Here is a 71822-nt window from a genome sequence, read left to right as displayed (position 1 = left end):
AATATATGCAATGCAGAGCGGAAAAAAAGATAAAAAGATAAAACAGTAACATCTGAACAGTCAGCAGGTCGCAAGGATAACAGTATAGATAGTATCACTTGTGAGACTAATACCGAAGCTAAGATGGAAAAAATGGTAAAAATGCTCATTTGGGGCACGCGCGCAGCCACATACATGCGGACCAATGCAAACACAAATATATCTACGTAAACAGCAGGAAAAAGGTTACACGTACGCGATTAGTGCGACAAGAATGCCAGCGCGCCAACGCTTTCATTTAAACCCGATTTTATAGATTTGAATTTGTGAATGAGATACGATTCCCTGACTTCCCTGTAATTATGTGAGCGGAAACCGGATTCAAGGATAGTTGCTTTTATTTTGTTAAATCAATGACCAACTACGTTGGCATGTTGGGACAACGGCAGGTTCGGGAGGGTCTTAATATGCGACTTGTGATTATTTTGATTGTGATTGTGATGGCTGTAATGTAGGAGAGAAATAGGGATTGGCAGTAAAAAAACCTCGGAATGCAAAGGGGAGAACGTAGTAGGCCATTGAAAGAGATAAAAAAAAATTTCAAAAGACAGAAAGCAAGTGGAGAACAAAATGCCCACCGGCTGGGATTCGAACCCACGACCTCCAGAATACGCGTCTGGTGCGATTAGCAGTGCACAACCGGCGGGGCTATTTTTCGCTCCACTTTCTGGTGCCTTTATGCTAACGTATTTTACTTTACTGCGCTTGGGAGTGGTAGCCAGCGCCACTCGGACTACCCGGGTTAAGAGGACCTTCTTTTTAACTCCGTGGCCGTGATTCCAGTGTCTACGACATGTCGAGTGTGGTCGACCAGCGTTGAACCCTCTTAAGCTCCCTTCGGCACCAAGACTGCGAGAGCAGAGGCCCTCGCTAAGCATGAAACAAATCAGATTAGGAAATGAGGGGCTAGTTTTAGTTTGCCACAATGAGGGCTTGCTCCAAAACGGCCTGTCTGTTTGCGATGTGCAGTGCTTGAGTGGAATCTTTCTTAAAACCCTGTTTGCTGTAAGTTCGTCATATTCTTCATTTTTTTCATGAACAGCAAAGTACTAGTGCATTACACTGACCCCATGACGTTGGTGAAACTTTGACGCACGTCGAGTTTTTGTCTAAATTTTTTTTATGCTGCGCCTGAGGTCTCTGAATGGGCACAGACAAGTTGAAGGAAAAGCTCAACGTTCGAGTCTGACCTAAGCACATTGTGATCGTGAGAACTGTGTTTTCGCCGCTCCTAATTGAACTAGGTATTTTCTGCCGTTGTGCTTTGTTTTAAGCAGAACCGACTGGCTCGGAAAAAACAATTACAAGTGGAGCTATACCCTTACCCGCAGAGCAGTTTCAGCTGGAAGAGATACATTTAGGCATAAGAGGTAGGCTAGCTGGGGTTTTGTAAAGAGTGACACGATCACTAAGATATATGGAAAGACCAGTACCTAGAAAAGCTGCTGGGGGCAGGGTTTGTCTCCTCGCAATTTCCTGCCCGTCGTCTCATTTTCTTCCCGCTATCCTCTCTGGTCGACGGCTTCTTGCCCAAATAACCAGAACAAGAAAAGAAACGAACCGGAATTATTATGACTCTTGAGGTAGCGGTTGGTACAGCTGAGACTGGGTTTATCGAAGGCATCCCTGTCTTGTAGAATGAAATCTGCAATCAGAGAAGTAATCCCGGATCCCGGAAGCAGCACAGAGACCAGAACGATTTTATTGATTCAACATCCGCAGCTGGCATGCGCGAGTCACTTATGGATAGTCCTAGTAGGAAGGGAAAAGTAATCAAAGGGAGCTATGCAGCAATCTCGTGCACGCTGATAAACCAAACGAGCGTGCAATAAAACGGAGATTAACAAGTTCTGGAGCCAGGAGATCTGAACAAAAGTTGGGAAACAACACAGTGCTTTGGCTCTTCAAAAGAACTGGAGAAAGGCAAATACGTCACCAGGTATATTTTTGTTGAGAGGCCAAAACAACGTCACAGTTTTCTATTCTGCTCTTCTGGTTAAAGTGTCCAGTTTGCTTCACAATTTGGTGTTATTTACCCTAAACCTTTTTCTGGGGGGATATTTGGACAACAAAAAAGTTTTTAAATGGCAACCCGGAAACATCTCTGCTTCCGGAAATCAAAACAAAAAATTTAAGCAACCATAACTCACTATTACCGGTGTTTTATTGTGACTTATAGGCATGCTGAACTGCTCATAGCGTTCTACTGCTGAGCATAAGGACGCGTGTTCGTTGAACGCTGGTGTGGCTGATTGTCAGGTGTAGGCCAAAGGCAGAACGCCCTTGTGTCAATTTTTAGGCGCACGCTTAAGATCTTGATGAGTGCGAAATGAATCTTCAGCATCCCACTACGGCGCGCTGATAGCCTAGGCGTAATTAAGACGCATTAAACCCGTACAAAGTGAATTTTCTAACTTCTTTATAGAACGGAGCAGGAAAATGAGGATTACACTTTATTTGTATAGAGAAATAGCACTGGTGGTTTTGTCAGTCCAGAAGACCTTGGGCAGTAGCTGACTCGGGGCCCATTAAACCAACCGAAGCTGACCGCCGGGGTCCGGGGTGGCTAGCATTCCTTGCCACTGCGCGTGGTTATGGCCCGGTGGCTGCGGGTAGATGGTGTGTGATATTTACCACGCTTACGCCCAGATTCTGTGCTAAAGTGTGCCGGGGTAGGCTCTGATATTTTTTTCGAAAATAGTAACCTAACTTCCTAGAGTGAAACCCACCTTTTGGGGCTTTTTACGGGTAATGTCGAAGGGGCACGTCAGAAACATCATACAACACGTAAAGATAGGTTTTATCACAAGTATACACGGGAACTGGAGCCAGATGGCCTGTTTTTCATTCAGGGGGTTTGGTTCCAAAGCCCATGTATTACATAAGCATTGACTAAGGGTATTAAAACATACCAAAGAATAGCTTGTGCCTTTAAAGATATCTTTATTCGTTTGTGCTTATATAAGAGTATCAGTACCTAACAATGTTTTGTCCGTTGTCGTGTTCAGGTTGAGAAAAAACTTTACAAACAAAATAAACTTTACTTTCACTCTTAGGAAGCGCTACTTTCAATGATTGCGCGAGCAGACTTTACAAAAATATCAGACCTCGGTGAATCGTGCATGTGCGACCGATGCTACTGAACAGTTGGTTTTTTTTCTTTTGTGGTAGATTACTGAATAAAGAACAGCAAAGAGACATTTCTCAATATGCACAAAAACGTGGGAAAAACAGTCGGCAAGTCTAAGGCGTAATTATTGCACTTGAACTTGAAAACACTATACCCCTTGCGGCAGGTGACGACTGAGTGACGACCGGGTTGGCGATGACCCTGGTACCGGCCTGCGCATCGCTGCCCTCACCCAGTATGTTCCAAGTAGGCGTGCCCCCACTGGGGTCCTCCGTCTCGTTGCACTTCACAGCAGGTTCATAAGCGCGCGATTCGCACGCGGTTTTACAGATGATAGTCTTCCTTAGGTTGCTTAAACCCAGAAATTTTGGTCTGTCTGTATGTCTGTTTGTCTGTCTACCTGTCTGTCTGTGACTCGATTCTGCCACTTTGCCAAAGTGAAACAAAGTTTTCGCAATAGTATTACATACTCACAGTCCAATCCTAATGTCTGACTACAGTTTATATGTTCATACCTGTAAACATTGTTGAACAAGAACAAGACATATGCACATCTAAGACAGAAAAGTAAAAAACTGGAGATATTGTAGTGTTTCTTTTATAAAAATTCATAGATGCTTGATTTATACTGCAGAAAAAAAATTCACACTGCCGCCTGCTATCGCCCGCGCCACTATAACTTCTGGTGGAGTTTGAAGAAATCAAGCAGCAACAGTTACGAAAGGTTCCACTAGGTAGGGTTCCACGTTCTGCATGGAACGCAAGTGGGCTAGGGCAAGGTGGTTCTATAGAAGTTGAAGTAGGGCGCCTCGTTTCACACGCGCTCCGCCGTACGCCAGCGCTGGCAGCGAGGCACCCGGCCTGGAGCAGTAGAACACAGTAAACGTAATTGACTTGAGCAAACCTTTAGTATATTTACCTTGGGAATAGCGCGGCACAAGAGGAACAACATGATCGGGGAGTAGGAAAGCGAAGGAATGCAGTTAATGGGCATATCTCGACAAAGACTATCGTCTTTTGTCGACATTTGCAACGAAAGGAGCCGATACTGTGTGAATTTTTATTTCAGCGGTCAACTGCTGATGATCTTTTTTTCTTTTATTGTGCACTCTGCCTCATTGCAGTTTGCGACTCGCGTGCAGTCGCCCTCACGTGCGTAAGGTGCGATGATCCCTTTACTCATTATTTTGCAGCAGGGTGACGCTATGATTAAGCAGTTTCAAGACGTAACTGCCATCGTGACCTTCACTATTTTGTTCTCCGCGAGGTTTATCACTTATACCGGAGCATTGCAGGTTTATACCGGAGCATTGCGTAAACCTGAATAAAACCACACGCACTCACAAAGCATGAGAACGAAACCGAATGGTTTGCCAGTGAATCGTTTGGTAAACGAGATTCAAGGCCATAGGCAACTACGCTAAAGGTCGCGTTTGAGCCAAGCCGACCGCCATCATCGCCAAGACCCGGTTCCAAGGCAGAGAATTCGTGTCAAGTGGTTTCCGGCACACATGGGCGAATGCCAAGTGCATCTAACCACAACGAGAGGGCACACTCGGTGGCGTGAGCACTTAGCCTCCGCTCCTTCGAAGCCGACCACCCGTGGTGGTTTGAGAACAAAGATCGCTTCGTGAGCTACAAAAAAATCACCAAGGCCTACTGAATGGCTCAACGGGTCATGCCACCCACCCACCAGTGCCTGAGCCTGGAGGAAGCAGTGCTACTACGGCAGCTACAGACCGGGACCATCCTCACTCCGGCACCGCTGCACATTCTTCCACCAAACCTTTATTGAACGGGTGAGTGTGAAGTCAGTGGTATGGGTCTGGCATACCAGCGGCGATATTTTTGGGAGTGTGCCGGTTTTCCAAACAAAGCTCAATCAAGGACTTCTCTGCCGCATCTCCACGATTCTGCACGCAATAAGGACAAGGGCATTCAACTCTCGAATAAATAAATTAATAATTCAATTTATTCAATTTCAATTTATTTCAAATAAATAAATAAATAAATATATCAAAAATACTATTTAAAATAAATATTATTAATTATAAGACATAACAATAATACACAAATAAACATATGCAATTAAGACAGATTTGTTTCTACAGCAGGGCAGCGATATTATCAAGAATGTTATGGGAGCAAGGGGCGTATATACTGCTTTCCGAAATCTATTACTTCGTGTCGTTTACTTCTTTTCTGTTCGTCTATCACCCTTTACATTTTTCTTTTACACTGATGTATTTTTTCCTCGAAGCGGCGATAAATTTTTACGTGCTCGATTAGTCTTCAAAATATGACTTCGTATCCCACTGCACAATTGTGTCAAGGGAAAGAAGAAGCACAAAGAATGGCCCAAGACAAGTGCCCCTGGTTCATCTTGGTGGGTTTCGTTGCTCCAGGGATGGTTTCTGCCGATGGGAGACTGTCTGACGGCCAACGTCTTGTGTATACGTAGAGGAGATAAGAGATAGCGAGAGAAAGGGAGAGGGAGATAACAAACATTTGTTTTTGAAAAGGATGGTGGTTGTGCTGTGACTCTGTCAGGTGAATGACAGCATAGACCATGTACCGTTGGGCATTCCCTGAAGATCCGAAAAATGTGGTCATTTTGTTCAATCTCGTCCCCAGGTCTTCCCACAGCACAGGAGAAGTGTGAGATTCGTAGCGATACTTATAGTGTGCTCGCAAGCGTACCCAATGTGATAGGTGTTATTAGGAGAAGGGCAAAAGGTACATTTGAGTCGGCAATGGGTAGGTGAGATAAAGTGGAGGATAGCTGCGGAGCAGATGGTGCTTGACTTTAAATACGTAGGTTGATTGTCTTCCCCCTAGTCCGTCGAGATCGAGGTATTTCCAAGAATTTACAACTTTTCCGTAGCTGACGTTGTTTGCCAGCTGGCGGGTCAACGTTTAAATTTTTATTGCCATGCCAATTTACACTTAGCCGTTTTGAGATATGCTACGCTAACGGTGACACTTTGTTTTCCTGCCATAAATATCACGCCTCTGGATACCTCCAGGTCGCTAATGCAACGCGTTAAATTGACCGCAGCTTTTTTCACGTCTCGTGTCTGTCAGATTTTCGCTTTTAACGACAACGAGTGTGGTCACTCTCAGCATCGCCCTCCACTGCGCTACATTGGAACCCTCACTGCGTCAGAGGATTGCAGTCTTTTACTTCACTGGCTGGTGGATCCTGCAAGTCGTGGGTCTGCTGGTGCCTGTTATTGAGTTCCACCAGGTAAAAAAACTAGGTCTGAGTACCACTTTAGAGTCTCCATCACTGCGATTTAGTGTTGGATACGTTGAAAAGAGCCGGCCTTCAAACCTTTCAGCTTTCACTTTCCTTATCTAGAAGTCTTTAAAAACTAAAACAAAGCACTGCAAGTGATTGAAGTTGTGTTTTTTAACGTTACATCTGCTTGCACGTGATACGTTTGCCCCCTTGAGCATGGTATCGTAGCAATTGCCGCCATATGCACTAACGGTTACCCGGTAATCCTGTCGCTTAATCATGGCTATTTCATTTTACTTCTGGTTGAATAGATGCGATAGAATGTACAGTGTCCTCAAGATTCCGGAAAAATTCCCTTCAGCTTCATCAGAACAGGTAAGAAAGAGCACATCGCCTTTGTTTCTTAAGGCTTTACTGGAAGTAAAACTTTGTTTCGATAACGAGTTTTTCAATTACATAACAATTGGGTGTTAGAATTTCACTTTGACGGATAAATGGAGATTTGTTTATCAGCTTGAAAAGTTAAGATAACGCAGCCAAATATTTATTGAAGTATTGCATGACAATTCGAAACCGTTTCTTGTGGCCAATATTCAAGACAGCAAGACTGCTTGCAGTATGATTTCCATCCAAGGAAAGACTTACCTCTTGGAAGAAGGTCAGGATGACAACCTAGACTGATTAAATGTGTGTTTTATGCAATTATCCGCGCTTCGTGATTTCCGCAAGGACCGGCATACAACATGAATCCTAGGGACGGTATCATTGATTTTTAATGGATATTAAATGAACATGCAAACACACAGTATAGCAGAGCGAAAAAAAAACGTGGTTCTTTCAATTCTGATTCGCGTCAGTGATAGCCAGTTCTGCGTATGTTGCCTTCTTCCTGCTACATTTCTCGCAACAAGGGCTTCGGTGTTCTACTCAAACTCTCTACCAAACTGGAACGGCAACCCTACTGCAGAGTTCCTTTCGGCGTGCAGGTTCCCGAAACCTGCACATAGGCTTCTCGTGATTGAGCACCACGGTCGCCTGGAGCTTGCGGAGAAATTCCCCACTACCGCAACTGCTGGTGTGTGGCTTGCCTTTTGTCTTTCTTTTTTTCCATAAAACCTGACAAATTCTGTGATCTTTACACATTGGACGGCAGTTTTATGATCTAGATGATTGCGTGTCGACGGAAACGAGGAGTACCAAGATGATGGAGCCTGTGTGAGGATGTACTGATAAAAGACGACATTGCGGCCGGTAACGGGACGGCAAAGGCTTCCGGAAAGCATGGTAGTGTTTCGTATCGCATGTGTATTACACGTGCCCAGTTATAATTTCCTACATGCAGGAAAACTCACACGCCCGCTCACAAACGCAAAGACATTCATACAAACGGTCAAGAAACAGGCAAACATTCTCACTCACAGATCGTTTCTTTCTTACTTTATTAGAGTTTTTGAGTAACAAAAAAATGAGGTGTATACAGAAAACATTTACGCGATTTCAACACAAGAATAAGCTCAGAAATATATAGTTTTCTTTGTGACAAAGTATAAAGCCACCTGCTTCAGTATACAGCTCCTGGATATATTGGTACGAATTGATTAATAGAAAAAATACCAAAAATCATTCACATTAAGTGGGCAAAAAAATATTGATCTGATAATTGTGGAGCGGTGAATAAAGCACGAACTGCAGTAAACTCAACCTGAATTGTATCATCAGGGTGTGTGTGTTACCACTTTAAAGAAAACCACATCAACTAAAATGATCTGGTTAGAGCGCATCAATAAAGATTTGTGTAATTCAGCCCACTCTGCACTGGGTACAGGGGCAGTATTTTATTCGTGTGGCGTCGTCATAGCGCATGCCCGGGAATTTTTGTCGCGCTTACCTTTACGAATACTTCATTAGAACGCCACGATTTCTGTCGCGTCCATAAAGCAGAGCCTTGGGAAGCAGCCACGATCATGCATGGTCTGTAACATTCTGAAATATTATATTCATGGGAAATAATTTTTAAACAGGTGTTTGTTTCACTCTTTAACATACATTTTTATAGCATCAGTAAATATGCGAGGAACTGCTTCTGCAAGCGTCAATGAATATTGATGATCTAATGCCAGATGGCCAACACCCCGAATTTTTTTGTTATTTTATGTAAGGCGAAAAACAAAGAAGAAAATATTCCGTCCAAATCATATCAAACGGCACGCCTAGGTTTAAACTGAACGCCCCACTGATTTGACCACAATTCTTTTATTGTAGTGGCACCGCCAGATTACACTTTCCGTGAAGGCGCCATATTAACTTCTTTATAAGGCGAGCGCGAATATTTTGAGTATGTTGGCGTGTATACTCATGTACCTTCTCCTCTCGCGTGTCTAATTTTATATAAAGATGTAAAACCGCGAGTTTTAGGGTTTTATCACCGATCGGTCACAACTATGTGCATACCTTTTCTCTTTACGGTGCTAGGGGTTTCAATTGTGTCAATCTAGTGTCTAGCAGATTTTGATACTACTTCAGAGCTGAAACACTCACGATTTCCAGAGCTCATTCGGTGGATATGTTCCCCTCAGCCATCGCTAATAGGGACTTAAGGGCATTTTGTGCGATTCTTGCTGAATATGTCTACATGCATCTCAAAAAGTACGAAAACTTCACATAACCAAATAGTTTTTAATGTTGTAGCAACAATAAGATATTCTTGGATTGGCAGAGATAATAAACAATGTCTTCACATAATAGACTCTGTCGGAGCAAAGTCTCGTTCAAAGTGAACATCGAAAGACACACGTCGAAGGCGCAGTCAACCGATGATAAGCACTGACAAACCCGCCCAGTAAACTGAAGCGAATTTTATTCTGCGTAAGTCAGAGGGAATTCGTTAGTAGAAACATTCAATCAAATTGGGAATATTGTTGATATTGCATGAAAACACACCCGTGCGCAGATAAGCGGTTGCGCCAAGCAGAAAAACACTCATCATAGCCTTTCTTGAGAATAGATATGATACAAATTATTTGAGTAACGTAAGTTCAACAGTGATGCCCAACCTATGAAATAGTGTTGCGAGCAGAAGTCTAAAAAGCGCAGCAAATCTCAATATGGTGTGCAAAATTCCCTGCGAGCTGTCAACGGTCTTTGGGTTGGAGGCTTTTTTGCTTCTCATAAAACAATTCGTCACCCTGCAATTTATGGGAAATACATTTGGTCGCTTGTTTACCTCGAACGTAGAAAAATACGAGGCATGACGGCAGAACTGACTACTGTTTGGGTGCACATGACTGGTGAAAGGGGCCCCTTAAGAAAAGTAGCCTCTTAACAAAGTGGTGACACGGGCTCTGTCTCCAACCTTCATAGGCGTACTTGTTTCTTTTCAACCACGTGCAGCAGCAGAAGTAAACATTCATTTCTATTTTCCTTTAGCTGATTTACATACACGAGAGCGCTCTCGCAACTGAAACCAAAAAATGCACAATACGATAATACTGCGATAAAATTTATTCGATGCGACCGTGGTCTTGAGGCGGTTGTTAAAACTTTCGAATCTTTTGTATACTATGTGGAGATTGGTGGCGTTGGCTATAATGTTCGTGTCTTCAGACACCTTTAAGGACATTTTGCAGAGCCCATCTCCACACGGGACGTGGAACCGTTACAAGCCCTTGAACCGCTGGCCTTTCCAAAAATGGCACACTGGTGCAGGGATCCTTGCGAAAACGACATATCCTCGAATTTACTCCTATGCCCGTTACAGTTTTTTATTGCAGCTTGATTTGCGGATTAACCTAAGTATTTTATTATTTTGAGAAAATATTCAACCGCGTTCAACAAATGGCAACCAAACTTTGCTGGCTTCTTTAGATTTTATTTCATTTCCTCGTGTTTGTTGTTTCCTCTTGGTGAAGTGTCGCCGTGAGGAAATCCTTAAGGGCTACGACAAAATACATTTCTACTGTTCACCAGGTGTAGCTTGCAGACAATGTCCTGATTTTTGCTGTATACAAAGAGAAGGACAGAGGTTATAAAATGAACTGCAACATAAGCTAACCACCTCTTGAGAAGTAGACAATGCAAACGCATTTGTGTCGTATTGACGGCACGTGTGCGCTTCGTTGCCACAAATGGTGCTTGCCACGGGTGCGCGCTGGACACAAAACTTGCATATCTGAACGAGACTGCTGACTTGCCAAAGCGTCCATGTGGGCATGTTGGTTGCGTTTCGCCTTGGTTCGCTTATGGTTTTTGCGGAGCTAGACCAGAAGCAGCAGCTGCCGGTGTGAAGCGCTCAGAGCTTAGAGAAGTGCGTGCAGGATGTCGCCTAACTACTGAGGCCCGCGCTGTATAACGCATCAGAAGATAGAAATATGATGCGCCATTTTTGCTTTTACGCACTATAAAGCAGCTGATGTTCTAAAATAACCAAATATGGTTACCCTATTGACAACAGATAAAGCGGCTTGCCGGGTGATGTTCTGCGGACAACGCGATTCGTTTTAGTGTGGGAAGATTACAAGCTGACTGGGTCGGGCATGATAAGAAGACACATACATTTACCGACACTTGAAAACAAAATGGTTTACCCGGCTTATGAAAGAAGAATTCGCTGCCATTTTGTTCTGTACAGATAACGGTTGCTGTGCCTGTGCAAAAGTAATCCTGAGACACAGCTTAGGTTTCACCGCTACTAAAGGAGCTATTTGCAAAAAATGCCACGGTTTTGCGCCAAGTGCAGCAAACGAATGACGCGTCAATTTTATGCTAATGTGTACATCTGGCAATAATAAGTTATGAGAAGGGAACTGCTTCAAACTGACAAAAAAAACAGTTCTTTGCTTTGAGCCGTGAGCGAATTTAAGCTTTTAGAATTTTAATACTTCAGCAAAAGAATGTTTTTATCCGGAAACAGAAAACGCACTCTGCAGAGAGCTTTCTTCTGCGCTTTGACTAAAAACCTTGGTTTCCTCTTTCACCGCAGGAAATTGACATTGCAACACTTATTTTGGTTCCCGCCATAGTGAGCAACAATGACATTGTTGATAACAAAAAAATCTTTAAGGCATAATTGATGGGCAACACAATTTTATATAATCTTTCATGGTGAGAAGATGGTGGGTAAACTATGAGATAGTATCTGGTTTCGCGGGAAAAAAACAGGTACCTCGTAGGCGTTACACAAAACTTGATTTTAGAAAATTTTAGCAAAATCGATATGGCTTTTGAACATACCTCGGCAAAGTTGGCGCGGCTCACTCAAACTCACTCACAATTTTTTTTCGAATCACCACTCACTCAAACTCAGACTCAATGTTGAGCAGCACATCTGCGCTCACTCAAACTCAAACTCACATTGAGCTCAAAACTCAGAACTCACTCGGACTCAAAACTCAAAATGTACTCAGAACTCAAAATGTACTCAAACTCAAAATGCAATCAAAACTCAAGATGTACTCAAACTCAAAATGTACTCAAACTCAATTTGGACTCAAAACTCAAAATGTACTAAAAACTCAAAATGTTCTCAAACTCAAAGTGAACTCAATACTCAAAATGTACTCAAACCTCAAAATGTACTCAAACTCAAAATGTACTCAAAACTCAAAATGTACTCAAAACTCAAAATGTACTCAAACTCAAAATGAACTCAAAACTCAAAATGTACTCAAAACTCAAAATGAACTCAGAACTCAAAGTGGGCTGAGAACTCAAAATGAATTCAGAACTCACATGGCCTCACAGAGATTGAGACAGTCAGAGAGTGAGAGTGAGAGTTTGAGAGTGCGAGATTGAGAGTGTGAGTGTGAGTGTGAGTGTGAGAGTGAAAGTGTGAGTGACAGTGATAGTGTGAGAGTGAGAGTGTGAGTGTGAGTGAGAGTGAGAGTGAGAGTGTGAGAGTGTGAGTGAGAGTGAGAGTGTGAGTGTGAGTGTGACTGATTGAGAGTGAGAGTGAGAGTGGGAGTGTGAGTGAGAGTGAGAGTGTGAGTGAGAGTGAGTGAGAGTGAGAGTGAGAGTGTGAATGTGACTGAAAGTGAGAGTGAGAGTGTGAGTGTGAGTGACAGTGAGAGTGAGAGTGTGAGTGTGAGCGAGAGCGAGAGCGAGAGCGAGAGTGTGAGTGTGAGTGAGTGTGAGTGAGAGTGAGTGTGAGAGTGAGAGTGTGAGTGTGAGTGTGAGTGTGAGTGTGAGTGTGAGTGAGAGTGAGAGTGTGAGTGTGAGTGAGTGAGAGTAAGTGAGTGTGAGTGAGTGTGAGTGAGTGAGAGTGAATGAGAGTGAGTGAGAGTGTGAGTGTGAGTGAGAGTGAGAGTGAGAGTGTGAGTGAGAGTGAGAGTGAGAGTGTGAGTGAGAGTGAGAGTGAGAGTGAGTGTGAGAGTGAGTGTGAGTGAGAGTGAGTGTGTGAGAGTGAGAGTGTGAGTGAGAGTGTGAGTGAGAGTGAGAGTGTGAGTGTGTGTGTGAGTGAGAGTGTGAGTGTGAGTGTGAGTGAGAGTGAGAGTGAGAGTGAGTGTGAGTGAGAGCGAGAGTGTGAGTGAGAGTGAGATTGAGAGCGAGAGCGAGAGTGTGAGTGTGAGTGTGAGCGAGAGTGTGAGTGTGAGTGAGAGTGTAAGTGTGAGTGGGGTGAGAGTGAGAGTGAGAGTGTGAGCTTGAGTGTGAGTGAGAGCGTGAGTGTGTGAGACAGTGAGTGTGAGTTTTAGTGACTGTGAGTGTTAGTGACTGTGAGTGTGAGTGAGAGTAAGAGTGCGAGTGAGAGTGAGAGTGTGAGTGAGAGTGAGTGTGAGTGTGAGTGTGACTGAGTGAGAGTGAGAGTGCGAGTGAGAGTGTGAGTGTGAGTGTGACTGAGAGTGAGAGTGAGAGTGTGAGTGTGAGTGTGAGTGTGAGAGTGAGAGTGAGAGTGTGAGTGATAGTGAGAGTGGGAGTGAGAGATAGTGATAGAGAGTGTGAGTGAGAGTGAGAGTGTGAGTGAGAGTGTGAGTGTGAGAGTGAGAGTGTGTGTGAGTCTGAGAGTGAGAGTGAGCGTGTGAGTGTGAGTGTGAGTGTGAGAGTGAGAGTGTGAGTGTGAGTGAGAGAGTGTGAGAGTGTGAGTGTGAGTGAGTGTGAGTGAGTGAGTGAGTGAGCGTGTGAGTGTCAGTGAGTGTGAGTGAATGAGTGAGTGAGCGTGTGAGTGTGTACCTTTTGCTATATACCTTTTGCTATATCCTCATAATTATAACCAGAAAGCATTTTTATATTTGTCCCACGTGATCCCCCTCAACGAGACCTTTAATTTGATACCCCACACACCTTAGGAGGGTCATACAAAATACATACCAGTCAAACTAACGATGCCTCTCATGACTGTAACCAGGATGCATTATTTAGGTGTCCGACATGATTCCCCTAACTGGAACTTTCAATTTGACGCCCCACATGATTCAGCGGCCTCACCTTGAATTTAACCCCATCTATGATTCATAATGACCATCTCATGATTCGAACTACGAAGCCTTTTTTATTTGTACCACGTGATTCCCCTCGTCAAGACCGTAAATTTGATACCCTACACGCCCTAGCGGGGTCACTTCGAATTTTACCCCAATATAAGACTGGCCATGACAATCTAATGGTTATAACCAGGAAACATTTTTGTATTTCTCCCACGTGATTCGGCTCATCAAGACCATTGATTTGATACCCATCACATCCTAACGGAACCAATTTGAACGTTAAACCAATCAATGACTAACCATGACTATCTCATGATATAGCCCTTCCAAATTTTTGTCCCACGTGATTTTCCTTATCGGTACCTTCAATTTGATGCCCCGGACACCCAGTGGCATCATTGTGAATTTTAACCTAATTTATGACCCATTTTGAATATGTCATGATAATAAACAGGAAGCACGTGATTACCCTCATCGAGACCTTTAATTTGATACGCCCTAGCGTCATGAACCTGAATTTTAACCGAATCTTTGACTTACCATGACTACGTCATGATATATCCATATCTCATGTTCGTCCCGAATGATTCCCCACATCGAGACTGTGAATTTGATTCCCCACATGCCCTCGCAGCGTCATTTTGAATTTTAACCCAATCTATGACTCATTATGACTGCCTGATGACTACAATCAGGAAGCATTTTTTTATTTACCCCGCGTGATTCCGTGAATCCGGACCTTTCATTTGATACCTTACACGCCTTAGCCTCATCAGTTTCCCTTTTCACCATATCTAATGTGGTCATTATTCTGTCTTAAGGGGCGCTGCCCAGTCAATTCAGTTAACTCATTTGAAACAGTAGAAAGGACAGCCCCCGCCCCCATTTCCCCCCGGCTCTCACCTCTTCCTTTGTGACCCCTAGTATATCAAGCCGTTAACAGTAGCAGGTGAACAACCAGCACTCCAGCGCCGCCGTGTGCTTTCCCACCACCCTTTCCCACGCTCCTAGTGGATCCGTCAGGAGGAAAAGTTAAGACAACCCTTTTTTATGACCTCACCAGTCAATTATCACTCACGCGCCCAGCCGCGAAAATTAGGTATGCAGCAAGTGCTTATGGCCATAAAAATTCAACAAGAAACTAAAAAAAATCAGACACCACCTCCCTTCCAACCGATCATGCAGATCGCGATTGGTGCCATACCCGCAGGTAACCTGAATTCCGAGCCCACAGTGACGCATGAAACTTAACAGCCAACCATAGCTGCCTGCTAGGCTACTCATATGTACTCAAACTCCAAATGGACTTAAAACTCCTATGTACTCAGAACTCAAAATGTACTCAAAACTCAATATGTAATCAAACTCAAAATGTACTCAAACTCAAAATGTACTCAGAACTCAAGATGGACTCAAACTCAAAATGTACTCAGAACTCAAAATGGGCTCAAACTCAAATTGTACTCAAAACTCAAAATGGATTCAAACTCAAAATGGCCTCAAACTCAAAATGTACTCAGAACTCAAAATGGACTCAAACTCAAAATGTACTCAGAACTCAAAATGGACTCAAACTCAAATTGTACTCAGAACTCAAAATGGACTCAAACTCAAAATGTACTGAGAACTCAAAATGGACTCAAACTCAAAATGTACTCAGAACTCAAAATGGACTCAAACTCAAAATGTACTCAGAACTCTAAACTCAAAATGTACTCAGTACTCAAAATGGACTCAAACTCAAAATGTACTCAGAACTCAAAATGGACTCAGAACTCAAAATGGACTCAAACTCAATCGGACTCAAACTCAGTCGTGATCACTCGGCTCAAACTCACTCAAGCTCAAACTCACCATGCCCCACTAGCCTCGCGCTCACTCAAACTCAAACTCACGCGTGAGTTTGAGTCCAAATGAGTCTGTGTGAGTGGACTCATGAGTGAGTTTGCCGACCTCTGGAAAAGACATCCCTAGAGCACAATTCTCTGTTCGTATAGGGCTATTTGTGCACCTTTGTGGATATTTAAGTTGCATGTCTCCACTTTCGCTATCAAAATAAAGTCTGTGTTATGTTGGTTAAGACAACGATTATTGTTCGTAATATTGAGCGAATATATAATGTTTTCTGGTGGCTGCTGAAGTGAACGGCTCAAAAATGTCATGAATTAACAAAAGCCGTTCCCTCCCTCAACCAACTGGTGAACAGGCCCAAATCCCCACATGTTTGTTTCTTGACATCTGTACTGATGTTCTCACACTGGTGTCCTCTTTTGTGACAAAACCGTAGTGACGCACCGCAGCCACCCTCCTTCGAAGGCCTACCCGTTGATGCACTTGGGCCCCATCACCCCTTCGTTGGTCTGTATCAGCACAATTGTGTAAGTGATCACTGCTCCAACCACCTGCAAAACATACATGAATGAAAGCTTCATCAATCAACTTAAAGTCCAAGCACACACAACAGGTAAACTACACCGATATATTTTGCTTATTTGCTGAATATTTGTAGGGAACGAGGAAGAGCAAAATCCAAGAATGAAGTGACAACAGTAGGCTTACTGCTGTGAATGAACCAGGTCAATTGTAAAAAGCATTAACTAATATTATAAGGATGAACATTGGTTCTATTTTTATGGCCGTAACCACTACTGTAATTATAAATATTTTTGAATTCAATAACACAAGGTAGGTAATAAAATATTTCTCAATATCTATTTATGCATGAAAACAACCGGAATGAAAGCATGGAAACAAAACACGTGAAACTGCAGCTGGCCTGTTCCATTCATCAGTCTCTTTTCTATCAAATTAGCAGCATCCAGCCGGATGTGTATAATTTATTTGCATTAGTTATCTGCTTTTATTTGAATTGTGCCCGACGAAAACAACAGGTCAAAGGAGCTAGCAATCCATCTCAAGAAAATATGTTGATTCGGCAGTCCGCAGAGCAGGTTTTCTTGACGCTGACTTCGCAGTGTGAGAAATTGTTGTTGCCTTGAGATATCTCACAGGAGCGCTGCATTCAATACAGTTCTAAAATCAAGTACCGGATTTACAGACCTCACGAATAATTTTATCATGTCAGTTTGCATTAGTTGAAGTAGTACTTTCCTCCCATGGCAGGTGCTTTGAATTTTGAACAATGTTGAAAATGTACTTGGTTACGCTGGCCGAAGCATTTATTGCAGCTTACCAGTGATCAAGCTTTCAAGGTTACACGAAGGTTAATACCTTAATCATGTTTTAATAGAGTGAAGTCTTTTTTTGGGTTACTTGAATGCAGACATTTTGGTGTGTCCCTATGTCTATCTGTCCCTCTCTCCTTCCTTCGATTCAGCCGGGTTGGTCAAAGTAACTACAAAGTATAGAGAAAATCTTTGTATTGGTAAAATGCTTCCCGTCTTGTAAATATGATGACAATTTGTTTGCTTGACAACATTGTTTAGCGGAAAAAAATATTAGGCATGTTTGATGCAAAAAGTCTATACTTAAGTAATGCGTACAGTGTTCTTTAACAAAATACATAGGACTGCTTGATTTTAACAATAGCGAATACAAAATACACCTTTGAAAACATATTTTGACGGTAATTACAAAAAGCGGTCGCACGCGACAGAAGCCCTATTGGCGGCATTCCACGATGTTGAAAAGTCGCGAAAGCGTCCAGGATATTCTGAGTGAGTAGTGAAGCGCGGTAAACTTAATTTTTCTTGAGAAAAGCTTCATCCTGTTTATCATAGGAAGAGCAAGACGCGTGGAGGCAAGTGTGAAAGGCGAGCGGGAAATAGAAGAGAAGCATTTGCGTCGAAGAGATGACCAACGACAATCGTCTTTTGACAACTCTTGTAGCGAAGAAAACAGTTACGCCGCCAATTTCGCCCTATCATTGTTCTAGTTGTACTGAAGGCATTCATATTTGTCATCAGTGCATATAGCGCAGCCTGCGGCACACTGATTTCGTAGATTTGAAAATGCAAAGACTGGGCTATTTAGTTGTTGTTTCCCTCCGTCTTTTAGTTTGAAGCTTCAAGTATAGCCTTCGTTCAGCCTCAGATGTTGTAACTGCAATGGTTGGGTCACACGCAAAAATTTGCGGTGCGTTAGTAAAACAATAGTATGTGCACCTTGCCTCTTATATTCGAATTTAAAAATGTGATGTAAATGCATCCACTTACCGAAACGATCAGACGCAGGTTGATGACGAACATGCCGCAACCGGTGAAGGAACCTTTTAGGTCTTCAACGGTTAAAATTAGGATGTGCAACTGATGAAAAAAGGAAAAAAATGCAGCACAGTAAATGATGTCTGGAAGAAACATTCTGTCCAGTTAGAAATATTTTCCAAGAACTACCACGGAAAGACCCGCGTGAAAAGAGTTACGAACTTTCGCCATAGTAAACTTTGAGCGCTGGTTCTCTGCTTTCCATCTATTGTTTCAATGCCAAATGCCAAGTTTTGCCCAGTTAAATCTTGATTCAAGGAATAAAATCGAGTGACACAAACATTTGTGGAAAGCCTGTAAACTGAATATCGATTTGTCGTGAGGGTGAGCTCCAGAATTCTTTTTTAACAAGTTTTGCAGAACCTGTACGGCGAATCTAAATATCTGCATAAAAATGCTCGAGTAATCATGGTAACATTTCCAGGGGTGTTCGCGTCACATGTGATGTCCGCAGCTTGCACATTTTTTTCTCACGAATAGGCCAGCATATCTAGAAAAAAAGGGATAGACAGTTTTCTCACAGCATTCTTACACCAATGTGCATATGAGCTACACTGGGCGAGCTTAACACTTCGGTGCGGTACCCGCCGTAACTCTTGTTTGTGCGCCTGAGTTGATCAACTTTGGTCAGATGTAATCCCCCAGTACTCCCACTTTGGATTACAGCGTGAACAACGAGTGCTCTTCCTGGTGGGTAACCTTGTGGCGCCAAATCTCGGAGTTATGCTTAACATGAATTTGTTGGCTTAGTTTTAGGTGATGCTAACGTCAAAATTACCCCCTTTCCCAGCAATGTTACACTTAACGTACTACAAAGAAAAAAAATCAAGCTTGCTAAAATAAAAACAACTCGACCTTTCTACCTCAGTAAGATCAAATCAGCCTCTAAAGGCTCTTTAACTGCAAAAATGGAAGAAATATAGAAAAAAAATTGCGCTACTGTAACGTGTTGTGGGAAGCAGTGCAGTAATAGTGGGCAGTATTTAAAACAGGGTTTTCAGTGTTATACCTGCAGTTTAGTTCTCTCGTAATAACTGCAATTTAGCAGCTTTTGTGCACTCATATGTTGTTGTTGGGCACCTAATTAGGCTGTTTTCACCGCCATTTTTAATACAGATTTTTATTTTTTTCGTTAAGCTCTACCAACGTCAATAACTAAAGAAATGATCATCGTTACTTTTGTTTTGGTACTTGCATTTTCCCTAACTCTATCGAAAGATACTTGTAGTTTTGTGTAGTTGTTTATGAACCACTCCACCAGTAACAGAAGTTCGGACGGGTTTGTTCCGATATTCCTATACGTATACGTATATTCCTTTTTTACGTATATTCCTTTGTTAGTCCGGTTATTATTGAAAATATGAAAAAAGGCTACCGTAGCTACTTGCATCAGAAAAATTAACAAAGCACCAATAGCATCCTGAAAAATGTCATAACAACCATCTATAATTACAGACCGTACGCCCAAGAATGCTAGGGAATAAATAAGACCAAACAACCGCCACAATTGCGCGCGACGGTGTGGCCTACGTGCAAAACGGTCGCCTGTGGTCCTCTGTGTTGAAGTTTTGCATGGCAGGTAAGTTTGGTCCGGTTTGTAGTTTTTTATGTATAATTGTAGAAAAACGTGAGAACCCCAATACAAACAATGTAAATTGTTTTCATGCATTTATACCAAAATCAAAGAACTTTTATTATCGTAGCAATAAAACAAGTAAAACTTTTGTTTTTTTCCTGATAATAAATATACATTTCATTCATTAAACTTACCCTGTGAGTTTCGGCGTCTGTGAGTGCTTCAAATTTTGCTGCCTGTATGATGCAAAGAATCTTTGCGGCCTGAAAGAAAGAATGCCACCAAAAAATGTCAAAGAGTTCCCAGAAATTTCGAAACAGCAACCACAGAACAGAAACCACAAATTGAACCAAATATTTTTAAAGTGCTTTCAGTAAACGCGCATTTGAATCAGACATAAATTATAACAGAGGGAGAGCAGCGAAGATTACTACAGTTTATGCGACACCTCTATGAATTGTTCTTATAACTGGAAACCTTCAAGTGTGTACGAAGGAGGTAAACAGTGAATTATTATATGAGCACTCGAGGTTTTTGATAATACAAAAAAAGGCGATGCTCGTACCCATGGTGTAGAATCGCAAAACACTTTTTACGAAATACAGTCCAAATAAAACGACACCTCGTAAAAGAGATATTATTAATATTTGCTCAAATTGTTGCAGCGTCACCTAGCTGTGAGTTTGTTTCTGGACATTCCTGTGTGGAATTTGTCATTTAAGCACGCATACAAGGTCATACGTTTTTATCTTTTACAAAATGAATGCTAAGCAGTAGTACGCTGCTCGCAGTGCTTCCGAACAATGCAGAAATTGTTTACTAGAGCTATGACACAAAGAAGTGGAGCCGGAAAGCATGAAAATGCGTGAAACGTAACGGTATTTTTGCCTGAATTCATGTAATGGGAAGGTAAATATTTCATCAAGATATATTGTAAATATAAAATTTAAAGCGGCCCTTATATCCACAAAGACAGCCGTTATCTAAGTTACAATGGCCCATGCATGAGCAGCACGAGGCGTGTTTTCGAAACCACACGCAGGATTACTCTGCCAGACATTTGGAATGGCAAAAACCGAAACGCAAACAAAAAAGGTATAATATACGTAGCTTTTACGAAAATGCGAAAGAAATCTTATTATGGATACAAATGGAGACGAAAAGTGCCTTCTCACTTCCATGTTCAGTAGAAAAATTCGGTGTTAGAGGGAAATATTTTTTCAATAAAATGAACCTTTACGAAATGCCAATTTCGTTTGAAAGGCTTGAAAAAATGCACACACAGGGCTGTCGTGGCGTCTCATTTGGTGTCGTCACAGACTGCCGCACCAGGGTTTCGTTGTGTTAAAATGAAAGGTTCAGCCATTTTAAGATTGTGATTACTGTATCAACAGAAACCATATTAGTACCCAAATTTCTTTCCATTTAACTAAAAAACCTGCCGTACCATCCCAAGCGGCCATTTGCACCCCTCGTAAAAATATATGAAAAAGAGTTCTTTTTCGTCGGTCCTTTCACCTCGATTGGACGCAATAACTATAAACAATTATATGCTTTTAACTTGACCACCGGACAGTCAATACGATTACTTGCTGGCATCGCACCAGAAAAGAGCTAAGATGCAGCATTACTCCATCGTGTGCGGTTGAATTTTACCTGAAAACGATACTTCCGCTTCCAGACAGGTGTGTCCTCTTACGCATGCGGATATTTTCAGCCTTCATTCAGTTACCAACAAGCCCAGTCTACAGCTTTGCTTAGTTCATTCAGTTATTCGTCGTCATTCACTCCGAAGGATTCTTCCTGGCAGCGCCTTTGGAGCGGCAGTCTTGCTTGAAACCACAACTAAGAGATTTATTATATCCTTGCACTTGTTTCAAATGTGCTATCGCAGGCAAAAGCTTCATTGGCGTACCAAAAAAAGACACACGTATCCACCCGACGCTTTTACTAACTAAATACACGATAGCGCTTCAACATCGGCGCACCTAGATGCTCATCATCGTCAGTGCGTTTTTCTGGCGTAGCATGCCAGGCATCTTAGTGTGGCTGATACCTTCAGTGCAATTAAAGATTGTCTCTCTTCTCTCTCTCTCTCTCTCTCTCTCTCTCTCTCTCTCTCTCTCTCTCTCTCTCTTTGTCTCTCTCTCCTTCTCTCTCTACGAATGCAGCACAAGAATTCTTTCACCAACGGGTGTTGTCTCACTTTCTAAGAATTCAATACAAAAAGTCTCTTACCTCATCGGACATTCGACTCGCAGCTCGTGCAGTCATCGCGAGGCCCGCCGAAAGGATCGTTGCGTAAGCAACGCGCACAATCATCCAGAGGATGCCGATTTCGCTGATGGCTGTGCTGTAGAACGTTGCGCACAGGTAGAACACACTCACAGCGTAGAAGGAAAGCACCTCTACACCGATGAAGGAGTTCACGCTGCGAAGTAACCTCTGAATCGCTACCAAATTGAGACGCACGCCCTCGGTCGACAATACTGTCGCACCTCTTTGCTTAGATTGAGATTCCTGCTTCAACGCAAGCTCCAGTCTACTCCCCAGGGCGGCGAAATACTCGCGGAACATTTCTGCGAAGAAGACGATGTGCCAGACTGCCACGTTGTACCAAGCAGCGACGAGAATGCAGCCCACAATGTACGCAAGAATGTACAGCCACCTAATGTAGTCGCTGTGTCCTTTCAACAATTGAAAGACTGCGGGAATATGGACGCTTAATCCAGTGATGTACTTACAGGCGTCCAGTAGAACGTAGAGCAGACATAAGACCGACACCTTTAACATTCGGCGACGAACGGAAGTGCGGTCAATGTGGAGTTTCGGCTCCAGTTTGGCCGCAGTTTCAAAGATTTCGGAGAGCTGGCCACACCTAAACGTAAGGTTGAGAAAGCTTACTGTGATTTGTATGTAGACAACGAGGTAGAGACCGGTTCGAATGATGGCGGTGATCGGGTCCAGATACCAGGGGAATAATATTCTCCTTGCCAAGTACGTAAGGAGGGGACCTAAAGACATGCAGATGCAGACAAATAAATATGCTCCCCGAAGAAGTTTTCGCATGAATCGAACCAGGAGACGAGACTGTGTGTCATCTGCACAGTATATGGTGTCGATGTATGGACAACCAGCCATTTTGTAGAAGAACGTCATCACGTGGAGGCCGGGGTAAAACGCTGAATTTTTTAGGGCCATAATTTTTTTCGTAAGGATGCCTAGACAGAAACCTTGAAAGCGTAGCTTCAAATTCACTACGTGTCTTCAACACAGATCTACAAATGTTGATGAGCCCTTGTAGTGGCGTTAGACACACACTACGTACAAATGTCAGCAAACAGTGCGCCGACGATGAAGGACAGAAAAAGCAATCTCGGAATGCTGTTGAAGCAAAGTTGACGCTGTCAAATTTTAGGGCGCCTTTAAGAAAAGAAAGGAGCACTCGCCAGTCAAAAATCACGTTTTCAGCGCTCCTGGACGGGTCTATTAGAACAAAGTGTTAATTTAAACGGCAACAAAAACAGGACGAGATAAGTACGTTAATAGCTAGAAGTTTAGCGCACGTCTCAGCAGCCCCAAACACATCTCGCATGATCTCGCAAATCTCGTCATTTAAATTTCGGTCTCTATAAAACACAGTGGCCGAATCGATCATCGGCGTTTTCTTTAAACGGGATGTGTATTTGTACATTTCGGGCAGTTTATTTTTTGCCTGCCAGTGCAGTGTACGGGCCAGGACAGCCGAATCGAATTCATGATACTGCTGCCAACGTACTTCCGGCCATACCTTAGCTGTCGGAAACTCCTGGCTTGAGCTATCCGCCCCATATATTTTGTTCTACTATTGTTCCCACATTAGGGCGTATTTCAGCTATTGTACGAACAATGGCCTCGTCAAACGAAACCTTCCGGCCATTGGGATTTGGGCGTTGGAAGCCCGACGCTGTATAGCCATAAATTGCATTTTTTTCCCTGGATGCCTAATCGATTATCGCCGTGGGCTTTATGATGTGCGTTAAAAATTGTAAGAAAAACTGAGCCGTATTTTTGTTTTTGGTGGGCGGGGATATGTCGTTCATGCTTCGTAGGCTTTACTTCCTCCATCTTCAGGGTTTACTTTCTCCAACTGTGTTTATGAGCGCATGAGCTGAGGCCTTTTATTTTGTTAGCGTAAACTACTTAATTTATTCTTCAAAGTCATTCATACTCACCGTCTTCGCTTTTTTGTAAACTATTGTGGTTAAGAGTAATGTGGACTCGGAATACACGTACTTGATTTCCCTAACGTGTATTTATTGCACCTGAGATAGACAATGAAACTAATTTCTGGCATTATTTCGGGATTCACATGGGCCTGCATTCTTCACGAGTCTGTTTCACTTACTGTCTTTTTGAAAAGTGTAGGAAAGCAACAACCGAGGTTGTTCTGAAGACTGCACGTGGAGAGGAGTGTTTGCATTCAAACTTACCGTCCGGTGGTCTGTATTCACGTCTGTCAGAGCAAAGGTGTCGCACTATGTCTGACGACGTGCTAAACGCCTCACGTGCAATCCTTGCCAAAAAGGCGACACTTCTTAAATAAGAGAGAAAGGATGAATTGCCCGAACCTTCGCTTTCCCCTGTGTATAAATACTAAAATTTGAGCAGAAGGCTTCGACGAACTGACGTTCACTTTACAATAAATGGAAGAAGCACAGCAAGTGTTGTAGCACTAGCTCAGATCGAAGCGTGGTATTACAAAGAAGGTGTTTGATACCCGTATTTTAGATGTGTTACTTCTTTACTTTATTTTAACACAACAAGCAGAAAATGGTGGGCTTACGGTGTTTAAACTTTGTCTTATTTTGCAATACAATCGCCAGCGTGATATTTGCTTGCTTTTATTCTTGACGCCAGCTGGTATTCATTTTTTTCAGGCAAGGTCGTTTCATTTTTACGGAGTGGTCTGCCTCCTTTTTTAACGCGCGGCTTCTGCACTTATTGTTGCTGACCTGCATGGCGCAATTACAGTAAAACTCCACCAGGAGCTTGACAGGGCATAGTAACTGGTGCCCTGTGGGAGACATAAATTAAAGTGCTGTGTAGGCGGTGTGGAGACGTTCACCCGAAATTTTTTTTCGAGGTATTGGTTCCACTTATTCTGCGTAGGCACATCCTCTTCAGGCATATTTACTGCCTGTTTTTATTTTTCGCAACGCCTAAATGAAACTGGGCAAAAGCATGCAGTTGCAACGCGGACAGAAGACCGCTAAATAGTGTATCTATATACGGGTTTGCTCGATTATTAGTCCCTAATCGTCCGCGAACTGCCACAGACGCGATCGGACGCTCGATTTCTTTATGTTTTTCTATGGGCTGTCCGGTCCGAATGCCGTCCTCAGACAGCCCGCGGAGCGTCCAGGGCGGGTAAATCGAGGAGGACCAATGTTTCCCAATAGCACCAGGTCTCACTCAAAAGAGTAATTGATAGCCTTTCAGTTGGGCCCGAGTACGTCCCGTGTGAATAACTCCGTGCAGTGCTGCAGAAGCTTCGAGGCCACGGGGGGAGACACAAAGATGGGAGCCGATGCACAGGTGGAAATCGACCTATCGCGAAGCTTTCGTCGTGAAATTCCAGGGTTGAAAGGAGCCCCCCTGTGAGAGTTGTTAGTGTTGTTGTACTTTGTGTAGTTACTGAATAGTTACTACTGCGAGCAGTGGCTAGTGCTTCAAGAAATACCAGATGTAATACGAAACGTTGGAATTTGCAATCTCTCTGGGAAGCACGTCCCCAACCCCAAGCACGGAGAATATTCTGCGCGCAGGCACTTGGGTTCAAGAGATCAGATTTAGGAGCACGATAGAGAACGATACAACGATAGAGTACAATGGAGCCGATTAGAGAGGAGTGAAATCGTTACAGCTGTCGCTATTTATCTGGAAATGAGTTCACGCGGTTTGAGACGTTGTTTCTAAGAAAACGTCGCGTCGGAGGGTGGCTCGCTTCCTTATACACCCGACATTGCCTACGCGCTGCGTCGTGACGCTTCCTGTAGTCGCTTGTCGCCGTTGCAAAAGGAAGTGCACAAGGATTGCAGGGCAGAGAAGGCGGAAGAAGTGTGTGAAGTGGGAACGACGGCGACGAAATGTGGATGCTGTGTAGAAAAGAAAAAAGAATGGCAGCCATTGCCGTTGCTGAGGCAGGCAATGCTGGCACATTAGAATGTTAGATCACAAAGCGCGGTCAGTGTGAGGCTGCCGCTGTAAAAATAAAACAAGAAAGCATGGTTCGCCCTCTAAGAAATTGAAATCCTGGCCTCCACACTGGAGGACCAGTGCTTTTCCGCTTCGCTATGTCCGCACGCTACCAACTGTGGGGCAAACGTAAAGCAATCGTGTTCCACGTAAGAAATGAACGTGAGGGCACGTAAGTATTACAAGCTGTGGTGCCTGTCACGGGTCTACCTGGACAAACATTTCGCGCCAAACCTCAAACGGACGCCGAAAAAAATTGGAGGGGCTCTTAAGGCTGCTTACGTGGTTTGAAATCAAAAGCATGACGATCTATACTAACGACTGCTCATACTTGTACATCGTATTTGCCCTTCTTTCTTGAAGACCATGACGGAACTTATTCCTTCGCTTCTAAAATCAAACACCATGGCTACCAGCATAGCGAACGAAGTCCGATCATCAGCAATTTTCAGAGAAAAGGACACCCACTTAATTCCTGACACTTCAAAAGCGACGCTTTTTTGCGCATCTCATCTTTCTCATGTCTATTTTGCGCCTTTTTATGTCTTCTTTTGCATATTCGCGCATATCGTGGACCTTTTCGGAAACGCACTGCGCTTTAATTTCCTTCAAACCAGGCATAATCGCGTTAACTCCTTCCCAAATTTTTACTTGTTTGCTACTGAAGACAACTACGGTTTTTTTGTTTTTAAAGGGTGTTTTGAATGGCTTTTGTGTGTAGAGTGCATTTATAGGTGCATGATGGTTTTTTTTTTCTTTTCTTCGCTATGTATCTATACTTACTGTATTTTCACAGTATTGAACCTATGTATTTATGAATTATGTATTTGGTTTGTGCATGTTATGTATTCAATTCTGCATTTTGGTTTTGTTATTGCAGGTTCGCTTTGCTGCCTGTCGTGTTTGATATGCGAATATAGTTTACTGTCCTCTTGCTTTCTTCATTGAAGGGGCATCTGCTTCCTTGGAATAAAGAAATGAAGTGATTGCTTAGTGGTAAAGAGCCACGATGCTGCTGTATTTTCAAACGTGGCAGCATCACATGATCGTTTATTTACTGTTTAAAGCGGACGCTAGTTTATTTGCTGAATGTGAATACACTGATAGTGACGACGTCGTCCTTTTAACGGCCCGAAAAACCTTAATGTTTTCTCCTTAAAAAGAGACACATCTACGATGTGGTAGTAAATTCAGTAAGTATCGCCAATCCTTTGCCTGCAAATCACGTTAGCAGTTGTAGGTAACCCCCTGAAAGATTCTGCTTTTTCCTTGGCAGTATAAGAAACTTCACGTTCTTTACTTGTTTACGATTGATTAAGTTCAATGCCTTCCCGAAGGAACATGTTCCTGCCATTGTGCATTCAGCAGGCAATTAGGAAGGTGAACCTTGTGGTTGCTTCTGCTGTCATAACGGGCTGTCCCTGAATAAAGTGGGGTGACGATATATTGCTTCACTGCGACTTGATGATGCCGCAATGCGATACTGGCTGTCCCCCTCTCTTTACCAGATTCCTAGAGCCCTGTTTATCTTCTGCAAATTTGGTGTAGATTTGAGAGCCTAATTTTTATATTGTGTTGCATTCCGGAACTGTATCATTCAGTGTATGACAAACTGTATGACTCAGTTTTTTTGTAGTGCAGAAGTTCACGATTGGTTGTCATGCTGTTGCATCCAGAACTCCTCTGCTCAACGCATACCGCCTCTCTTGATGCGTATTCTTGACACATGCTCCGTAATATTCGCTTACTTTGCCGTCTGTACCGCATAATTCAGAATGTGTTCGCGCTTGCGTCGTGAAAGCAGGGCTAATGTTTTCCAGTCCAGGCTGCGCAATATACGCATCCCACCAACGGGAGCTGTTCTTTTAATATTCTGGAGAGGGATATTTTTTACTTAATTTTACTAACTTTACTTTTTACTTAAGCTTTTCTGGGAAGCAGGACCGTAGGTGAAGTGGGGGAGAGGGAATAGAAGGTAGGGTGGCGGAACCAAGTGGGGTGGCAGCGAAGGTGTTAGGTTATGCGCTCCTGTGCAGCCGACTGGTCTGCCGGGTTCCTGGGTGATGACTCCTTGCGTACAAGCGGCAAGTCGATGGGAAGATGAATGCTCCCAGGTTTGAGGAGAGAGAGCCAATGAGGGTTATGGTTAGCGGTCGGATTTGTCGGTGCAGACTTTTTTTGGAATCTCCAGAGCTCCAAAGGTGTCGGTCGGGTTTCAATGAAGGCATGGGGATCCGGCTCGAAGTTAGTAGCCCATGGAATATAAAGGGTTCATTGGCCTACGATGGAGCTGAGAAGAGCTGAAGTCTATGACATGCCAACGAGTGGAAGAGCGATGCTGACATTGGTATGAATGTCGACTTCATGGGGCGTTTACTGCTCTGATGGGCATTGATATGGGCAGCACGGACGGGGCTGGCTTTACACTGGACGGGGAAATTGGCTATAGCACCTGTGAAAGAAAGGCAGGTTCAGAGAGCCAGTCGCTGTGGGATACCCTGGGGATGTTTTTCCTTGAGACTGTCACAGGCCGTAATGAGGAGAGCTTGATAAATTAGTGAGAGTTTATGAAGGAATAATTTACCTGATTTTAAATTGAAGTTCGCATGAGGGAAGGGCAAGAGGAACCGAAAGCTTTTCAAGATGAGCGTGGTTTGGTAGCAGTCTGATGGTGCGAAGGGTGGTGCAGCGCATGTGCTGAAGTACTCTAATGTGCCTTTTGTGAATGTCCTTGTACTAGACTGCGTAAGCGATGGTAACATTGACGAAAGTGGGAACTCATGTCTGGGTTGCCATTTGGCTTCTTTCATCGAACTTGTTGAAACGTTATTGTTCTTGAGTTTAGGAATAAAATGGGAAGGCTCCTGCTCGCAACAATAGCTTTTGTTACCGACTAAAGTCAACTGGAAGTGTCCCCGAGAGCTCTGAATGCGCAGACTTCATTGTGAGTTTCTAAGGACAGCACTAATTCTAGAGACGCAACTCCGGGACACGTGGGGACAAAAGACCCGTCAGCACACATTGCTGAGAAGTAAAGAATTCTTTTGAACCACCTTATAAAACATTTGAGCTTGAAACAAGTTAGATAGACAGGAATGAATAGATGTGATCTGTCTTTCAAAAGAGAAAGTTATAAGTGCATCTTTAGAATTCACCTCAAAGCGAGTGTCAATATTTTCTCCTGATTAATGAATCCATTTCGTAGGGACTAAGTCCTTGAAGGTCTATTGTGGATTAAGAAATGACAGCGTTTCCATACTAGGCTAAATCATAAAGAAGTGTCGCGTAGACTTTGATCGTCAATGCAAATGGATGTAGTGGTTTTAATATTAAAAAAAATCCGAAAAAGCGCACATGGGATATTTATATATTCGAATTCTGAGGCTGGCCTTTCAAAATTATTCGCCTTATTAGCAGCTAACCTTTGAGTTATCGCGACTGTATTGCTTCATGCTCCTTTGCAGACTTTTACAATACGCCGCGTTTTGTTTGGGACTGCTGCAGTTTAGAACAATTGCTTTGAACTTGTCTTAAATTATTTTTAGCGTCACCTTTTCTCCGATATTGGTTTTTGCCGCCCATTGAACTGCACTGGGTGTCTTGGGGATGAGCCCTGGTGACACCAATCGTCATGTTCCCCCATATGTCAAGCTCACCCTATTGTTTCCCCAGAACCCCGAACCTGACAGGTTTTTAAATAGGTTTACCAGACAACCCGGAAGTGTGCTGGGATCATCTTCCCTTTTAATTGGCCTTGACGACTGAGGAACTGTTATTTCGTCAGCATTTTTGCAAAATTGTTTATACAGAAGGTATAGACGGTGTACACCTTCAGGTGTAATACGCTGGTATATTGATGTATTTCTTATTTATTTTCGGTTTTCTTTGACTGGTTGCCTCGGTGCCTTCTGGCATTACAGCAAGCGGTAATAACAAATAGAACTACATCAATCATTTACATAGATATCAAAAAACTTCCTAGAAGTCGCAAAGCCATTGTAACATACACTCGTTTACAAGAGGAGGAGATAAAGGCGCCATGGTCTTTAAAGCTCACAACTCACACATGTCAGCCAGCGAACAAAGGGGTAAGAGATGTCACTGAGTTCCAAATGCTATAAAAAGACAGCGCCCCGTCCCCCACTTGTTTTACACTCTGGGTGCCCCCATAAAATGTGACATACTGTATCGACGACAACATAAGCAATAAAAAGAAAAAAGTAAGAGTACAACGCTGGCTCACCACATCAAGATATAACACCATTCAAATTTCACAAAAGACCCCTTTTGCATAAAAATAAATTTTTAGGACAGAAAGATGCATTATTGCAGAGCTTGCAACAAATGCATCGATGCGTAAAGTGAATCCCCAGACTGTTGCGAAAGTACGAGTGCCGGCAACTGCTTCAATTGGTGTATTGGTCAAGGAAACATTGAGTTTGCAAATGCAAATTCCTTGCATCAAATTTCCCGCACTTTGTTGGTGTGATCCATTCCAACTGACACGTAGTGAGGTGTAAAAATGTAATCATCGAGGGGAATGTCAATTTCGGAATAGTATAGGGATCGGAATAGTTGTAAACTAATCACTGCCCTACGATCTTCTAGTGCGTCTCATTTCAAACTCTCTTTTCAGTGACTTGCGGAAAACTTTGAGACTATGCATATCGGCCTGGAAAGCTTTGCCTTCTTCCTAGTATAATTGCGTGTGGTCACACTAAATAAGATTGATAACCTGTTTACGCAAGGTGTGAGCTTTAGTTAAACACCCTTTTGTTGATCCCTGCAGAGTAAAAGTAGTGTTACCCAGTTCCTGCTCGGGGCTGTTCATAAAACTTTGCGCTTTACTTTTTAGCGTACATTTTACTTTCGAGCCGTTGGGTGAGCGAGAGCAAGCTTGACAATCACAAAACATCGGGAAGCGTGACCAGGCACCCGACTCACTCAAGAGATTACTACACCACCGCGAGAGTGTGTGGTCACACTAAACAATATTGATAAGCCGTTCACGTAAGCTGTGAGAGCTTGGGGAGCACCCTTTTGTTCATTTTTACAGAGATAAAATAGTGTTACATGATTCCTGCCTCTAGAATTGCACAGGAAAGTGGTTGTTTCAATACTGTGTTTGGGGTTGTTCAGATAAGATTTCAACTGGTCCTTGTGCTGTACTTTTTTTTGTTAAATGCTTTGTAAGCCCGCTGGACCAATTTCCCACGTTCTTTAAATATTTTCCTATATGTCAAGGATGAGCCTGCTATGTCCCGCGGCTCTCGCCACTGCAGCAATCACTTTACAGTCGCTTCCCGCTGTCGACGCACTGTATATGCTGTAACTCCGACAGCAGGGGAATTACTGACGACGTATCTGTTCGAAGTAAGATGGCAAGTTGGGGTAGTTGGTGCAGGTTAAGATTCAGGGTGAAAAAACAGCGCAAGGAACACAGGGACAAAAAGAACAGTGGAGGACGCAGAGCGCTGAACTATGACTGAAAGCTTATTAAAAAGAAAAGAAGTATTTATAGACAAAAAACCATACTATCGCGTGAACAGATAACACAGACAAAGCGTGTGAGCGACAACAAATTGCCAACTTCAAACAATGTGGCACCCGGCGAAATTTGGCATCCAAGAAGTTACACAATCTGCTAGCGGATAAGAACTCAGAATAACACTAACGCACTTGCCATCGTTCCTTCTAATATAGAAAGCCTCTATTATCTCTGACATACTGGTTTTTAAATATTGTGGCACGCGGCGAAATTTGGCATCCAAGATGTTACACAATCTGCTAGCGGTTATGAACTCAGAATAACACTGACCCACTTGCCCTCGTTCCTTCTAATATAGAAAGCCACTATTATCTCTGACATACTGGTTTTTATATTTGGCTAGTACTTTTGTGTCCTTAAAAACAGGGAAACAACCATTACATTTTTTGCAGTGCTGTGCGACGTGTGAATAATCATCACCCTTCAAACAACGTTTGTGCTTCATTAGTCGAATGGCAAGGCATCGGCACGTTTGGCCGATATAAACTTCACCACAGACAAACAAAATCAGATACACCACACCAACGCTACAAGGCACAAAACTTGACACATCTTTTACTACACAGCTTTTACGTGTAGCTGTACATGCCAACCTCCTATCTACCGCGCTAACTATCTTTCCTATTTTTGTCCGGTGCCGAGAAAAGGACGTTTACACCATAACTGCTGGCTACATTTTTTAAGCCATGGGACAACACGTGCACATATGGCATGACCGAGAAGTCTTTTTTCCTTGACTGTGTATCTCTACCCGCTACGAAACGAGATTTCACCGACATCTTTACTTTTTCAACAGCAAGACGCATCATATGCTTGCTGTACCCGCCGACGTCAGCCTGGCTACTCGTTCATCAAAGCTGTTGGCATACCTATGGACACACGATTTGGCGAAAACGCAGCGTAAGGAAGAAACAGCTATGCCAGTGTTAACAATCTTCCAATGCCCTGAATTGAAATTAGGCACCGGCTTCCTAGTCCTAGGTCTATACTCCCAACAAACATGTCTTCTTTCAAACAACAACTTCAGGTCCAAGAAGTGAATCTGCTTTTTTTTTGGAGCTCGAACGTAACATTCAGGCCTAAGCCGCACTCCTTACAAATTTTTATTACGTCAGGCACACTGCCAACGAGATGACAAGGTTCCGTAAAAAATAGAATATCATCAACATACCGAAACACTTTTGTGCACATACAGCTTACGTTTTTTCCAGAGTTCTGCCAACTTTTGCCAGAAAAATACTGCATAGCACTGGGGCCACCTGTGAACCAAAGCAAATTTAACTTTTTTGCGTGTAGACCCCATTTCGCCACTCATAAAGGGTGGAATTAAGATAAAACGAAAGAATATCAAGGAAGCTGCTAACTGATAGGCCACAAATACTGATGAACTTCATTGCATTTCCTCACGGTTGTTAGAAGATTGTCATGCGGAATGGCATAATACAAACCTTCTACGTCCATGCTGAACACTTCAAAAGCATGAGGGTTATGTTCTTTGACGTATCTAACATTTGATTCGGACTTTCATACATAGAATGGGTCTCTCTGGATTGGTGTATTCAAGTGCTTCTGTAGAAATGCCGACATGCGCGAATGCCATGTCATGTTCTTCGATACTATTGCGCGGAACGGTACCTCAAGATTGTGTGTTTTGGCTGCGAACAACACCTCTAAGACATTGTTTTATACCTTCCTCACAGACGACGCCGCTACTTTTTCCAGATATGTGGTCATTTAGTAGTGCGATTGCACGTTCCTTCCCCTGGCTCGGCTTGTCCTCCACTTCCTTGAAATTCTTTTCCAGAGCAGCCAGCGCTTTTTCTGAGTAATCTGATTCGAGATTTTCGAGATTGCGAGATTGCGAGACAGGGAGATTTTCTCGTCTCCAAAGAACTATGCGGCTTCCGTTACTGTTTTGTTTCGCTACTTTTTCTCAAGTAGCTATCGAAGGCATTTATTCTTGCAGCTGAAAGGAAGTTTGTATTTCCTCAGGAATCTGCTTACGAACGACTTCTGTCGCAACTGTGGCTGCAGGTGCTGAAATGTTTGCATTGAACCATCCATTTAAACACACGAAAGGGTAGGGTGGTCGAACCCGCGAATAATACGACAAATTGTTCAACACACCTAGACGATCTCAACACCTGGCTGTTCATACGCCGCGGCGTTCAAAATAATGTGGAGAGCCAGAAAACTATGTAGAGCCACCTATTGCGAGGGGAGACTTCGGAAGTGGGCCTCTCCAGAAGCAATACACTCTTATTTGCAGGATGAGGGCTGGTTGAAGTAGGCACGAGAGAGGATAAAGAGGAGGGAAGAAACAGTAATTTAGAAAACGACACAAACACAGCTTGCAGCATGCAGGCTGTAAACAGAATCCGTCGCCGGAGTCGGTCGCACAGTTCTATCAGGAGACGCACGGCCCATGGCTCTACGGCATCGCTTTGTCTGGAACGCCTGCCGGCACCACCGCGGTGTCGGCGCGCAGGCTTGACGTTGCTGTCGAAATAAATAAATTGCTCGGTTAGAGCGCAAAGGCGGGGGATCGGCGCCCTTCAGGATGCCCCTGCACCGAACCGAACCCCACTGAAGCCCGCGGCACTTCATTCAGGAAAGTGATCTCTCAGCCAAAAGGGCCGAAGTAAGGTAGGCAAGACTTGTTGGACCACAGCTGATTCCTTCGTACTCAGACAACTACATTCCTTACGCCGAAAGTATTAACAATAACGACGTCCTGTTTCCATGTTGGTAAACTAGCAAGAGATACCAGCCAGCGAAATCCTTCTCAACACGTGTGCCTAAACCGGTTTCTGTGAATAGGAACAGCAGTGACATCAGGCGTTGCCAGTGAACCAACAGAGAAAAATTTTTTTTGCAGTGGTTCCATTGGCGCCGCATGATGCGCGGCTGTTTCTCCTCCGGAAGATCCGAAACAAAAGGGAAGAGTGAAGGGGACGAGCTTGTGCATAGAAGTCACGAGATATTAGACTCTGTGAAGGTAGACGACCGGTGGAGCTTTTTAGCACACGGCACACATAAAAGTGGCAGATTTTTTTGTCGCAGCATAAAGATAAAAGGCACAAGCAATGACGACAGAAGAAAATCCAAATTGAGAATGGAGAACCGACAGTGTATATAATGAACGTGTATATAACAGGGGGTGTATATAACAGGGGTCTTGCCTTAAAAATCACCCCCATGCCAAACATTTTGAATGGGGCGCAGAGGGCTGTGGCCCCCTCAGCCCCCTTGTGTACGCAATTGTCCAAAAAAACTTATATGCCTTCTTTCCTGCCGCTGTAAACCGTTCGACTCGTGTGTAAGGCCAAACAGTCAAGGTAGAACCAATAACCAAGTAAAAATTTTAACACCATGCGAGATAAAATACGATCCAGAGCAAATGCAAAGAAACTACTGTACTAGCGCACGTAGTAGTACTTTAATTTCGGGAAAGGCGCCGTCCACTTTTTGTTAAATACCACAAAATAACAAGAGGAAAATAAAAAAAGTGCCAATTCAAAGGTGAGAACATATTGGATTGAAATACATTAGAAATCACTGATTGACCACACGCAGAATGACCGTCATGTAGTCAAAACAAACACAAATAAATATTCTCAAATGACCTAAACTGACGTCGGTCTACTATGTGTCTAAGTTTAATTAAGTTAAACTGGAACGTGTAAAGGTGAGGTATTTAACCGTATATAGCGAGAACACCTGAAACAATGAATTCATTTGCACCTAAAGCTTTGCGAACGTAACTGTTTGCAAGAACATCAAATATAAAGTAAACGGGAACCGAAGAAATCCAAAATGGTGCACAATAGAATGTCTGCGCCACGCATGGGCGTACTGTATTCAATATTCTAGGAAAATTTATTTGACTGTGCCAATCGTTCGTTCATCAAGCACTTGCCGTTGGCCCAACAGACCCTCTGAGCCTGCGCTGCCTGCAGCTTGCTGCACCTGCGCGACTCACGTCACCCCCAAGCGGAGTCTTAAAGGAGCACCCACGGCAACCCGGCTTCACTTGCCAGCAATAGTGGCGGCGACGAGACACGCTTCCTAAGTCGCATCTGCCCTATTTGCAGGTTGGTTGCGTACACATTCCAACTGTTGGTTATTGTTTTGCCGCGACGGTTGCTGCCCAGCGTTTGTGGCGTTTTGGTGCTCCTTTTTTGAGGTGCAATGCCTACTAATGCTGAGCTAGCTCAGAAGATTGCGTCCCTTGAGGCGTTGCTTGATGATAAGCTAGATGGTATGCTAGATGCGCTTGCCGAAAAGTTTAAGACGAAGTTAGAAAACCTGGGACTCGGCGAACACGTTAACCTATCTGAGACTGTTGACTTCCTAAGTACGGAATATGACTTGATGAAGGCGAAACAGGCGGAGCTGATAGCGTCAAATAACAAGCTTTCGCACGCTGCTCTCGAAAAAAGGGTGGGCAAAGTAGAACAATACTCGAGACTGAACAACATTGAGATCAAGGGAGTCCCTGTGACGGAAGGTGAAAACTGCCATGAGGTCTTGCAGACAATAGCAAACGCTATTGAGTGCCCTGTTGAGGTAACGGACATTGACGTCGTGAATCGCGTCCCAACAATGTCGAAAAATAAGAATGAAAAAAACATAATCGTTCGTTTTTGCTTTCGTGAAAAAACGAATGACTTCCTCCGGAAGGCGCGCAAGGCGAGTCTGTGCACTAGTAACATAGGTTTTTCTGGAAACGCCGATTTGCCTGTCTTCGTTAACGAGCATCTCTCATTTGAAAACAAGAGGCTTTTTCCAAGGCCCTATCTCTTAAGAAAAAGCACCACTGGCAATTCCTATGGACGGACAACTGTCGCATCAAGGCCCGAAAAACCGAGTACAGCAAGGTCTTTCGGATAGACACAGAGAGGGACTTGAGGGTTTTCTCATAATCCTCAGTCTTGTATCTTTCTGAGCTACTGCTGGCAAACTGCAACCAATGGCTTTGCTGTCACCCAAAGATGCAAAAATCCGTATTTCTAAAACAAGCAGTCTTCTTTAGTCTTCATGCATTAAAATGGATTAAACAACAGGCAGTCTTTAATCCATTTTAATGCACGAAGCCTAAAGAAGAACCTCGACACAATCAATAGTTTCATAGCTTCACTGAACCATTCTTTCTCGTTCATATGCATATCAGAAACTTGGCTTTCTGATTCTGACAGCAATATGCACAGTTTTGCATCATATCAATCAGAGTATTGTCATCGAGCTTCAGATAGCCATGGAGGAACACAAGTTTTCATATCGCCTAATATCTCGTACACACGTAGACATGATCTGTCCTTCACTACTAATCATTGCGAATCGGTATGGATAGAAACGGATAGGTCACTACTTCGCCATAACAATAAAAAGTTCGTCATTGGTTGCATCTATCGTTGCCCTTCGTCCTCTCTCACTGAATTCCTGCTTAACCTTGATACTATTCTTAACCGGCTAGCATTCGAAAATAAGGACGTTCTGTTAGTTGGTGACATAAACATTAACTTACTTGACACCGAATCTAACTCGTCTACAGCTTACACAGATTGCTTTACTGGGTTTGGATTCGAATCTCTGATACATTCAGCCACCTGATGCGTGCGCAATGGTCCTTGCACTTTAATTATTAGACCATGCACTATCTAACCTATCACCCCAACCTTTCCCAGCCGTTCTTGACTCAGATATCACGGATCATTTTCCTATTTTGCTTATTTTTGACGCGGACGTGCCTGAAAAATGCAGTTCTCATTTTACATCCGTATTTGATTCAGTAAAATTTATAGAAGCTATCAGGGCAACTGACTTTCGTACCATTAACTCTATGGATGATGCAGAACTAGCACTGCAGCACTTTTCTTCGGTGTTTTTAAGAGCTGTGTCATCTAGCACTACTACTGTTAAATGTAAAAAAACGATTAAGCTACCTGAATAATCATTGGATTACTAATGGACTTTTAGAAAGCATGCCAAAGAAAGATAATCTCTACAAGAAAACCAAAAGGCAGCCTTTCAATTCCAATTTATCTAAGCGTTACAAAAAATACTGCTCGCTCCTAAATATTCTTTTAAAACAGGCAAAAAAACGTTATTATGAGAATGAACTTGCTAAACACGAAAATAACCCCAAGAAACAATGGAATGTATTTAATACCTTCCTTAACACGACTACAGTAATGCCTCAATACAAAAAAGTACCTACAAAGGAACAAACCTAAAAAAAATTCCCCCACATTTCCCCGAAGGGGAGCATGAGGAAGTGCGAATGCACGGGTGATGCTATGAGGGGGAGTTTGTTGAAATTTGGTGGCATTTGCCCGTTAGTTACATTAACACCCCCGCGTGATCACGTTCGGGCCGCGACAGCCTCGCCTTTGAACCCTCGCGCAGCGCGACGGCAGGCGAACGAAGCGGGAGAGAAGGCGAGAGCGCGCAATGGCAGGCGAGTGAAAGGGGAGAGGAGGCGAGAACGCGCAACGGCAGGCGAGCGAAGGGGGAGAGGGAGGCGAGAACGCGCAAACGGCAGGCGAGCGAAGGGGAGAGGAGGCGAGAGCGCGTGACGTCACGGCGAGCGGAAGGGGAGAGGAGGCGAGAGCACGCGACGTCACGTGGCGTACTACGTCATGGCGCCGTTGCTACGCACGCTCTCCCCTCTGCTCCGCGCTGTTGCTAAGGGCGAGGAGGCGCGCGCGCGATAACACCTGCGGCTGAAGACGGACGGCGGCAGAAGCGTGACTCAGGGTAGCGTAAGAAGTGCATTCGCACTTAATAAACCTACTGACATTGCCGATGCTTTTTGCGATTATTTTTCCTCTGTCTACAATACCACCCTTCAGTCGGTGAATGCGCAACATGGTATGCGCAGTGCTAACCAATCTTTGTTTTTCTTCCTGGTTACACCAGAAGAAGTCCGGTCTACGCTTGGTACATTAAAAAACAGGAGCCCAGGCCTAGACAACATTTCTATTCGTCATTTGAAGTTAGTTGTCGATTTATTCGTAAATACACTTACCCATATAATAAATCTTGTATTTAGTTCTGGAACGTTCCCATCTTTAAAAAAAGCAAAAGTGATACCCATTTTCAAAAAAGGTGATCGATTATTACTATCTAACTACCGCCCCATTTCCATTCTCTCCTGTCTGAGTAAACTAATTGAACAGCTGTTTTCCGAACGTCTTAATAGCTACCTAAGTAAGTTTAATATATTAAACCCTTGTCAATTCGGTTTCCGGTCTGGACGTTCCACTAACGTAGCTTTGCTTTCACTAACTGACTTTATTAAGAAATCTATTGACTTTGGAAATTTCGTGGGGTCTGTTGTTTTAGACTTTGTTAAAGCATTTGATACCATTAATCATGAAATCTTGTTTAATAAATTAGAAACGTATGGCATAACCGGACCGGCATTATCATTTTTGAAAATTTACTTACTAAACAGAAAATACACTGTATATGTTGCTGATACTTTCTCTGAAACGAGAACATTTAATCAAAGTGTTCCCCAGGGATCAATCGTAGGTCGTTTACTTTTTATTTTAGATTATAACGACCTTCCCGATTGCATTAATCCCTCTCATTGCGTTTTGTATACGGGCGATACTACAATATCATTATCTAATAATTCAATATTTTGCCTTACCTCTAACTTGAATGCAGTGCTTAACAACGTTATAAACTAGTGCCGTGGCAATTACCTAATTATTAACTCGGAAAAAACTAAATTTGTGGTATTCAGGTCCCATCAGAAGACTATCACTATTTTTTCTGAACTGAAACTTGGGCCTCATTTAATTGCACCTTGTGACCGCGTTACATTCCTTGGCATTCATCTCAACCCTAACCTTACAAATAAATCGCACTTTTCCAATCTTAAAGGAGCACTGACACCAAATTTTCACTTCATGTTTTTATTGGTTAGATCGAGACCTACTGGCCTAAAAACCACGAAACAGTGGTTAAAGCACATGAGCGCACGATATATACCGAAATATAAGGCTGTGAAAACTGCCGTCCCCGGCTGCCAGCGCTTCCTGCCCGGAGAGCACGGGCGGCCAAAAATCCCGAGTATACGTCACAACACTGCCGGCGCTATCACGTGGGTAGACGAAAACCTGTGACGCTCTACCAGCGCTTGTTCGTCTGCTACAGTCCGCACGTGGTTTGCACGATGGCGCGTAGCGGGTCGAGCGACGAGTCTTCGAGCGACGTGGACGATTTTACGCCGCTTGAAGAGCTGCCAGACGCGGCGGCACTCGCAAACGGGTGCCATTTCAGGTTTGACCCGCTGGCAAGCAGCTCTTCAGACGGCACCAACGAAAGCGACACCGACGCAAGCGACAGCCCTGAAGACAACAGGGCCGCACGCGTCGGAAACGTGGAGTGGTAAGCTGTCTTGAAAAACATTGTAAGAGCTTTATGTCAGCGTTTTGTAGGTGCTGCGATGGCGATGGCGATAGCATACGAATTCGTAATTATTTGTCCAATCGTAACGGCATCATTGCAGTTGCAAGCGCTACCCGGCGCAACGTTTTTATAACGCTGTACTGCGCGAGGTGAACTCCATGTACGCCTAACGTCATGAGTTCATTTTGCTCGCTGAACCTGTTATGCAGATCGATGATGGAAAACGGCGATTCAGAGCGTAACTAAATGGAACCGCGTCCTGGCCACGGAAGCCAGCACTGGCAGTGTTTTGCATGTAGGCCTGCTGCAGTGGTCCATTTCCCGCAGGTGCCAGTGCGGCCACTGTCGGCCTATGACTGACGGGCTGCAGTCCGTGTGCTGCAGGGAGGTGCCCGAAGTCGACGCCCTGGTGCCGGAGGGCGATTCCTGCATAACAGCACACCCCGCGTACATCCACGGCTGCCTGAACATCCACGCGTTGGAAATTGCCTACTACGCATTCCGGCAGAACCGGCCAAGCCTCGTGGACGCCCCGGACATCCACACGTAATAATTTTGGGCTCCAATAACTTGGTTTACTACTTCTAAGTGGCGTTCATTCATTCCGCGACTACTAATTGCGCTGTGGTACCTTCAAAATGTGCTTGTTGTCATGCATTTGTTTCCCGTGCGTTCGCAGCACACAAAATCAACACGAGGGAGTGCACCATTACTGAATCAGAACCAGGGTGTACTTCATATGAAAAGTTAAGGGGGAGAATAAAATCCAACCCTCTGCATAGATATTTGTTGAACCTCTTCCCCCATTTCTTTGTTTTGTTGCTTCACCTTGCCCAATCATCATTTTTATCAGTGATAAATTACAAATCAAGCTGTCATGTTCATTTAAAATTTGCTGTGTCTCATTCTAGACGGTACAGGCTGACTGCCTACAGGCAGTTTGCCCGGTGGATCTACCACTACCTGGGTGCAGGCCACCGAGAAGTCATTCCAAGCTGTGCAGTGTGGAAAATTAGGGACACACTCCCATCTGAGGCATACGTTGGGTTCAGGTACCCAGAATATTAAAAGTGGTGGAGCAAAGACAGTGTTTTTATTCCATAATAGCACACAGTGCAATGTCATGCAGTATAACACCTTCTCTCATGCCTCAAGAAAAAATGAACTTGAAGTAAACAGACATACACAGGAATGTATCCGCATCATCACTGCAATCATAATTTTAATGCCAAGGACACATGCACCATACATACTAAGTCATCGTACTTTGCACAAGAAAAACAATGATACAATCTTTTCACCACATCGATTCACGTATACAACTTTGGTTGTATACGTGTACAACTGCAAAGCCTAAAGGCCCTTTTCCTAGAAATCACATGGCCCCATGCAAAGCACGTGGAGTCTTGACTTTGCCATCAGAATTTTTAGGGCAGGTGCTGGTCAATAAGCTTTTTTTTTTTTGCTAGCCACAATTGATCCGCATTCACACGCTTTTCAGTGATGGCTGTGTATTTCATAGGCAACATTCAGCCATACTGACAGTAGTATTTCTTGACCTAAAGTCAGCATTTGATTCAGTCTTACACACTGCAATTCTAGAGTACTTAGCTACTTTTGGTCCCTGTGGAAGACTGTACACCTGGATTGCGCATGGAAAAGCAGTTGAAACACACGACAGCATGCGTCACCCCTGACAGGCACTACGAATTTGTAGGAATTCCGTTTGGCCTGGCCAATGCCCAAGGGGTATTCAGACACAGGATCAACGTGGTTCTGGGACTCCCACGATACTCTGTGGCACTTGCCTAGATGGATGACATGTTGCTCCAAATGACAGCTATAGACGAGGGGTTCACACACCTGTGAAGATTTTGGAAGCTCTATGAAGAGCGGGACGGACACTACGATTGAGTAAGTGCTTCTGTGGCTGAGTCAACTACCTTGGTTACGACATCGAAGTCTTCTCCGGGTCATTCCAAGCCAGACATGTTGGAGGGTTGTGAAAAGTTGGCACGACAACATCGGTCATTTCACTGTGGACAGGACGCTGTGAGGGTCAAGAGAGACCTACTGGTTTTCAGGCATGAGGCGCTAGGTTAAGCAATACATAGTCACTTGCGTTGAATGCCTTTTGAAACGAAAGTGTTTTATGCTGGAGTCCACCAAGATCTAACTGACGTCATATCCGTCACGGAAATGACATCGCCAGAAAAACTTCCGATTGACGCGGCGGTGCCGGGATTTGATCCATGAACTCTTCCGTCGCGACGGGAGGTACGAAACACGCTCCCGACTACGCTATGAGTAGACGCATGAACAGAGCGACAAACGCGCCTTATCTAGGAGAGGCGCCGACAGTTGGCGCCTCGATGCCAGCGCCTACGTGTACGGGGGACGCGCAGTGTAAGCTGCGGAGAAGCTGACTTGCTGATGTCGCGCTCGTGTCGTGACGTGACACGGTTTGCTCCAGCGTGTGTTCACCAAACAATTTGCTGATAATTCATTTGGTTTCGTTCGCACAAACGGTTTGCTAGCGCCTGTGGTTTCAATCGGATTTACGCAATGCTCTGATGCGTTCAATCCAGTGTCTAACGTTGGTGCGTCTAACGGTGCCATACCGACGAAATATAAGTAGCGATGTGCAAGTTCATACCGATGCGCAATAAACATTCAACTGCTCCTGTAAAGGCACATTTCACTTTCGTGTTTTACCGGTTCCTATGGAAGAGGGAGCAACCCCATTTTTTTCACCAGACGCCTACCAGTCCGACACTGTCACTTCACACTACCAAACTTTGGCAACCAACACCTAAGGTAAGTTGAAACGAGAGAGCTTTTGTGCAATCAGCGCTTTCTTGTCTGCTGGGCTGAGGGAACTGGCCAGGGGTGGTGGCTGCGGTGGACAGACTTGGTCAGGCTGTCTGGAGTCCAGGCGGTCCTCCACAGCTCCCATCAGGCGCTCGATGTAGCCCACAAACACAAAGCAACACAGGCTTACAAAAAAATACTGAAAACGATTACTTATTAGCACAGACATAGCATTTTTAGGTGTGCTTCAATGAAGGCAGTGGTAAGGGGTGCGAGAAGTGTTGTAAATTTTATTTGAACATCGCGCTGTACTGTCACGTGGTTGGAATGTGCCGCGTAAGGACGACGATGAGGATGATATGTACGTGCAGCATGCAGCGCATGCAGTGACTTTTACTTTGTCTTTGAAAAGGAACACGACGCTCGTTGAAATGGATACCGGGTCTTGCGACGCTTTTCTTCGGCGCCACTAAAAGCCAAGGCGTGGTTTTCCCACAAGAAGAGCACCCCCAAGTCTTTGGGGAGCACCGCCAAAAGTACCACCCCCTTGCTGGCACAAGGAGTGCCAGCAAGTCTTTTTTGAAGAGAATGACGACGAGTTCAAGAATGATCTTTCTAGTGATACCAACAACAGTGATTTAAATTTATAGCTCTATCACATTCAGCACGAGGCTGCGTGTCACAACTGGTTGCAAACATTTAGAGGAAGCAGTTAAAATATCCCCATTGTACTGAATGCAAAGATGTGTACACAGTGTACGTACCATACGTGGGTGGCAGAGTGATGGCAGAGACGGTGCGACGTCCTTTACTTTGCCTTGGGTTATTCACCCTCCAGCGCAGGTCTCCACAACTGGTCCTGGCTTGCTCCTTCCCAGCATTCTCGTTGTAATGGAGAGCAGCCAGTGCACACCTGCAATACATTTGCACACAAAAATGCAGCTTCACGGAAATGGGCTTGGCTTCTCCTGGTTGCTCCACAAGAAACCCGACAAGATATACGTAGCCAGAATTTTCTATGCATTGGCTAGTAAAGCAACATGACAAAGCAAGCCTGGTTCGCACAAATTTAAGGGGCTGCTATGTCATGATGCTGGGAAGGCCACGTACAACCACTGTGTGGATTCTAAAAATGTAGCCGTGCAGTATGTCTGGTTATAAGTTTTAGTGCACAGTCGCAAAGTTGACTTTTTGTTATGAATATTCACCTGACATGCATCCCCATGTAGGAAAATGCAAACGCTTTCGGCGCAAACCGGTTGATCACAGCGTGGAAGGATTCCACGCTGTAGGTTTGAAAGCGAGGAGATATCTGCCGGATATCATGGAGCAGCCTCTTGTTACCCAGAAGCTGTTCAAGCTTGCAGTAAGCATCGGTCCCTAAAAGAGCATAGTAAAACCTTGTAATAAGAATTATGGTACACATCACTGTTTCATATGGGAAAAAATAAGGGGCAGGTGCTCGAAGCTGAACTAGTTTTACTTGGAACAAGAGCGCAGTGTATGTGCATAAACGAACGGGCAGCAGCATACTTGTGCCGAACACAAACACATATTTGCCCTTACAGCAGGCCACAAAGGAAGTACTGCTTGAGGCCGTGCAGGCACACTGATGCGTTCGGGTTGCAGACCTGCATGCCACTACTGGGTTGTGCCCGTGTGCACTGCACATTTTAAAGCAAATTTACAAATGCAGAAACAAGAAACAATGAGAAAGAATAACCATTGTCATAGAATTAAGAAACACATTATTTGACTCTATAGGACTAGCCACGCATACCTGCCAGGTTGTGTGTTCACATTTCCTGCGATTTGTACAAACTTGTACAATTGAATTTGTACAGGCACATAATGTGAAATTTAAGTTTGGTTTTAGTTGACCAACCCTGTTTGAAATTTTGAAGAAATTTTGAAGTTTTTTGAAGATCACGAGCATGCACCCACACTTTGCGCTCACGGCAACAAGCTCTACCGCACTGCTCCGATGATGCGTGGCCAAATGGCAAGAGGAAGGCAAGACCATGCCGTGGAGGCATGCAAAGGAAGGTTTAAAAATCACAATTTTTCATGCCTTGCGCTGTCCTATTGATCTTACTATAAAATTGACCCCATATAAAATGTAGTGTCATAATGCAGTAGTGTCATGATAAAAATTGCGCAAACCCTATTAAATGAGCCTTTTACTTTTTTACAAATGAAAGTTACTGAAGAATGCTTGAGAAGCTGTAGTCAAGGTTTCAGTTTTCGTATTAGAATTCACTTCATCTTTTCTTTGAAGCCAAACATCCCAATTTGCACACCCCTAGCAATGCAATATACACAACCTGGGTAGATCCATTTACGTGGCTTCAGGTCCCCGTGCTTGCACCTGTCGTACAGTGCGCTGTGGCCATCATGCTTGTCTTTAATGTGGTTGAGCACAGACAGCCACACAGCTTCAGCAAGATCAGCATCGCCTGCACCAACCTGCACAACATGACCAGTGTGGTTCACAACAGACACTCATTGCAAAGCAGTCACACTAGGGCCTCTTACCTGCACAGCATGGTAGATGTGGTTCACAATAGACTCACACCACAAGGCAATCGCATCACAGCCTTTTGATTTCGAGGCTGCCAAAAGCTTTTTCTTCAGCCCTAAAAAAACATGGAGCAGACGTCTCACATTTGTGCCATGACTATAGGGACCGGGCAGCTGGACGGGTGGCGCCACCCCTCGGCGCTCCCCTCGTCAGTGAAATGAGCCGGTGCATTGGACAACACAGCCTCCCGTTGTTGTTGTCGTGTTTGCTTCGGTGCTTTGTATGTTTTGGTGGCGTTGTGAGCAGACATGTGAGATGAAACGAAGTCTAAACAGATGTGTTGGGTTTTAGATGCAGTGATGACTACGTAAACTTGTCGGACGCGTCTAAAGTTGGGTATCGGCTGCAATGGCATGAGCGCTTTTTCAGCGATCTGCGCTTGGCTCCACCCGTTCTGAGTACAAATAAAACTACTATTATTAGTATTATTTTCTTCTTAAATGCACTAACGGCTACGCAAACTTATTGGATGCTTGTAAGGTTGAAGAAGGGCTACATTGACACGAGCGCTTTTTGCAGCGCTCTGCGCCTGGCTCCGCGCGATCTGAGTAGGAATAAAACTATTAGCATTATTAGAATTCATTTCTACCACTTAAATTATCTTCACTGGTTTCAATGACTACGGTTTCCACGCCAGCCTTAGCGCTGGGATACCTCGATACGTGTGTTTTAAATAGAAAGGCACCTGCATACGAGATTGATTACCGTGTAGTTGTAGAAATGTTGCGGTAGTTTACACTTTCTGTTACCGTGAGCTTTGTACCTTCGGTTTTGGTGAGCGACACTGTGACAGCATGGGAGCCTGAAAGCCGAAGTGGAAATCCCATGTTTGTGGTGGTCATTTTATCAAGAGCCAAAGTTATTCACCAACTCAACAGCCCAAGCTACAAACCATCCCTCCTCCCCTTCCCGTTTTACCACCTGCGTAGAATAAAGGCTGGCGCCGATAGTTAGAAAATGTGGCAGTGTTACCGCCAGCTGATGTTTTTTAATGCTTAAGTATTCTTTACAGAGTACCTAAAAAATCGTGTAATGCCTGGTGAAGACACCAAAAACGCGTGATTACTAGTTGCCTCAAATATGGGTGCATGAGCCCGAGTCCTCCACCACAGACATTTCCGACACGCTGGAAAAGTTTAGATTTGGAGAGGGGGCATGGAAGTTCAAAATTAAACAGCAAAATCATTTAGCCCTCCGTCTAATGATTATGATGGTTGAACACAAAGTTTTCTTCGTGCGAAATCGAATGGGAAATGGTCAAAGTCAAAGACGCTGCGATCAAAAGACCAAACTGCGCGCTGGTCAAATTCGACGCTTAATTAGTCAAAGTTTAAATCCAGAAGGCAACCAAGGAAACCCATACGATAGAGCTTTGCGATCAACCTCATCGTCGTTACACGAAGGTGTGCATGATTTTTCAAGCGTAGGTGGCAGCTTGTAAACCGACCGCAGCGTTCAGTTGTGAAACTGCAGAGTACTGGTTTCGGGCACCCTCCTGTCTTGCGTCCTTCAGTCACGCAGGAATTGGTTTTTGAAAAACCATTTACCAACTAGCCAGCAACCATTGCAATTCTTGTAAAGCAATGCTTGTCCACGGCAAGCAAGTTTCAGCCGTAGGTAATGAAGTTACGGAAGCGTCGTTCGTCACAATTTCTGTTTTGAGGTAAATCTTCGAAGACACCATCCAACTTTGTCTTTCGCTTGTGCACGACGTCGATGCCGTTTCGTCATCAACTGCCAAAGGCCAGCGCCGCAGCATTCCTAGATTGGTTGCACACACCGGCTTTGTGGGAGCATTTAGCGGCAATATACTCCTCGATTCGCGAAACTGAATGCAGGCATGAAAAAATTGCATGAAGCAACGAACTTTCACTTAAAGCTTTACTTCCAGCTTGGCGCATTGAGCGTCGTCTGCTATTTGTAAATACTGAGTATGGGTGTAAATAAGTAAATAACACACATGACATGCCTCGTAAACGTCACATCTACACTCAAGATTTACCGATCTGAAAAATGCACGTGGGGTTACGTACGCTTTGCAAGCCGCACCGCAGAAAAACGACAGAAAGCCATGCACAACTACGCTGCGCTGACTGCCACCGGCATTCCACTGACGAGCGGTTCGCCACGGGCGGCGGTGTTCACTGAAACGACGGTGGTGCCATACAACGGCCGCCCGGTCCCTATTGTGTGCCTATGCATGCAGCTGAAATAAACACTTTGAGAGAAAGTGTTTATTGGAAGGCTTGTCAGATGCGAAAGGACAAGAAGTAGATAAACACTTCTGCTTACTAGCAACCAAATTATTTTTAATGGATCGGGGTCCAAGCTTTATTTAAACACGAGGGTCGAGCCCAACACAACAAGGAGAACGGAAACCAGCCCAAGTTTTAACTCTTCTGAAACAAACATCATGATCTACTGACCTTTGCTTACGTGCCAAGCATCGATGAGGTGGCTCACACCAGGCCGCTGCGTCCTCAGGTACTTCCGAACCTGCGGGTGCCGGTCCGTGACCAGCTCGCCTATCATAACGTCGCCATCATCTAAGAACTCCAGGGACCTCTTCAATCCCTCAAGCTCCATGTGGCTGCTTGAAGCAACCTCGTTGGACTGCAAAAGAAAAAGATCCCGAAGGTTTCTTTCATCTATCACTGAATCGGTAAATGTAAAAACAGAACCCCCCCCCCCCTTTTCCTAACCCCACTGAAACATTACTCCTCCCACTTCACTCTGGGTTCAAAAAGCCATGGTGTGCCCAGTGTAATCCCAAGGCACTGTACCCACGGACCAAGAATTATTCAGGAAGCGCAAGGGGGCTTCCTCCGGCGGCACGATAAAGTCACGCCGCCGGGTACGGCCCCGACGCGCCCTCTGTCGCGTGGCGCCAAAGGGAAAATGCACGCAGCGCGCTTTCCGAAAAGGCTCGCTGGTTCCTGGCAAAGGCTCCTGGCAAAAAAAAACGAAAAAACTTGCACTTCCGATTGTAGCGTGCACGGAACTTTGTGAGCCAGCCTAGCCAGGGCAACTTCAGCATATCTGTTGTGTGAGTCAGTTGTGTAGCGTCCCAATTGTGGTTTTATTACGTGTAGTTTGTTGTCTGTTTGTTGACTCCAGTGTAACTGCCATGTGTTACGAAGCTGTCGTCTGATGTGTGTGTTTAGGTCGGTGTAAGGTACTGTTGTAATGACAACTGTAGTCATGAAAGCAGCATCACCAGCCCTTTGGTCGGCGGCCTCATTGCCAGGGATTCCACAATGCCCTGGTACCCAGCATATAGTTATTTCAAGATTTGAGGCATATGCAGTCATTAGTACCTTGAAAAGAGCATTGATCACATAGTTTTTAGATGACCTACCTAATGACAGTGCCTGTACAACGCTTTGAGAGTCTGTGTACACAATGGACTTGGGAATTTTATGTTTGATGATGTGGTTTGAAACGAGTAAAATGCCATATGCTTCCGCCGTGTAAATACTGTTTTGAAAATTCATTGTTTTGCTTACTCTAACATTTGGTCCGTGCACTGCACAAGAGACTGTAGAACCAGTTTTCGACGCGTCGCTATAGAATTCTGCGCACCTGTACTTAACGCCGATAGAAAAGCCTGGGCGCCTATGCTTCCTGCGTCCGAAAAATTGTTGCTAAAAGCTTTGGCGCCATCTTGAGATGGCGATGGGCGAGATGAAATTTTCGTTGTTTTGGCAGTTTCGGTTTCGTATCCAATTCTAACGCGCATGTGATTTTTCGACCTATTTTTCCGGAAAAAAGGTGCGTGTTAGAGCCGGGCAATTACGGTAACTGCTGCTAAAATGTCCAGCACTGCTATTTATTTACTTTAGAGAAAGAAATCTGGCAATATTCGATGATATTACGATTTTCATTCATCACGTCCATAGAAGGACATGTAAACTATGACAATCGCAAACACACGGGTGTTTTTGCTTTTTACCTCCATCAGTAAAGCGGCCACTTCGACCGGGAATCAAAACCGCGTCTTTGGGCTCAGCTGCACAATGCCTTAGCCACTGAGCCACCGCGGCGGGTAGGCATGACTTGTGCTCTTGTACTCTCTCTAACCTACTAAAATGAAGAACCAATCACTGAAATGTGTACACATGTACGTTTGCGCCGTACTATCGCTGCATATGTTATTCTGACTAGGAATAAAAATATCATTATCATCATACCTGAACAAGCCTGACGTCCACAATCTTGTTCATTGATGTTTCAAGCAGCGAGTAGGTTCCATATTTGGCGCTGTACCCAGGTGAGTCGGAGCGACTGTGACCAGCAAGCTTCGCCCCTCCTCCTGTTCCTCGGAGCTTCTGAAGCAGTGCCGTCTGCTCCTCTTGCCAAACCTAACATAATGTAAAAAAATGACTGCCATTTCATACGTATCGTGAAAAGTTCCAGTACTATTTCATTGTGACACACCAGACATGCAGCCGAGGAGATGTTTGTCGTTCTGACCCAGGCACTATGTATTCCTGGAGCAAATGAGCTACTATACAGGGTTACAACTTAAGAATGGCACTGGAAGTTGCCCTTAAGCCTCATCACCGCAACCGGCTGTTCCTCCGCTTGGCGCAAAGAGTGCGTTACTGCGAATATTTTTGGAAGCACAAAATAAAAGAACCCCCCAAAACAAAACAAGTAACCTAATGTTTTGCAATTTCAAAATTTCAATGTGACATACATTGAAACATTGAACAAAACTGCGTACGGGCACTGTGAATGTCTTCATACACCTGCAGTAAATCCAGATGGAAGGCCTGCAGGGAATCACCTGTAGCACTCTGCATTCTGGTGTTCAGTGAAGCTCCATGTCAAAACCACACAACACGTTTTAGCCCAATTTATTTTGGTTGGGGTGGGGGAGGCACCTGCTCATGTTTCTGGGTTCTAATAACCTTTTCATATTTGTAAATTGGTACCTCAAGCTCGTATCCATGAGTATGTGTGCCAGTGAGACTGTCTGCATCTGCCCTTGTTTTGGCACTTGAATTTGCATAGAAGACACTACAACTTTCCATTCATAAACATTTCAGTGGAAAAGGGAATAACAACAAATGTTTATGTGGCAGTTCTCTAGCCAAATTATGTGTGAATAATTCACTCCCACATATAATTAAAAGAAAAGCAAACATTTTTGCTGTTTGGACTACGATTTCTTTGAGCTTGCCCCAGAAGATGTAAATTCAAGCAGTGGGCATAAAAAGGTGAGCTGTAACTATGACGCAAAAAATTTTCCCCAGTATCGTAAAATGACACTCCAAATGCCGTGTGTTAGGGCGTATAACAATCTGAAAGAAGTGAAATAGCCTGTTATAACCTATATTGGCGTTCTCGAAATCTTAATTGCCATGACAGCTGCGAAAGAGCATTTTTCACGAATGGAGAATTTACCATCCATTCGGAAACGCCTGAGTAGACTCGATCAGAATTGCATTGCGTTGAGACTTGAGCAGAACTAAGCTTAGAGGCGCTTTTTCCTAAAACTGTGCAGTGCCGTGAAGCACGATTTTTACGCGCAGACACTTCACGTTCGCTTCCTGCAAACTGCAGGCTTTCTTGCCAAGACTGCGCAAAAAAAAAAAAAAAAGAAACGCGTAACAGTGCGATATTAAGGACAGTCGTAGAAATGACGGCAGTGCTTAGGCAATGCACATGTAAGGAGCAATAACTAGGAATAGAAAGTAATAGCCTCACGCGTAATAACGAAGCAGAAGCAAAGTTATTTTTCCCGCGTGATCTGAAAGAAGCAATTCTGTTATTGTTTTTCTTTTTACACACAGCGCGCTACCTCTGTGCACCTCCGATTGGCGTGGCCTTTGTGCACACATTACTAAACACAGGAGTGTTTGATGCCATTGTTATTACCCATCAGCATTATTTAAAATCTAAAATTGTTCTCCACGCCGTCATCGAACGCGCGTAATGTTGCGTACGTCGCGAAATTAATCCTTCAGCAGATAATAACTTCATTTAGCTTCTTCCTGCAGTGTTTCGGTGAAGTATAAAAGATAGATGTTATTACCGTCTTCACCGCAGGATGCAAAATATCATGTTGAAGACGAAAGTACGTCCTTGTGGTGAAGCACGGGATGCCTGCACTCTGCAGAAGCCGAATGGACTGGGTTGGGCTGGATCCAGTGAAAAGAATGGCCGCAGCGAGCTCCACGTTGCCTACAGCAAACCGCCTCCTCTTTGGCTGACTGTGCCAGATGTGAAGGTGGCCTTCCTCACACGTTGAGGTCACAACGACGAGTGTGGCTGTCACCTGAAATGAAAAACGGTTCAAGCTTTGTAATAGCTTTACAAACATCATAGTGCACAGGTGAAACTCAGCTTATAATTTTTTGTACAGGGTAATACACATTTTGTCTTCATGGCTCCTTTAAGTTGGGGGAATGAAGCAAAAACGAAGCCAAAATGCTAGAGCTCAGTGAACATGAACTCTCTTTAAGAATTTATTTCAGAGTGAAAAACTGTGAGTTGCGCCTGCTGCTTTTGCACTAGCTTAGGCACTACATGGTGCACCCCCCTTCTACTCGCACTTCACATACAGTCTTCTTACCACAAAAAAGGTTACCTCCTCCTCCTCCAAAGTGGCAAGGCCTTCGTAAATGCATTCGTAAATGTAAACGTAACTGATGTGTCACTGTTGCTTTTGACACTTTTCGGTGCCCTAACACGCTTCAAGAACCAAACGTGTGCTGAAAGAGCGCCTTTTCACGAACTTGATGCTCTTTTCTGCACTCAAGATGTTGAAGAGGGTGTTAGCTTGAATACTGTACCGGGCGGCGGCATTCTTTCTCGCCGTCGGAGACGGCATTTCAAATTGAGCCTGTCTTGAAAAGACAAAACTTTGTTTTCTGGCGTTACGACCCCTCATCGATGAAGATAGCAGTAAAGGCGTGCCACTACAAGCCGATAGGCAGGCGTGGCATCTCAAAACTTAACTCTCGAACCAACTCTGCACTCACACGTGGAAACGCACGGTAGTTCGTTATTCTGGGGAAAAAGAAAGTGAAGTGAAGTTACTCGTGCTACCTGGTGTGGTGTCACACTAGAGAAGCAAAACCAGAAGTGGATGCTATATGTAGCCACGGGATGGTGCTAGCCGCTCCGTGCATCATCATCATGATGAATTTCGTTTTTAGGCAATTTAGACGTTTTCGTATCTGCTGGCTCCTTACATTAGTGCTAGTATTCGCTGAATTAGTGCATTTCTCCGGCCGATTTTTCAGTAAAAGTGCAAAAAGCAATGACCGATTAGTTTAGCGACTTCGCTACATCCAGGTCAACCGCCGCAACGCCTTCGTTACATAGAGGTCGCAAACACAAGGGTTTTAACGGGGCTGGAAATGGGGAATTGAAAAACTTCCTTAAATCCAAGAATTTCCTACATAGAGATTTACTACATCCAGGCTTAACTGTAACATAATTGTCCCACCTCCAACGAAGACTTGGTTGGGCGCAGACACTCCCTGCAGAACTTGAAGCACTTCATCAAGCATTCCTCCTAGACGATGTACTTCCTTGATGACGTAGAGAGCACATCGCTGTGACTGCAAAACAAATTCTTCATTAACCTCAGGAGGCAAAGCACACACACACACATTCTAAGCCACCAGATATTGTTTTGATTCTTTCCGCAGCAGTTTTCCTGATGGACACAAAAAAGGCTGTGCGTCAAGATTTTGGCATAAAATAGAATCTCGAAACGGAAATCGCCTAAACGAAATTGCCGCTGAAATGGAACAGTAGCCTGTAAGTTGGTTGGTTTTGTATTCAGATAACGTAAAGATACTCCCGGTAATCGGAACTAAATTTTCGGCTTCACCGTGTAAACGGAACCAGAATTGGAACTTCTTGTGATACCCATTGGCATGAGAACGACATTTTTACAGTTCCGGCAGTTTCGTGCCTGTTTTTGTTTTTCTTCCTCCGTATTTTTTTTAGTCTCGTTGGGCTCGTAAGCCTCGTCGTGTAAGTGGTTAGCCATGTTACAGCAACGAATGAAACATCGCAGTTCTTGTTCCAGTCGTTCGGTCTCGATTCAAGACGCCGAGGTTACAGGACTCAACTCCTGCCGCCTGGTTCGTGCCATCGTGGTGCTATTCGCACTTCATTACCGCGTTGCCGTCCTCGAGATTCGGTGGCTTGCAAGCACTGGCGAAGTTGAGGCCTCTAGCCTCCGTGAAGATGCAGTTGCAAGGACTCAAACAAAAATAATTGATGCATTTTGAAGTGCACAGCAACTCATTGTTGCCAAATGAACTTTGTGAATGCTGTGCCTATGCCTCTTGTAGGTTTTTTGCTTTCTAAAAAACATTCACGTGCATTCACCTTCTAGTACTTAGAGTTCCATGAAATGCCATTACGACTGCGTAGCCACATAAATTTTCACCTTTGCACATCTCTCTCAATAAATGGAACTCCTGTTAAACGGAACTAATTTTTTCGGTCCCTTGAAGTTCCGTTAATCGAGAGTCTACTGTATGTTGAAGGCTTCCAGGTGGCACAAATCAAAACCTAGCCCTCCGCTGCAGTGGGCTCATACAGCACATGTAAAACTCCCCTTCAAAAAACAAAAATTCAGCGGGTTTTTTTAACAGCCTTCATCTAAAGTTACAAAAGTGACGGATCATATGGCCTGTTGTAACCTTTACATTTACTTGTTTTGGAAAAGTTTACCTGTTGACTTTCTTCTAAACCAAGAAATCAAGCAGACAAGGCTTATTGTGAAAGACATGAGGAAGGTTTTGGTCAGGCACCATTATGGCAGACAACACACGAGCGAGCAACATGTAATGTTACAGGTTTTGTCATCATAGGTAGATATTTGCCCAACAATGCACTGGAAACTGCAAAGGTAACCAACATTAAAAAAAATAGCTAAAATCTTAAACTGGAGGACTGTCCAAACTGTTTACAATTAGTAAGCAGAAATTTGAAAGGCACTAACGCCGTTGACATTTCGAGTGCAGGGTCGTAAGTCTCATCTGCAGGATCATCTCTGAATGGAATGGACGTGTCCATTGGTTCCAGCTCCAGGTGGTCTGGCACACTAGGACAAGGCGTTGAGCAGAGCCGTTGATGCATGTGCTCATGCAGCAAGACATCGGGAAGCTCCAAATCAGTTTGGCACCCTAGAAGCAAGATCAGGTTATTACTGGTGAGAGCTTGCACTGAACTGTGTGAGCAACTTAGTGCTCATCTATTCAAAGGAGTGAAAAAAAGTTACTAAGAAGGGAAAGAAGCAATGAAAAAGTAATTATTACGCTGTACAAAAATGCCTTTATAGTGTTAGTGTTGGAGAAAAATTTCTGAAAAATTGGTTTGGCTAAACACGCATTTGAATTCGGTACAAATGAGCTTTTTCTCCAGTAAAGGGAACGCACCGGCATCTTCGGTTGCGGGACCTCCTGCTTGCACACCAATTGAACGGGTTGCGGGCCTGCGGTTCACCTGCGTGCTTTTCATGGCTACGTGTGCGTGGGCCTGCGTCTGTGCATCCACGAGGCCGACTCTGAGTGGGGTCCATGCCTCGTTGGCTGGACTGGCAGCAGATGATGCAGGTGCAATGGCTGAATGTAAAGGCAAGAACTGAACTATACCAAGCAATTTTGGTATAGACCCGGAGAAGGCTCTTACACGCAATCACCTCATACACGAAACACATTCAGTGCAGGGTACAACATCCATAAGCTTGCCTCAGGAGAGAGAGGAGGAGGAAGAGGAGGTTGGAGGAAGGGGTCACTTCATTGCGTGCCAGAATGCAGATGAAAGGTGCTCATTATTATTATTATCATTGATACAATTATAAACTAAAGTTATATTTTTATGTACGTATTTCCAGAGGGCTAGAAACTTACATTACCATGGTTTTTGCAACATCTTCTGGCTATTACGATTTCTTGGTGTACAAAAATCAGTGCGCAAGTTTCCCACGGTAAGGTTTTCTAACTGTCATTCATTCATGGCCAATGTAAAGACAATGAATAAAACATATGCTTGAATGAAATGTCCTTCTACCCAAATGTGGATGCCAAGACCTCTCACACTGATTTTTTTTCTCCTGAGACAAGCGCTGCCAGCTACAGACAGCTCAGTGACCGTTTCTGTATGATAACCCAGCAAAAAATTGCTGTCTCTCTGCTTCACTGTCTCACAACTACAAACATTCCCCTGCAGCAAGCAGCTTTGCCTAAAGCACACCCCTGTCACTGCCACTACCAACAAGCAATTTAGCTGTCACTTGCAGTCTATATTTCTATACGTAAAAGCGCGACAAAGTAACCAAACAAATTAGAGGTGTGCTGTTTATATTGTTTGTCCTTGGTTTTGAAAGCGCCACTCAACTGGTCTAAACAGAGCACCGCAACAAGCAGGTTATTTACCGAGACTCGAGAGCGAGCTCATAACGTGCAGTTTTTTTTTCTCGTAGGTCTAAAACTCTTTATACCTTGCCGGCAGGTGCATTACTTTGTACAGAAAGCGGCTTAGCGTGTTTCAAACAAACCGCCGGAGCACTCGGAAGCACAGCGATATTCCGAGCGCGCGAGACAAGCGCTATCACAGACCTTCTTCGCTCGCCGGTGCAATCGCGACGTCGGCGCTGTCGATAGCTCGTGCGCCGCTTTCTGCTGCTGCATCTTCCTGCATTATACGATAGGAATGCAAGCGATTAGGCCAAGCGCTGCGTCAGAAATGTATACACCGTGTGACATAAACAATAGGCGTACGAACCTGTCGCTTACGGCGCTTGGGCGTCGCTGCTGCGCTCTCAGCCACAGGTGCGCCGGGAAGAATGGTTGGCAGTGACCCGGGAAAGATCCATGCGCGACCTTTTGAAAGGTTAAACCTCGCCAGGTATTCCGGGTTCTCACTGTAGCACTCGGTTGAAAAGTGGAGCGAACACAGTTCGCTGCTCTTCTTCGCAACCCACTCAGGGCGACCGCTGCGGCGCACGAATTCGACCCATTTATCACGCACCACCTCGTCGCGAGGAAATGCTAAAAAAGAAACTCCACTTCCTGTTTTTGATGGACAGTTCTTCACTGAACAACAATGCATCGTGCACTGCTCACAGCACTGCTCACGGAACTTGCTTCATGCGACTGCCTTGCGATCCGCCGGTTGTTGTTACGCGACGTCACGGATTTTGGAATATCGCGATTGACGTCACCACCTTTCAGTTTCCTGAGTCGACGTCACGAGATGTCGATTTCGGTGGAAGTCGAAACAAGAGAGGTCTCGTGGGGGCTACATTTACCATTAAATTAAAATATGTTCCACTCTACACACGCTGTTCATACTTTACGCATTACATCGTGGCAGGTAAAGGAAGCGAATGGTACAATAATATCAGGCACAAAAATTGGTGTCAGTGGTCCTTTAAGCAGAAAACCGCTTTTGGCATACGAGCTTTGATGAAAGCTCGGCGCTTTTTTCCTCATCATGCTTTGTTGTCTTTATATTTTGCTTTTGTTCAGTCATTTTCATTATGGCATTGTTTCATGAGGCAACGCGTACTCTTCTCACGTTTCATCGGTTCATAATGTTTAGTTCATGTCGTTCTTCTGCTTCAGGCCTTCTACGTCGGAATAACATACTATCAATTAATGCAGTTTTTCACTACAACCTGGGAGCATTTTTTTTACAAATTATTGCACTCTTACCATTCTTATGATTTCATTGATCTTGTTAGTTTACGAAGCAAAAACTTCACGCGATTTTCAAGTAATAATAATTTCTTATTACCATCTGTTCGTAGTAATTACGGTAAGAAAACATCTTGTTTCGCAGCTGTCACATTGTGGAACAATTTGCCTGTTACGGTTAAATCGTCGTCTTCTATTACATGCTTTAAAAACAATCTTAGAGAGTTTCTTCTGGTTTAATTACAATCCCGCTTTTGTTCATATTTATGAGTGACATTCCTGTTTTCTTGTGCCTTTATTTCATTTGCGTTACTTGACAATGTATAACTTTTTGTATATATATATATATATATATATATATATATATATATATATATTAGGCTTACTGTTGAGTGCATGTAGTTTATAGATTAACTTCACTTGCCTTTTTACTATTATGATGAGATGTCACGCCCATTTTCTGCTTTCACAAATTTGTCTGTGTATTCATAATCGAGGGTCCCCTTACAGTCTGTCGACTATGGGACCCTTGTCTGTATAATAGTATGTATGTATTCTTTTTATAAAATAAATTTTCACTTTCACTTAGATTAACCGTCTTACGGCTAACGCAATTTTCATTCGGTCGTTTGTCTAAGAGATTGAAAGGGTGTGCTGCCAGATAAAGGAGATAATGCAAATGGAGTAATGATTACTGGCAGAGTTTAGCGCATTCACGCATGTGCACAATCACAAATAGACACAATTTTGCTATTTCGTCTGTAATTTTTTTTGTTTCATAAAAAAGTTCCAGCGTTTTTGCAGCCGCCCCTTTCTATAGGGGGATTTCCCGTGGCAGCCGGGACGTCTCTAGAGTGAAAGGATTGACTAGATGAGGTTCTACACGTCATGTCGCAATACGGTAATGAGTTTTCAAATTAGTTGTATTTCTTTTATCCCATTAGGTTAGGTAAATGGGGCGATGAATAGCTACAGCTAAGCGCCGTTTTCTGAATACTAATTTATTCTGAAAATGACAGTCCTGCTATCTGGTGTTATTTACCAATAAGCTAAACAAAACTAGAAGAGCGAGAAGTAATACTGCTTTTTTGGGAAACGTAACTATCGAGAATGCGTTCTTGGCGGCGAAAAACCAGTTAGGCACGCCAACGAAGTCATGACAGCTTTAACCAGCTTAATAAGACGGCATACATTTTTTTACGTTTTATTTGTCCTACAGCCTGTTTAGCCGGAGCCGTACACGTTTTCAGAACTAGACCTCGCTGTCAGTAAGAGCCCCATTAAAAGAGGGACAGCTTTAACTATGTCAAGCATTAACCATATTTTTGCTTGTTGGTAACTGTGTTGTCGGAGGCTAATGCTAGTTCCACTCGGCGACTATGCTAACGACGTCGCATGTCAATATTTGTCCACCTTAATTTGCAGACGTATGTTGGAACGAGCTCGTGCCAATAAAGGCTATTCGGGGCGCATATACAGCTTTGGAAGGGACATTGGGTGCGCTAGGCCGGACAAGGCGAGACTGGCTTCGGAAGTTCCAGGAGCAGTTACAATAACAAAACCGTCCTTTCCAACACTTCCCAACTAGTCATAAAGTAGTTCGTAAATTGTGGAGCAAGATTGTCTCTCTTCAGTGTTTTAGGATACGGGGAAAGTGTGGCAATAGGCACTGAATTACCCCTTATGAGGTTTGTGCTTAAGAAATAGGAGTGCGAAGAATTCATACAGCACTTTTGAATACCCAGGTTTACTCTGCAGGAACTGTCTTAAAACATCACTGATGTTTTGCGATATTCTAACACATTTGGTAACAGGACTCACTACTTAAAATATTACTCTTAGACGCGTTTTTTTCCACGCATAAAAATCTGCTCTGATGGTAGTTGCAGCTTGATGAAACCGAAAATATCTGTGAAGTAGTGTGAGCATGTGTTATCGTTTTTCGCTGCAAAAGTACTTCTCAGGCCCTCGTTTGTAGTTGCAATAAAAATCAAAACATTAGAATAGCGCCAAATGTATCAAAACTATATGCTTAATCTATCGAAACACCAGCGGGAGAAGCGTAAAAACTGATCGCACGATGTGCTCATGAAAGATAACGCAGCTGAGCCCAAGCTTGCGCATTGAATCCCCGGCCGCTGCGGCCACTTTTCTGATGGAGGCGAAAAGCTCAAACGCTGGTGTGTTCGAGATTTTAGCGCACGTTAAATATAGCCAGGTGGTCAAAATTAATGCGGAGCCCTCCACTACGGCGTGCTTTATAGCCTGTGTAGCGTCGACGCGTTCAATCTCTCATTAAGAAATACTATATATTCCTCGTGCATATCATTCAGAAGCCCTAAGAAAGTTTTTCGCACGTCCTGTTCCCTCACAGCTTTTTTCACTGCTGCCGTGAATACTAAAGAAAATGCTTTTTCAGAAACAATAATTGCCGTATAACAAGATTTCTATCCTCCAAAGATTTCTCTGTGACAATGTTGTTGACTCAGAAACGCGCGCTACACGCTCGAAGACACGCACACGGAGACACATCCACACTCATGCACAAGCACATGCAAACAGAGAGAGAGAGAGAGAGAGAGAGAGAGAAAGAGAGAGACATTAGATACAAGTAAAGAACTCGTCGACGTTGATCTAGGAGCAAGAACAACAAAATAGCAGGCTAAGCGTGCATAGAAACACCCGCCGCGGTGTCTCAGTGGCTAAGGCGTTGCGCTGTTGAGCGCGAGGTCGCTGGTTCGATTCTCAACCGCGGCGGCCGCTTTTCTGATAAAGGCGAAAAGCAAAAACGCCTGTGTGTATGAGATTATGGCGCACGTTAGGATCCCCAGGTGGTCAGAATTATTCCGGAGCCCTCCACTACGGCGCACCTCATCGCCTTCGTTGCGTAGGCGCGTTAAACACTACAATCAATCAATCAATCAATCAATCAATCAATCAATCAATCAATCAATCAATCAATCAATCAATCAATCAATCAATCAATCAATCAATCAATCAATCAATCAATCAATCAATCAACCAACCAATCAATCAATCAATCAACCAACCAATCAATCAATCAATGCACCTAGAAGCAAATTGGTCTGGCAGTTCACCTGCTTTGGCCACCTTTACAAATAACAAAGGTGCTTCTAATGCATACGGAGAAAGGCAGCCATCACCAGGGACGACGTTAATGATTGGGCAGTTCTTTGAGTTTTTGCAAATGAGAAACAATGTCTGAACTCGTATGAAGAAGGTTTATATGTACAAGTACCACACCAGTACGGTAACATAAGAGCGCTGCGAAAACTCATTTATGTCAACATGGTAGCTTTACTGGCTTTTTTTGTAACGTACCGGCCAGTCTAAGTACTTATGGAAGAAGGGCTGGCAGAAATAGCCTGCCCCAGCCGAGAAGTAAAGGGCGATGCGTGAATGGCGCCAGAAAAATGACTTATTGTAATTCTTTTAAGGGTAGGTTGCTGCCTATGTCTTTCATTAGATTTCCAATGAAGTTGTTGTAGACATACCGAGACCGAAAACTTGCTTTTTTGGGGTATGTGTGTGTTACATAGATTGTTTTGTTCTCTGTTAGGCTTTCCAATCAAAACGCAAGGACTCTAAAATGCAGTTTCGAACTCGCGTTTCTCCATAGCGCAGCACTTTAACGCTCTGCGCGTGTTTTCTGGAGCCATGGGCGTAAGTGAGTGCACTCAGAATGTATTCCCATTCAGGATGTAAGTGCACTCAGAAAGGCATTCAAGATCTACTGACACTAAGGATGCTAAAAGGGATAACGCCAAGTGCAGTGAAGAGTGACTGAAAGGTAGGCACAACATAGCGCGATGGAAAAAGCTAAGAAAGGTACAACAAAACGTCGGAGAGAGAAGCAGACGAGGAAAGCAGTGTTGGAGAAAACACAGCACTGAATTTGCGAAGGAGGTCAATGGGGAGTATACAGTGTAGCTTTGGTATCCTTCTTTCTGCTCTTTACTGCTACTTCATGATGAACGGCCGTGCTCTAATATCACTCATTTTTGTAACAGCCCCATCAAAAGTGGCTCCATCCACTTTTGCTGTAAGTCGGCATCAAAGTCGATGCCGTCAAGCCGCATATCTGAAAAACTTGTAATAAACATATCCCGCAGCACAATTAGCAGCCTTTTCATCATAATTGGTTCTCTTTAAAAGAATAGGGCATTATCGTGAAAGCGTACTAATGGAACGACATCACCAACCATTGCTTGATCTCATTAGGTTAGTTCAAGAAGTTCTGCATGTACAATAGTTCAAGGTATCGCAAGAAAAAGTGCACTTTTGCTCCTGAGTTCGTCCTCATCTTTGTGAAAGCGCAGAATAATCCGACCATAAACTTCATGCCTACCTCCCATTATTATCTACAAAAAATATATTTTTTCGGTCGCCGTTACGGTCGCACGTCCATTAAAAAATTTGAACGGAACTGCTGAAGGGTTAGGATTATAAATATTCGAACATCAAAGTCTTTGTAAGCCTTGTCCTTGCTGAGAAACTACTCTCTTCAAAAACTCCCAGATGACTTAAGCACTAAAAATTTGCATAGTTTCCAGAACCCATATATCATTCTGAAGTCGCCGTCGCCGTGAACCTATACCAGCTACCATTGCATTCCAGAAAAAGACCTACTCTAACCCTACCCACACCAGTACATTGGAGGGCACTAGTTAGTAGTACTTTTCAAGTTGAGCGCTTTATTTAAAGAGGCTTGAAGTTCGCGGGGCTCAGAAAGGAATTTCACAATACGAACTAGCGTTTGACTGAATGCCTAGTTCTGACTGCTTAGCGAGAAAAACGCAGAAGAGTTGGCGTGCATATTTTAAACTACCGTGGCATTTCAGGGAGCCCTACTATTTCTGAGGACATTATTTACCCACGCCATATTTCAGAGCAGGCTTATTTGACTTTGTTTTTTAAGGCTAGACTTTCTTATCTAGGTTTAAGCGCGTAGGATGCCTTGCAGGCGCCATTCATACTGCGCGCGCCTCATCGCCTGCGTTGCGTCGGCGCGTTAGGCCCTACAATCAATCAATCAAAGTCAGAGTTCGAGACAAGGGGGACGCTGTGTGATATAACTGTGACCGGGGAAATGCGACGTGTGGAGGCGTGCTACACTCATCGGGAAGCTTCTGGAGATGTCAACCCAGGGTGGAACACCGATGAAGTATAATATATGAGTTGTCCTATACGGCATGTCGGAAGGGCTGATGTATAGAAGAAACGTATGTTTCCTTACCGGGATAGCGTTGTGGTAAGAATTGTGGTACACTTCAGGCCTACTTTGTGTAATCTCCAAAAAACTTTAAAGTCTTCTCCGTCTGAATTTACGCGCATGCGCATGCACCTTGTCTAGTACTCCAAGGATTAGTGCTATGAGTGCAGCGCGTTTAAAGTTTTTCAAATAAGTCTGTCTGTACTCTGGGGACAATCATCAGCTCCGAAACTTTATTGTAAAAGCAGTACTAAAAACTTGTGCGGTAATTAAATTTCTGAATCCGGGAAACAACTTCCCTTCTCGCTTCGGGACTGGTATAATAACGCCGCAGATTTTCTTCCGTGCAGAGACATGTTGCTTAGCCCTATACCAGTAATGTGTTGGTTTTTCAAACAGAATTGTATTTCCCTATGTGCAGTTGGTTAAATGCGGTTTCCAGTCAGCGACACTCTCGCAGTAGTACCTTCACAATATCAGCAAACGTCTCAGTCAAAGTGGTCTTCGGACTCTTCAGAGAAAACAGTAGAATAGTTTGAGGGTACATTTCACCTGAAAATGCAACTCCTTTCCTGGCAGTCTCACGTTTTCCAAAAAGATGGTGGAGGAAAGCGTCAATTCATATCCCGGTCATTATCTGACATGTTGCCGTTTTTAAATAAAAGTTTTGTTCAGCGTTATTTTTTTTCCTACACCTCAGTGCGTGTGGGTTTCTTACACTAAAGTGGCCTCGAGAAATAGGTATATGATCTGTGCATTTTTAGAAGCAAGGTTAAGGCGTATATAAAATTCTTTTTCAGTAAATAATAATTAGGAGCAAGCCTTATGCCTGCGACGTAAAACATCAGCTCGTTACAAGGGTAGCAGGACGTTTCTTTAACATATGCGGATGAGCCAGATAACCTAAGGCGGTGATTTCGCCCAGTTAATTAATGATGTGTTGGGGTAGTCCGGAATTATTTTAAGTGAGGTGACGTTTAATTGCAGGTAGAACTGGAGGTGCTTTCCCAATGACGCATGAAGTGTATGGAGCCACACCGACTAGTAGTATTAAGGACGCAAAACGCCCCTCCAAACTTGTAAGACTGCAAGTTCTATACTCGTTACGCTATGTTCGGATTCGTGTAAGGAACCCACGAAACCTTCCACCACCGGACTCACTTTACACCTATTTAGTTTTTGCTCAATGTAAAGCCTCATTTTTAATCGCTAAGACAGCAGTGACGCCAAACTGGTAAGAGTATGCGAATGAAACACCACATTCTTACCAGGAGAAGGCCGAGTTTCGATATTCGCGAAGCTAGAAATATACGTAAAATTATATATCTGGGTTTGCCTGGTATTTGCGACAGCTTGCTTTCTCGCTTGCCACGTTGACGTCCGTGGGGATACATAAAGTTGGGCTTTACTTCGTTTTTTTTTTCAGGGATTGGTAGATGGAGCATTGGCTCCTTAGCTCCTGACATTCAGGTTCTGTACGGAAGACTTACAGCTGACTAAGGTCCTGCTTTATGCAAAGAATAGAAAATATTGGCAAATAATGTGGTGCTTTCGCTTGATTGGTGTGCAGCGGATAGGCTGTTGTTTACCGAATAAACATGACCTTGGGCAATTTAAGCTGCACGCTACATCCCCAGAGAAGTTCTTATAATACCGTTGTGTTGAGTGAGCTCATGAATAATGAACAATGTACAAGTCTCGAAGAACAGGGCACGGCCAAAACAGTAGCAATTTGAACGCTGCCCCGTGATTTTAGGAACATTGTGTGGGCGCACTGTCGTTCCCCCCATAAGAAGAGATATAAAACGAATAGAAAACAAACGAAATTTAAACACTAACCGTTAGTTCTATAAACACAAGCCTTAACTTAAGCAACAGGAATACATACTGTTCACGTCATTTGCCAGAAGCAGTTTGCAGAACGTTCACATTGTCTACGTAATTTCAAGTAAACGAAAAAATCTTCAGAAACTCAGATAAATAATGGATAACATTTTTACCCAATCGTGTAGAGTTTTCGTTTTCTCGCAGGCAGATTTGGCTATCAGATTCCATTTACAAATGGTATTCTATTGTATTTATGGTTACTTATCTTTTCTTTCGCCAATGATGCAGCAATAAGTTTATAGCAATAAGGTTATTTCGCCAAATGTGCAATTTTTCGGAGACGCAGGGTTGGGTAGCGTTGGTGCGTTATTGCTATTTTTTAATCGTATTTAGAATGTTATTCAACAGATTTCTTCATTTAGCATCCATTTATGTAGGTATATAAGGTGCATACTTTGACTTCGTCAGAGCAGGTCTGTGAAAATGTCAGTTTCTATATTGAATTTTTTGGTTTTCCAAATTCTGTACGACCAATTATTTCCATTACGCTGTAAAACAATAAATGGGATACTTCCGGCAGTGATCAATATTGGTTGAAATGCAGGGTAGTACCCGGTTTGCTCATTCTCTCTATTTTTTTGAAATTTCAAACGCCCCTCACTGGGCTTTTTTAATTCAGTGTTTGTTATGTGGAGAAGATGTATAAGACGCATGTATTTTGGATTTAATCGGATTGTTTTGGGGAAATTGTTTTTAAATTGTTGAGATTTATTCGTTTTCTTAATTCTGTGCCGATATATTTACGCTGTCACAACGTTAATGTGTTACTTCTGCCCGTTATGCATTGTTCAGTAAATGCCGGCAGTTGCACGGTCCGTGTTAGGGGGCTAAATTCAAATCCCGTTATTGCGAACCTCAGAATAACATTTTTTTTGCGATTAACGAAGATTTTCAAAAACCCCTACCAAATTCTCATTCATCTCTATGTAAAAATATTTCGCTACTACGAATTTCAGAACAACGATTATTTCAGAATAACGTAACGAATTTTATCGTCCTCATATAAAACAACACTTCAAAATAATGAATTCCGAGTGTAGAAAATTACTCGTGTTGGTGTTAACGACGACTAATGGTGGGCATGTACAACAATCATCATCAGCATTCTAATGCGCGTTAGCTCTTTCGCCATCGCCTGCACTTGGGGGGTCTCGCAGCCATGCCAGCCTCTGTCGCCGCCTTTGTTCCGTCGTCTAGCTATGCGGCTATGTCGGCACGCTAATCATACGGCTATTTTTGTTTCTACGAGCGCGATGAGCTCCGGAAGCAGCACGAAAAAGAAATGAAGGCAGTTTTTTTTGCAGGACGTTTTGCAGTGCGTAGCAAAAATGCGCACTTTTCTTAGCAGGTGAACCAATGCCATCGACGCGGTGCACAAGAACGTGGACAACTTTTTAATCGTTTGTCTTGCAGCAGTTGAGTGGCACACGTCAGGCACCGATTTCTTCAAATAAACGTGCATCTAGACCCGCGTTAGAACCTGACGCGATTGTGCACGTGTTCCCAGTAAGGATAGGTGGATGCTTTCGTTACGTTCACAATTTTCACCGTGCATTTTTTTATTTTTTCACTATACGATTATTCAAAATAACGAACTATTTTTAGCGGTCCCTTGAAATTCGTTGTATCGAGACTTGACTGTACTCGGCAGAGAATATACGGTGTAATATAACTTTCTAAAGTGGAATCCACTTTATAAATTTGAATATTTGTGTTTACGCAAGCGCACTTAGGTGAAGCGCGGCTGGAACCATTACAATTGCTGGAAATATTTCTGGTCTATTTCAGTTATTATTTGAAGTCAGATAGAATGAATATCGGGAAATGTAATGTGTTCGCTGGTTCTACATAAGCAATAAACACATAAACTACATTGGGCTGCCTGTTTAAAGGCCTAAAAATGGAGCTCACTCAAGGGGATATCCCGAATTTCGATGAGGTGGGACCAGGTGTGTAGTGTTGATGACAATCGTGATCAGGATGAAATTGCTCCATTTAAAAATTCACAAATTTTCCGCCTCCATTTTTGTTTCCCGTGAATGCACTTCTTACTTCCGATGTCGGGACACGATACAGAGGCTCACTCGGTTTCTTGAGAGAAGAACAATGGGGCAGGGCATTTTAAAGAAAACAGTGAAGAAAGCAATGTGTTATGATAAAAATGAGAAGCGTACTACAGACAAGACCGCTGTTGTCGTGTGAGCGGAATCGAAGAAACACTTCAATAGAGGCACGCGACGATGTCTAAAATTACGAACGTTTTTTTCCTCAGGGAACAACGTTATCGGTCAGCTAGCCGTCCGAGTAGCCCAACCACATATTCTTGTTCTGAAAGTGAAGTCGAAATCAGGTATGTGATTTCACGTTCTTGATGAAGAAAGAACAGTGTTCGCACATTCAAGTATGCGCTTAATATATACCATAATAATATTCACTCAAAATGCACGCGAAAAAATTACCCTTGTATTTTTCTGCAGAGCGCTGGGATACCTGGCGGGGGTAGTAGCGAAGGGACATAGGTCTTCATTGCGGTTTCTTGCCGCTAAAATGTTTTTTTGTTTTGCTTTCTTCGGTTTTTTTATTGCAGCACTTTCTGGAAAACAGTTATGACATAAAAAAAACCAAATCAGAGAGATCCAAAAGATTCTCACTAGGAACTAGAAGATCTGCTTGTCGACACTGGTAGCTTTGAACGCTACACATTGAAGCCGCGCTCTGCAAGATACGTCCCACCTAGCAACTTCGAGAAGCTTAGCCGTATTGAATCCCCCTCACTAAGAACGCCGCCAAGCGAGACCGCAAAAGTCGAACCAATGAGAAAATGTGTCGCAACGGTCTTTTCCAGTATCTTTGAGCTAGATACCCGTCCATGTGCACCAAGAAAGAAGGAAGAGCTCGTTCACCTGTACGTACGTTCCAGGACGGCCATTCGTTCTATGATTGTTTCTCCACTTTTATTTTCCGACATTTTGAGCTTCAAGAGCGTCTATACAGAATTTTATCTCATTTCTGCTGTTGCACAAATCTTAAGGACTCGAATACGATTTCTTATTTATAAAGCCGCATAAGTGCAGATTTTTTTGAGCGGTTACACCATCGTCGAGAAGATCCAGCTAATACCAGCATGCCTTGAAGATTTCCGAGGTATGCCGGAGGTATGTGCATCTAAAGTATTTTGTTGCTGCGGAATAAATGACTCGTATCTTTGAAGGGAAATAGCGAAGAATGTTTCTTTGGAGAAGGGAAGATGTTTCGGAGGACTTGCTCCAAAAAGAATGACCCTGCAAACATCTCCAAAGGGCGATGTCCTGCAAATAGGGCGATGTTTAAACAAAAATACCTGTCTACGCTAACACAAAAGCAGTCTAAAAAGTTGAGAGCTCCTAGTTCCTCACCACATTCACACCAGGAAATGGAATTGACCTCGCTTTGTAAATATAAAAACCCAAAGCACAGTATTGTTTGAGATGTTTTGTGCAGATCCACTGCGTTCAAAACCTTGCTTGCCTTCGTCTTATTCTACGCGGTTTTGATCTCTTCCAAGGGCACACAATTGCTTCATCGCTCCCTTTAATTACTTTCCCCTTCTTGAAAGTCCTGACTATGGGTGGATCTTCTTTGCCAGCATTTGATGCTGAATTATTAAAACGGTTCCGGGCCCGGAGTGACAGCCTGGATCAGAGCCTCCTTCACTGATTGCACATGCCGCTTCCACGAGATAAGAATGCGCTGGGTATGCAGAGTACATCTTAATTAACCGCAAGAGGAGCGCAAGCATACAACTCCGGCGAGAAACTTTTTTCATTAATTCTGCATGTTTACAAGACAGGAGTCCCAAGAGGAGATAGAGATGACGGGTCCAAGGGGGTGACGAGGGACACGTAAGTATGAACAGGACGAACGCAAATACGTCAGATATTTTTTTCTATCTTTAGTCCTCGTCTTTCGCACATATTTTGGGTTACTAACACCACATATCCCACCTTCCAACTGCTTGGGCAACAGCACTAGAGGAGAATAATAGTAGCTTTCGCATTATCTTTTTTTTTTCTTGTCAGCCTGTTCGCCCTATGATAGAATCCTGGCAAACATTTCCTCAAAGCCTTTAGATGTCCCTCCCTAGCAACCTCATACGCCCTGATGTTCACAAAAGGAAACCAAAACATAGCGACAGTGGGGTAGGGAACTCCTAATAGGAACGGAAGTTTTAAAGAAAGTGCAAAACAGAATATTAGTTACGTTGTGAGTGTTTGCTCGTCCGTCTGATTGCACGCACTGCTCTAATAGTAAAAAAAAAAAACTTTTCATATTCAGCGGTGAATAATTTGAAATGGATTCTTACAGATCGCCATGATGAAATAAGGAAACACACACTCCAACGTACACCCAAGAGCAAAAGATTACGGACCACGAAAGCAGCAATTTTGGGTTATTTCTCTGCCGCGCGGCAGCCCAGGGTACTGTGTGCCGTATTTTTAATTACTTCAGTAACTATACGACATCTCACATGCACGCAGCGGTTTGTCGGGCTGCTACCGGAAGAGAAATAACCTAAAACTGCCATTTTCCTGGTCCGTAAACTTTTGATCGTGGCTGTACTATAGTTTATATGTGCAATTTCACTTCCTGGCATCAAAACGAGAATAAATGACAGGCATGGAGTTAAAATATTAAAAGTTAAATGTATAGGCCGGGAAATGTCGAAGCACCAAATGTTTGTCTTATTTGCTCTTAGAGTTGTGTACGGAGGGCGCGAAATAATTTCGCGAAAAAAAGAACAGCTAGATGTACATTCTACCCATTCTCTCAGCGGATTACCCAAGCTGCGTTTGTTACGCTGGTCGCCCTTCTATCTGCAAACTACTTGGTAGCTATCTTAATTATTACAGTAAAATGAAAGAGTTGTCTTTATAAATTACTTGTTTAAGCAGCTGGTGCATCTGTTCTGTGGTAATACACAAAAATGAATACTCAGGACGTGAAAAAAGATTCGCCGGTTTGATAGTAAAATGCTACGAAGTGCAAAATATGCGCCTTGCATATTACTGCCAAACGCAAGGGGAGCGATTCTCATAAACCACTGGAAATAGTACTTAAGGTACTTAGTTAACTGTTTTGCGTCATGTTCAGAAGAAACGTAGTGCTTCGCTTTCGTAGAGCCCTGAAGTTTTGAAAATAACAATACATTCAATGAGTGATTATCAGAGTTCATTTAAGGAATATCTGAGTAAAGACGACGGGGTGGGGAGACAGAAATATAGGCGGAATCCTTCGTCTGCTGCTCCGGCTGCATCTCCCGTTTTCGAGCACTCTAACAAGTTCCTTTGAACTTGCATAGGAGGACCTTCCGCGGTCTCCCGTGATTCTTGAAATTAATGGGTGGCTCTCCGTGATGTCCAGCTCCTGCCCACTGTGGCAGGAAGGCCGACGTGAAGCGGTAGAGGATTGCTCAATATGAACATCGTTTTCAGTGTTTCCAGTAGTTTTGATGTTGTAAGCAGTCATGGGCTCATTCCAGTGAAAGGTAATTCTTAAAGTTACAGTTAGCTCAGCCAAACGAGAAAATCTGTTGCAGTTACAGCTACAGAGTTTCCAAAAGTGAATTGTTACACGTACAGTTACTGCGAAAAAGTAGCGTCGTTAATTTTACTGCAGCCTCAATTTGCTGCATGGAAGTTTTGTAGATTCATCGTTGGTGTGTATATGGGGAGCCTCTGTTCTCAATGGGACCCTCTGTGATGCCCTTTTTTTGCACGGGAAGGACATCTTCCTCATCGACAGAGGTATAATTGCCAGTTTCTTTTTTAGGGCCTAAGCCCCTCATGGCCTCGGCTATCGGCGTCTCATTTCATCGTCTTCTCGTGCAGTTGTAGTACGATGTAGTCACGATACTGAAATGCCGGGACACTCAATTTACAACGCCACGCGCAAGAACAGTGACGCATACTAAAACAACACACCGGGATCCTCGTTTTGTAACACCTGGCTCTAGAACGTTTCATTTCCGTGAGCGAAAAAGACGTATTACAAGAACACACTGGAACACTTGTCCGATGCCTCGCGCTAAGGACACAAGATTACAGCAAAGCTATATACCAATGCCCCAAAACAGTTTCATCTCTGATGGAAAAACCGCCAAGGCGCGAATAACACATTTATACACTGCATGCTTGGCTCCTCCGCGGGTTTCACGTGGAGTGGAGATGGCGACTCAAGATAAAGGAAAACTTTCAAAAACCGACCTCGGACTTAGATCTTGCGCAGGAAGGAATAGTCCCAGCCACATCCTGCCCCGAAGCGACAGGGCAGCCGTGTTGCGGAGCCGTGAAAGGAGGGAGCGAATATTGCAAAGATGAAAGCCTGAAAAAGTGGAAAGCGCAATCTGTACGTCAGTCTTTAACGAGTGTTACCGTTAGATAATTTTTATATTAAAGGAAGTTACTGTAACGATATTCCCTGGTACCGTTACTGCGTGAAAGTAAAAGATATACAGTTACACGTTTCTCTGACAGAAAAGTCAATCGTTGCAGTTACACTCTACTGACGAAAGTAACTAGTCAGCGGTACAACGTTACGACCAGCTAGCTACTTCCCAAGACTTGTCGTATGCCGAAACTTTTAGCTGAGGGTGATTTATGATAGAAGTATGAAATCCTAAACCGGCACCCTTAGTAAATATAGGAAATAAACACAGGGATAGTGTCCCCTTTATGTTCGCGCATTTTGTCTCCCTCCTAAGATTACTAAAATACCGCATTGTAGCAGGCTACACAAAATTACATGAAATACCAAACCCGCTACAATACAGGAACAATAATGAATTCTGGACGCGTGCGCTTCAGCACAGGGTAAGTGCGGATCATCTTAAGTGGAACCACATATATAATTCCCCAACGCCAAAGAAATTAGTGAGCTGCCTTAGTACTTTCAAGTGTTTTCATTGTGTGGTGTTTGTGCCATCACTCTTTGGGATTCGCGATTGTGAAGAATGCTAGAAATTGAGGCGATAAAAAATAATGCGGCATCTAAAGGGAAACCGCCGATGTCGCGCTTTGTCGCTTTATTTTGTGTTGCTGGCGCAGCAGGCAGAGCATCGGCTTTCCATAAGTCGCGTCGTCTTGCCTCAAGTCTCAAGCCTTTTCGAACTGTTAAATTTCCACATTATATGAGCATTTTTCACTGTCATCAATGCAAACCGGGATTTCGTAATTTTTATCTCGGTACTAACGAATATTGCGCTTAAAAACCAAAGTTGTAGCTGTGACTCCTGACCAATGAGTAGGCTTGATATTGGTGATTGGTGGGCTTAATATATATCCGCCCTTTAAGCTTCCGCACCGCGTTCTGCTTATTTCAGATCCGGGCTGACAAAGTTTGTGATGAGTTTCGGGAAAAGGGATAACGGATAACCAGACTGCTAAATTGCTTCCCGTTCGTTGTTTACCGGACATGGGATGGGAATGACTTGTGAACTACGGTGAACGACGCGTGTTTCTCTATTGAGGAAAAAACACGCCACGTGACAGCAATATCGCATGCCGACAAGGAAAAATGATATGTCTGCAACGGTACCGGAAATTCCGGATCTATTTTCATTCTCGGAACGCTGTGTCAGCATTGGCATTTTTTACCCGGCATCCGGATGTTCCGACGCAATTTTTCTACTTGCAATACAAATAACCCCGCGGCAGCCACGTGTCGACGTAGGAGCACCGTTATTGACCTTAAGGGATATATGTACATAGAAAAGACCACGACGGCGTTTTGTACCAGGCAAACATTTCCGCTATCAGAAGCTACTGCTG

The 71822-nt window shown here is 43.7% G+C and overlaps 3 protein-coding genes across 4 annotated transcripts; 1 reads left to right on the top strand and 2 right to left on the bottom strand.

The window, feature by feature from the left end:
• Positions 1–39597: 39597 nt before the first annotated feature.
• On the top strand, positions 39598–40901 carry LOC144143125 (P2X purinoceptor 7-like). The gene is made up of 3 exons (XM_077674930.1): positions 39598–39812; positions 40161–40379; positions 40745–40901. The coding sequence occupies exons 1-3, from the start codon at positions 39598–39600 to the stop codon at positions 40899–40901; spliced, it is 591 nt and encodes a 196-aa protein (XP_077531056.1).
• A 2021-nt stretch (positions 40902–42922) lies between these two features.
• LOC144143607 (uncharacterized) lies at positions 42923–49505 on the bottom strand. Of its 2 annotated transcripts, XM_077675438.1 has the most exons (6): positions 49416–49505; positions 47652–47838; positions 45180–45280; positions 44969–45110; positions 43853–44024; positions 42923–43557 (listed from the first exon to the last, which is right to left on the bottom strand). In XM_077675438.1, exons 1-6 carry the CDS (start codon positions 49446–49448, stop codon positions 43344–43346), a joined length of 849 nt encoding a protein of 282 aa, XP_077531564.1. In that variant the 5' UTR covers positions 49449–49505; the 3' UTR covers positions 42923–43343. The 2 variants fall into 2 exon arrangements, with proteins under 2 accessions (XP_077531564.1, XP_077531565.1); XM_077675439.1 differs by lacking the exon at positions 43853–44024 and having other exon boundaries at positions 43351–43557.
• Positions 49456–54584, bottom strand: LOC144143124 (uncharacterized). Its single transcript, XM_077674929.1, has 4 exons — positions 52685–54584; positions 51266–51508; positions 49521–49586; positions 49456–49485 (listed from the first exon to the last, which is right to left on the bottom strand). The coding sequence occupies exons 1-4, from the start codon at positions 52739–52741 to the stop codon at positions 49456–49458; spliced, it is 396 nt and encodes a 131-aa protein (XP_077531055.1). The 5' UTR covers positions 52742–54584.
• Between the last annotated feature and the right edge of the window lie 17238 nt (positions 54585–71822).

The sequence above is a fragment of the Haemaphysalis longicornis genome, unplaced genomic scaffold (assembly GCF_048455015.1).
Source record: "Haemaphysalis longicornis isolate Haplotype H1 unplaced genomic scaffold, Haemaphysalis longicornis Haplotype H1 scaffold_6, whole genome shotgun sequence".
In the NCBI taxonomy this organism is placed as follows: domain Eukaryota; kingdom Metazoa; phylum Arthropoda; class Arachnida; order Ixodida; family Ixodidae; genus Haemaphysalis; species Haemaphysalis longicornis.
The sequence above is the reverse complement of the archived record's forward strand: the minus strand, read 5'-3'. Positions and strand labels throughout refer to the sequence as shown.

Bases quoted from the DNA above. Each gene is read 5' to 3' on its own strand.
- LOC144143125 (XM_077674930.1), top strand. From the start codon at position 39,598: ATGGCGCGTAGCGGGTCGAGCGACGAGTCTTCGAGCGACGTGGACGAT. The intron at 39,813-40,160 runs GTAAGCTGTCTT...CATTTCCCGCAG, and splicing joins CGCGTCGGAAACGTGGAGTG to GTGCCAGTGCGGCCACTGTC. The intron at 40,380-40,744 runs GTAATAATTTTG...GTCTCATTCTAG, and splicing joins GACGCCCCGGACATCCACAC to ACGGTACAGGCTGACTGCCT.
- LOC144143607 (XM_077675438.1), bottom strand. From the start codon at position 49,448: ATGAACAAGATTGTGGACGTCAGGCTTGTTCAG. The intron at 47,839-49,415 runs GTATGATGATAA...TTTCTTTTGCAG, and splicing joins TGGACGTCAGGCTTGTTCAG to TCCAACGAGGTTGCTTCAAG. The intron at 43,558-43,852 runs GTGAATATTCAT...AATGTATTGCAG, and splicing joins TACATGGGGATGCATGTCAG to GTGTGCACTGGCTGCTCTCC.
- LOC144143124 (XM_077674929.1), bottom strand. From the start codon at position 52,741: ATGAAGTGCTTCAAGTTCTGCAGGGAGTGTCTGCGCCCAACCAAGTCT. The intron at 51,509-52,684 runs GTGGGACAATTA...TTTTCATTTCAG, and splicing joins CAACCAAGTCTTCGTTGGAG to GTGACAGCCACACTCGTCGT. The intron at 49,486-49,520 runs GCTGGTCACAGT...ACCTGGGTACAG, and splicing joins CAGGAGGAGGGGCGAAGCTT to CGCCAAATATGGAACCTACT.